General features: G+C 39.8%; 1 long non-coding RNA gene across 1 annotated transcript; it reads right to left on the bottom strand.

Moving 5' to 3' along the window:
• Positions 1 to 21,051: 21,051 nt before the first annotated feature.
• Positions 21,052 to 50,853, bottom strand: LOC125439725. Its single transcript, XR_007245571.1, has 3 exons — positions 50,787 to 50,853; positions 23,737 to 23,847; positions 21,052 to 21,149 (listed from the first exon to the last, which is right to left on the bottom strand). It is a non-coding gene; the product is annotated as an uncharacterized LOC125439725 (long non-coding RNA).
• Between the last annotated feature and the right edge of the window lie 21,236 nt (positions 50,854 to 72,089).

Here is a 72,089-nt window from a genome sequence, read left to right as displayed (position 1 = left end):
GGACTTTTAGGTGGGCCAATTTAAAGCACGGTTTACCCTGAATATATACTGCTCAGTATTTGACAATAAATGGTTAAAAAGTACAAATAATAAAACAATCAGGTACTATGGAAAAGCAATTATATGTTCTCAAACTAATATCATGCCATGGATAGTTGTTAGCACCTTTTGACTCTTGCATCCGTCTCCCTATTTTCCTGCAAAAAAACCCCTTCAAACGGAATCTAGATTAATACTGAGGTTTAATTTCCCCCTCATGCTAAGTTTCAGACTTGCTCAAATGGAGGTTCAGCTGCTGGGAGGTGGCAGGGAATATTAGATTTTTGATTGTCTGTACCTGAGAAGAGAGGTCAGTGGATTCCATTTAGTGACCCCTTTGGACCTTTATCACATTTGAGGTGCACACATTCTCTCTGAAGGCCGAAATACATTTTCCACAGTGCTTAGGGGTTTATTTGTGAGGCTTTAATAAAGCAAGTACCAGATGTAAGGTTGTCTTCCTTTTTATTTCAGCTTAATTTCAATGTTTCTCGAATGGCCAGTGTCAGCTGAGTGCTAACAAAAGTTTATTAAGTTTTATAGGAGTTTTGACTTGTTGATGTTGTTTTGCGCATTATTTCCATTTGCATTTTTTTTCTTTCAGAAAACAAAACAGAACAAAGGGAAAAAATTTAAATCCAGCCAATAGATATTTTTAAAAGGAAAAAAAACCATGAAGACAAAAATATAACAGTGATGGCACGTAAGTTTTTATCATCAGTTTCCAAATAGCTAAAAATAAGTCCATATACAATTGCTATCTATATGCAATGCATTCAAATATTGATAGAATTCTAAGGTCCTCAGTCCATTGATTTATGGGAGGTGGGCTTTTAACTTTCCAATATTGTAATACCAATCTTTCAGCTGTAGTATGGGTCCATTTTCATTGACCATCAGTTAGGATTCAAGAGATGCGCAAATAGTTTAAAAGTGCATAAGCATCCTGAAATCTATGTACATTCTAATACAAAACTGAAATGAATAATAATTTTTTTCCAGAAAAATCGAATTACTGGACATGCTCCTGTCAATTGTCCAATGTAAAAATCTCTCTATAGGTTCAAGCCTTTCTTTAAAAAGATTTCTTCCCAGTTTTTAAACATGGTTTGGCTCATAATATATATGTATATTTGCCCTGGTTCTGGTTAAATCAGAGTTTGTAGCATTCTAGTCTTAATGACGACAGTGTCCTATCAAATGTTGTTATAGCCTCCTTCTAGTATCATCCTGGATTTTGTGTGTATTCCTTAACTTTTTAGGCACATAACCACCTTTGCCTCTCACATGATTTGAAAGTCTCTTTTTGGAGTTGTCGCAAGTTGGTTGTGATTTGACTGCACTTATGTACATTCACTATTAGTAAATATGCCATTTGAGGCAGTAAAACATTGTTTTGTAGTAGTGTATTTCATAAGCCTGTTTTGATATTTAAAATGCTAGCTAGGGCTGATTCCGAATGGGCCAAAAACAGAGGTATGAAAATGGTGTGAAAACGGTATAAACCCTTTTACACCATTTAAAACCCTTTTTCACCGTTTTCACACCGTTTTCACACTGCTGTTTTTGGCCCATGCGGAATGAGCCTAGGACTCAACCTTTTAAAAAGTATATGAATATAATTCTCATTTGTCACATATTTTTACTAGGTCATTTCCTTTGCAGGAGAAAGCATTCAGACTTATACCTATTTATATACAAATCCACAGATTAATCAGATATTCTGCAAGCAACTTTTATAAGTCAATGAACAATCCCACACACAATTAAATGCTTATGGTCATTGACTTCAGTGTCTGTATATGCATCCCTCCTCAATACATAGTCAACTCAGTCGTTAGAATTTTGAACTAGGATCTGAAGATCAAGATTCAAATCCCTACTCTTCCATGGTCAGTCACACACTCTCAGCCTAGCCTACATCGCAGGGTAGGTTGGATGAAATACATTGTTCCAAGGGTAAAAATGAAAGGAACAGAACCATGGTTCTTCCAGCATTGAATAGAGTCCTGGTCTTTTCAATTGTGTCTCTGGGTCTGGGGAATGAAAGGTTTCAGTCTGGCCCCATTATATTGACTATCAATGAAAACTTATTAAAAACTAGCGGGCCCAGCCATGCATTGCTGCCGCAATTGTTCTTCTCATCACAGTCTGCAACCCACACATATGTCCATGCAGGTCCAATGATCCCCAGCATAGCCTTTTGGGGTGGTCAAATGGAATCCCTCTTTCCTTTTTCAATGCACATCATTATATGGTGCTGTCTTGTTTTTTTAGTATAAGGTAATCCTTTCCATTCCACAACGGAACTGTCCAGAGTGTGAATCCCGCTGTCCATGAGGCTGGTTGACACGCACAGTCCTGGCTTGGGTAAGGCAGAACTGGGGCAAGCAGGCCATCCCAGTCAGGCATCAGAGGCAGGGTGGTGAGGCGCTCAGATCGAGGCCAGCTCCCTGGGTTTTTTAAGGGCCACATGCAAAAGAAGCAGAGGCAGTAGTGTTGGTTCACCCCCACCCCGTGGATTTTCTTAGAAGAAAAAGGCAAACTCCAGCTCGCTTTTAGTAAAAGAGAGCTGTGGTGAATATGGGTGAGGAAGTGGGTAAGTGGTGGTTGGATGTGAGGGAGGGCAGAGTGAGATGTGTGAGGATGAGCTGAATGTGTATGAGAGTAGGTGTGGTAGCAGTGGATGAGGCACAGAGAGTGAAAGTTACCAGCGTGTGAGGGGGGAACCCCACCTGACGTCTCACACGGCAAAGTGTGTACGACTTCCACTCGTATTACCTAACAGTATTACTATTTACTGTTTTCACTGCTCATCTCTGGCCATCTGTGTGAACATTCTAAGGACGAACCAACCCCTCAGGCCACAGACATGCTGCACGAACATTCTAAGGGCGACAGTTAAACACAGCCAGCCTCATGGCCTGGTGCGCCAGGAAAAAGACATTTTACTTGGCTCAGGTATGGACTTTCGGTGATTTGAAGGTCTGATTACCTGCTCGCAACAGGGAGGAACATCATTTGAAAATTTGGGGGTGATCCGTCCAGCAGCTTCTGAGGGAGACCATCAGGGACAAACACATGTTTAGATTTATATATATATAGATGTGCAGAGAGGTTATTTCAAACATCCACATATTTCATCCAATCTTGCTTGAGTTTCTAGTGTAAACCTATGATATTATTAAGTACCAAGAGATGGACTTGAATAACTCAAAATTATCTCATGAAGAAAATTTAGCCTCATATGAGAATGTATGATCCATTTGTAAGAGGGTAGATTTAAAATAGAGGTATACAAGATTGGTTTTTGTGAGTGTACCTTATTAGGAGGTGTGATGGGAACTGAACTGGTTACTATTAAGCCAATTCTGGGTCAATATTGTCATTCGTAGGCGAATGCATTTTCAACCTCAGATTTTAACGGAAAGGATTTTACTGGCAGATATCAAAGTTTTATAAGGTTTTTAAGGTTTTGTAACAAAATTATTTCATAAAACTGGGAAATGAGATTTCATATGAAATGTGGCAATATACCACTAATACAAAAATGGAAAATAAGTTGGTGTAAACAGTGAGCTGTTTTTCCTAGGAGACACTCTTGGAGAAAATAACGTTTTTACAATGGTGAATCCTCCTAAGGTTAAGATATTATTTTTTGCAATCTGTTCATACATAACACATAAGACAACTCTGTTCAATACATTTGAAGCCTGAAGGGCTTGTCATGCAGAAAATAGTATGAGAAAATCTCATCTTACAATAAAATATCCTGAATTCTTTTTGACTGGATTGTTGCATTTTACTTAAATAATTAGGACCAACTGTTCTGCTATTTAAAAGCTCCAAACATTGTGGCAGACGCAGATATGATTGCAAATCATTAAGCATCATTCTGTAGAAATAAATATGTACTTCTAAAATTAACATGGGGAGAATTTGTATTCTGGCACAGTCATGGAAACCGTAATTGACCCATATTTGGTACGTTTCACCAAGCACTTCATAAGGCTATGGCTAGCAGCCAGGTGCTCTAACTTTCCTTATCCTGAATAATCTTCCTATGTCCTTATTTATAATGTCCTGATTTTGTTATAGTACTCACTTCAATCCTTGCTTAGGGAAGATGTGACGTTCCCCCTCACCTTCTTAACTTACGGAGACAGGATAACCACTCTCTGAATAGGCTTGTCAGATTTCTGACCTTTTCTCAGGGACTGAGCTGCTTCAGATGGCAGTGTGAGGTGATTTAAAAGCACTATAGTCCAGCACTGTAACACTTCAGAAAGTGAAAGAAGTCCATTTTTAAAAACTCCTGGTAAATCCCCTTATCAAGGCACTAATTGATTTTGTTTGATTGAGGGAGGTTCAATCAAATGTTATTTAACAGAGGAGATAAGATAGGAGAAAACTTAGATGCGATATATATACAAGTATACAAGAGCTTAGGCTTAGAATTCAGTTTTTGGTTTCAGCCACAAGTAACTTAGGTGTTTAAAGATGTTTCTTAGAATGGTACAGATACAGAAGTTTCCAACTTAAGGATTTATTACAAGTACTTTGTAAAAAAGTAGGTACTTTGTCCAGTACTCTCATACTCACCTTTCACTCAGGCCCCTTCCACACATGCAGAATAATGTATTTTCAATCCACTTTCTGTGCACTTTGCAGCTTTGCGGAATAGCAAAATCCACTTGCAAACAATTGTGGAAGTGGATTGAAAGTGCATTGGTCTGCATGTGTGGAAAAGGCCTCAGTTAGGAACCCAAAACTTAAACATAAAACTTTATTTTAACGTAAAACAAAGCAAAAACCCAATACACCAGTCTATTACTGCTTGGTTTAATCATATGACCCACTGTGGAAAGTCTTCCGTCTCAGCTTTGGTCACAATAACCAACCACCAGTTCTCTTGTCTGGGTATAATTTTGTTTTTTGTCTCAGCTCAGGCTGTCACAGTATAGTCAGTCAGATTCTTCACACTGACTGAAATAGACCCCCAGAGGAGATATGTTTAATACAGTTAAGACAATCAGATGTTCACATCAAGGAATCAGAATCCAAAAGCCTACACAGTCTTTTCTTGTCAAAGAGATATCCTCTGCTTCTCTGAGTCATCCAGTAGCTATATCAGAGTGCAGGTTAGCACATTCAATCAGATTGCTTCCCATGTTTTTAGAAAACTTATTCCCTACTCTGAAATATAAACAACCTGACCTGCACTGTTTAGAATCATTATACTGCACAGTTCATCACAGAAGCTCAAGGCTGAGTGGCAAAGTGTCACATGTTCACAAAAAAATCTTGTAAATGATTTAAAGTATATGTTATATTATTAATGATGGTGAATAAAAAGCCTATTATTAACATACTGAACCCAATGTGGGTTGAACTTTTAGGAAGGCATATGTAAATAGTATTCCAATAAGATTTCCCAGGCCATGGTAAACAGTAGACACTGAATGTTAGTATCCTCATCTAAGAGATGGGAAGACAGACTTGGATAACTTTCCACCTCTCAGTTCTCTTTCCTTGTCTATCCAAATATGATGATCAACATGAACTAATAATATAGATGTGATTTATAGTGTGTGATTTACAGTGCAATCCAGATGATAGAGAAAAAGTCTGTGGAACTGACATGACCCTACAGCTGGAGTAAATGCCACTCCATACTGCAGAAGTGATATCTACGCTAGTAACAGGGGCACTTGCACTGGTTCTAGGGAGCTCCTTGGCTGTGCATCTTTCAGACATGAACGCTGCCACTGCCTCAGCACTTCTGTAGTGCAGGAGCCCACTCAGGGATGTCACTTGGGGCAGAGTCAACGTTGGTCAGCTTCCTGAACGCTTTCAGGCCAAGACCCCCACTTTTTTTTTTGCACCTGCAGCTCTATTGGTAACTTTTTCTTTATTTCTGCTCCCTATGCCTCCATAAATGGCTTCAGTGGCAGGAGTGCTGTGCCATGCCAAGCCACCATTCATCTATCCCAGGGGTAGGGAACCTGCAGCTCTCCAGATGTTCAGGAACTACAATTCCCATCAGCCTCTGTCAGCATGGCCAATTGGCCATGCTGGTAGGGGCTGATGGGAATTGTAGTTCCTGAACATCTGGAGAGCCGCAGGGTCCCTACCCCTGATCTATCCCTATCACCACCACTAGATTGGGCTGTTACTCTTATAAATGATCCTATGTATTCCATGATCTTACAGTACTTTGAAAAAGACATGAAAAAGTGGTCCAAGCTGGGATACAGTGATTATCAGAACAAAGTTATGTTGCCTATTCCGTAAAGCTCACCAGGATAACAAAATCATGCTGCTTTCCATGTGTTAAAAGTGTTGTGTGATTAGGTGCCTGTTCAACTTGATTTTGCAGCTTGCCCCATGCAGCTGTTTAGTTTATACTTTCAAAAGAGGGAGAGGGCAGACTTATGGTGAAGATGCTAGTAGAGTATCTACAAGAATGCACCTACCTATTATGAGTGGAATAACTGCTGTCATATAAATATTTAATGTTAACATTGTAGCATTGTGTACAGTACAACAAGTATTATTCAGGCAGGAAAATGTGCTCCTACTTGGAAATATTTAGAATGAAGGTACCTCAATTGAACTGAATAAGAAAGCATCTGTATAGCCATTGGCTAGAACAGAATGGTTTCTGAATACATATTTTCCTTTCTATGACAAAGATAAGAGACTTTCAAATAAGCCTATTAAGCATGTTGTTAAAAAAAGTAATGAAATTGCTAGAGTGCTCTAATTTTTTCCCCTTCCATCTTGCCATTGTGTTCCCTGTTGGAGATACATGGCCTGTGGCAAGGAAGTGAAAAGTGAATCCAGAGGTGTAGAGGGAAAGAGGATGAATTTTGTAGAGCACATTATATGAGAAAGTACATTCCAGGTTTCTTGCATCTTCCCCATAAATCTTAATGAGGACTTTTCATTTTCAGTTGATACCAGGCTGATTGGAAAAGAGGAGTATGGCAAACACTTTTACAACTAAACTTTAGATCCTGCTGTTCTCTACTACAAGTTGGGTTGCCAATGTGTAGATGGGGCCTGGATATCTCCTGGCATTAGAATTCCTCACCAGACTACCAAAATCTGTTCTTCTAAAGAAAAGCCAGTTCTGGAAATTGAACCATATGGCATTATAGCCTGCTGAGGTCCATCCCCTTCCCAATCCCTGTTGTGGCTAGGCTGTACCCCAGATCTCCAGGAATTTCCCAAATTGGAGTTGGCAGAGGCTCATTGACAGAGGCTCATTCCAGCCAATATTCCTGGGAGACGTTCTTGAAGAAAATAATGACTATATGATGGTGAATCATTCCAAGATTATAGACTGAAAAAATAAAATAAAACCAAAAGGAGTATTATGGACTTTTAAAGATTAATTGCTTCATCATAGCAGAACCTTTTTTTGTGTATATTCCATCACATATTCCAAGTTGGTATAATACAAAAATATGGATGTACATGGACATAGAGAAAAAAATTATTAGTGGAGTTAAGAGCCACTGAAATGTAACAGGTAGAGGCTCTGATGTTTATAGAAAGCTAATTTTAGTACATTTAATGCGAGAGGCAAACACAAGCCCCGTATGAGCCAAAACTGGATTGTATCAAGGTCATTTGCCCCTCCACTAGTTTATGAATGGTTCCATTTCCAGTAGATAAATGTCACAAATGGCAACATTCCAAAATCAGTAGGAAAATATTGCAGTCTCTTAGGGCATTAGAATATATGAAGAGTCCTACTGAATCAAACTAATGGTCGTTATAGTTTAGCATTCTTTCATCAGTTGCCCTGGAAGGCTAACAGGGCCTAGAGCCCAAAGCTTTCCCCTGATGATATTTCCTAGCACTGGTTTTCAGAGGCCTCTGAATGTGAAGGCTTTCTTTAGTCACTCAGACGCCATCTTGGAAGCCTTGAAAGTCACCCTTTCTTTAGTTATTATGGCTAACAGACACTGATAGTCTTTTTCCTCCAAGGCCCCTTCCGCACACGCAAAATAATGCGTTTTCAAACCACTTTCACAACTGTTTGCAAGTGGATTTTGCTATTCCGCACAGCTTCAAAGAGCACTGAAAGCACTTTGAAAGTGCATTATTCTGCATGTGCGGAATGAGCCCATGAGTCCAGCTAATCCACTATATTCACTGGCAATGAACATTCTGTTGATGATCTAAATCATAACAAGTTCAAATGACAAATTCACCAATCAAACATCAGATTAGAATTTATCAAGATAAAAAATAAAATAGCAATTCAGGATTATTTTCAGGAAAATCTCATGTAAATTCAATCAGCAAGCTTTCCTTCAAAATGTTGCTTAATTTCATTAAGTGTAAGTAAGTGCCTTCGACTATTTAATGTGTCTATTAAAAACAGGATCCCTCTCCCCAATTGGGTAAGATAACAATTCCATCTAGTAAGGAAAATTAACATGTTTGAGATTACATGCAGGACTAATTGTTTTTCAAAGTAATTGTAATAGACTGAATACTTAAATGAATCACTCGTGGAACTGGTTGAAGTCTTGCCCAGGCTGACAATCTAAACAGATGCTGTTGTAATTGTCAGTTTGCTACATAATTTATAGCACACGTTGGACAAATACAAATCATGAAACAAACCCTAAATAAGGTACTTAACTTTTTAAAAACATGTGATATATTAATATACTTCTATATATTAGAAGTAATACACTTCTAAACTGGTCTGATCCTTTGTTGAAAAAAACAGGTTAGGCTCTCACTTCAAAATTATCTTGCTGCCATCACAAATTCATTGCACTGTGAGAAATGTCATGATAATTCATAGCCTTGGCTGCTGCTTTTCACTGGATAAACATGTCATTGTGAATTACTTGTTAGTTCTTCTAACATGTGTTCTGAACACATGAGGGATCAGAGGAAAAGGGAATATGGTAGTGATTCCACCTATTACCTATATCTGCTGAAAGATGGAACTGACCATCAAAGTATGCAAGTTAAATAGTGTGCAAGATTGTGCACATAAGCTTTGGGGGAGGACATTGCTTTTCCTTTTATTTCTGGCTGTGTGAACAGAGCCAACAAGCCTTGTCCGTTGTTACTTTCAACTGAATGTATGTGGGTTCTGAGTATCTATCTTACTTGCCCTGTATAAATTTAGTACAGTTGTTGGTCATGAGAAAATCCACATTGCTAACCTATCTTGTAGAAAATAGTTTACAAAATATATGGTCTAAATTGTCAAAAAGAATGTAATACTATGAATAGGCTCTCTCGATGAGCTGGTGAACGACTGGAATACCTGTCTCTCCAAAACCATCAATGAAATCATTCCCTGGCATTTTCTTTGCTCCCATTTCAATTTGATACACAGGACAGTTACAATTAATGAAGTGGGAGCTAAGAGGACTGAAGCAAGATTGATGGAGAACTTGTGACGAAGCTACTAAAACATCTTATATAAAATCCAATGAAATGGCAGTAAAGGCTGCAAAGGATAAATTCTACAAAACCTCCATTGTTCCACTAGTTGTCACCAAACACAATTATTCAAAGCGATTCAGTCTTTAACATCCCTCTGTATGGAATAAAAAATATTAATGATTCGGCCATAGTCCTGCACTCCGCTGTGATATCTCAGGAACAATGAATAAAATAGGTGAATTAGAGGCCCCTTATCCATCTCCCAGTCCTGTATTGGACCACTTCAGGCTGCTTTCATTGAGCAGTGTTGATAGTAGTGAAGCTTACCACCTGCCTTCTTGACCTGTGCCCATCATGGCTGATGAAGGACAGTGAGGATGAGGTATGGCATGCCCTGTTGGAAATTATCAATCTCTCCCTTGCATAGGGAATTTTCCTGGGGAGGCTAAAAGAGGTAGTGATATGGCAACTCTTTAAGAAGCCAACCTGGTTACCATCCCAAATGAGCTCTGTCTCCAGCTGAATTGAGATAGATCTCACCACAGCTTTGATGATTTGACCCACTGCCTTGCTGTTACTGGGATTCAGGGTACAGCCTTACAATGACTGGCCTTGTTTCTTCAGGATTGGGAACAGAAATTGGAGAGATGTCCTAGTGGCATCCTCTGGTTTGTGGGGTGTTGCAGGGGACAATCCTCTCTCTAATGTGTTTTAACATTTACATTCACTCCCTGGCACAGCTGGTACAGAGATTTGGGCTGGGTTGCCATCAATATGCTGGTGACACCCAGCTTTTTCTAATGCGGAGGTCCAGTCAACCACTGCCCTGATGTTCTGGCTCAGTGTCTGAAGGCCATGATGGGATGGTTGAGAAAAAGCAGGCTGAGGTTAAATCCACTGAAGGTGGAGGTCATGAGGATAAGGCAAGGGATGCCGGTAGAATGTTTCCAACTGCCAAAATTGGTTAGAGTGGCTCTTCTGTCAAAAGCCTAGGTGTAACTATATATAAATGACAGTCAAATAATAAGAAACATATTTTTGGCTATAAACCTGATCCAAATTTTAACAAACAGCATGGAAAGAAGGTACATCCAATTTCATTTGTACTACTTGCTTTTAAAATTAATTTATTTTATTTTAACAGTAACTTGTCTACTATGTTCTTATCAGGAATATTGTGGTATTCTCAGATGGCCACAGGAGTCTAATGAGTAAAAGTCTATCTGGAGGGGTGGCTTTGGCCCCATTATTGTTTTCCTCTTTATCAATATTTGGCTTCTTATAGTATGTACTAAGCTTTAATATGACTCAAAGATATAGCTCTTCATCTTCAAAGGCTGATTATATTTTTATTTGAGTCTCCTATATTGGCATTATCAGACTTTCAATCTGAATGAAGATCAGCATGCACCCTTGGCTAGAATAATTTAAAAACAGCTAGTGCTAATATTAGCCAGTGTAGGAGACCTAATGTGAGTCTGAACAGGAGAAAAGTTTTCATGCATATTGAAATATTAACAGGATTAATTGCATTCTGGATAATCATATCAAATATTCTTTGATTTATTACCATGCTGCATTTAGAGTCTTGGGTGAATGTTGCCTTTTGGAACACAATGGCACACACATTTTATAGCCCTTTGACCTTTCTTTTTCTTTCTTTCTTTCTTTCTTTCTTTCTTTCTTTCTTTCTTTCTTTCTTTCTTTCTTTCTTTCTTTCTTTCTTTCTTTCTTTCTTTCTTTCTTTCTTTCTTTCTGTGCCTCCTACGTAGTGTTTGCATTGTGAAGATCCACTCAAAGTTTATGTTGGAATAAAATGTTAATAGTCACAAGGTGTCACAAGATTCTGGTTTACTTTTAACAGTAATTGTTTTAATGTGTTGCTCTATTAGATACATTCTTTTAAAATATAAATGCAAAGCTATGAAATTTCATAGAATTAGGAATAGGAAACCCCTTTTTGTTTTCCAGGGAACAGTGAGGAGCCAGCAATAATTAGATGATCTTGTTAAAAGTGAAGCTCTTTAGAATTAAAGGTAAATGACATATCTGAGGTCACATACAAAGTTTGGACAGATAAGAACTCGAAATATTCTGTATTCCACAAGTTCTTTCAGCCATGTATGTATGTATGTATGTATGTATGTATGTATGTATGTATGTATGTATGTATGTATGTATGTATGCATGCAATGCATTTATTTATTTATTTATTTGTTTGTTTGTTTGTTTGTTTGTTTGTTTGTTTGTTTGTTTGTTTGTTTGTTTGTTATTCGATTTCTGCCCCGCCCTCTCCCTTGTTTTAATTTAAAACAATTGTTTTAAAAGGGCATTCATTTAAAATGTTTCGAGATTGCAAATAAAACATTTTGGGGTAAAAATAATGCAGAACTCCGTGGAGAAAATGTTTTATTTTCTGCCTTTTTGAAGTGTCTGTGCAGAAAGAGCCACTGCTAATAAGCCTCCCTCCCTCCAAGAAACTCACATTCAAAATTACCAATTAAAAGTCAATATTTCTTTGATATGACTTAATGCAGAAGCCTAAGTATAGGTGTTATTCTGCAAGCAAGCTGTGAGGGAGAGAACAGTGGTCATTGTCTGTGAAGCAATCCATATTTGCCTAAAGCAGCACAGTAAGGCTTTTCCTTTTTTTTCCTATGCATAGGAAAGCCAAAATGTTTTGCAGGATCCTCAGAGGTTTAAATTAATTTCAAAAAGAAAATTATTGCATTAATTTGTTTTCTTCAAATATAATTTAGAATTACTTATTCAGTAGGGCTTTTCCCAGTTGCCTTTAATAAAATGAGAGAGATGGGCTTATGGGGAGAATCTTAGTTGTTCAGCATTATATTTCTGTTAGACTCATTTTAGGCCTTAGTTATTAACACCTAAACTGCTGTTTATAGACCTTGGTACCTGATTCTATGTCTGCCTAGGATATTCTCTCTCTCTCTCTCTACCATGTGGCTAAACTTCATTTGCGATCATAAGTGCAACCAAGCATTAGATTACATTCTTTCTTAGTATGTATATGAAGCTAGTAGTTTTAATTTCATTTGACCTTGTAGTCTAGTTTTATTACAACAAAAGATGAGATGTTGCCGTAGTGAGACCTGAGCATTAAAGTCAGTATTAACTTTCTATGTGAGTTTTGGTACTGTGAGGGCTACTTAACTGGGTCTCTAATAGAGTGAGAACATTTAGTCCTTAAGCTGCCACGTAGTTCTTAAATATCTGGAACTTTGATAAATCAGACAGAAAGCCAATCAAAATATTGCAGTGATGTTCTAACATATAAAAATGGAATATCTCTCTGGGATCCAACTATCATTAATTATTGAATTTTTAATTCAAGTGTGATTATTATACACATTAATATCTGCACAGACCTTTAGAGTAGCATCTGTAAAAGTTGCTGGCTTCAGAATTCAGCTCTAGAATAATATGCTGATTACTTCTTTGTATGCTATTTTTGCTCCATCATATTTAGGCTATATTATTTCCTCATTTATGTGAAATATATTCCATATAATTAAAACTATGTGGCTCAGAGAACTTCACAAGTTTTCACTCTTAAAGTATATGTTCCCTGATTAGTACCATCTTGGCCCCACATGTTGTTAGAAAGTTCATTGGCACCAGCTTCATTGCTTTGGTAATTTATTTGTTTAGGAAATTTGTATGCCAGTTATCCAGAGACTTGTTCAAGGTAGTTTACAGAATAAAAAACAATAAAAGAAGATCATCAAAATACAATAAACATTATCAGTATTAAAATAAGCCATAAAATAAACCACAAACCTTCTAGAGGCATAAAAACATCCTAAAAACAATATCCAGCAGCATAAATTTAGTATCCATAAAATAATATAGACGCAAACAATAAAAATACAGCTGAAAATGATGGAACTGTCATTCAAAAACCTGGGTAAAGAGAAATATTTTCACCTGGTCCTGAAAGCAGCCCTGACCTGGATGACCCAGGCTAGCTTGATCTCATGAGACTTCTAAAGCTACCCAAGGTTGGCTCTGGTTAGTGCTTGAATGGGATACTTCTAAGGAATTCCATGGTTGCTACCCAAAGTCAGGCAATGGAAAACTAGCTCTGGTCACCTCCTGCCTTGAAAACTCTACATCGTCAGTGGCAACTTAAAGGCACTTTTTACCACCGCCACATAAAGGAAGCTCAAGGAAAGCATAGAGGAGTTCATAATTCCATTGCTAAAAAGCCTGTCTTGGTTGCCACTTGCCTTGCAACTTTAAATGGTGGTTACAGAGAAGAGAACTTGAGAAAGAGGATATTAACTGATGGATTGGATTGGATTGGAAGAAACAGACCTTGAAGTAACTTTTATCCAGTGAGATAGCACTGTGTGGACAAATGAGGCTTCCCCGTAGTTGGATATGTATGGTGAAAGAGCCCCATGCACATGTCGGAGAACAGATTTTTTAATGCAGCCCCCCGCCCCCCCCCAAAAAAATATGGTTTTCTGTCCCTATCTGTGCCATATGGAGTTCTTGGATCATATGAATGAACCCTCATTAAGAATTGAGAAGTCAGTTCATACAGAAAGCTGTGACCAGAATTTTGATTGCAGAGGGTTATAGAGACCATGTAGCTCCAAAGCTGTTCCACTTACACTGGCTACTAATTTACTTCTGGGCTCAGTTCAAGGTCTTGGTATTGACCTTTAAATGTCTGTTAAATTTGGGGACTGCATTCCTTAAGAGCCATATAATTTCATATAGATCTATCAGATTATTATGGTCACCCTTTTTGGCTTTAGGTGTCCACACATCTGAGAGGCCTGCTTGGTTGTCGCACCAAAATTATGGAATTTCCTTGCCCAGGAGATTCATCCTACCCAATTCTATCATTGGCTACCTCCAGTAGGTGAAGACTAGTGTTTTTCATCTAGTGCTTCTTCACTAATTCCTGAGGACTCTTCTTTCCATTTATGTTTTTTTAATTTTTTTAATTGTTTTTATATATTTATAGTTTTTCAACCTTGTTTTAATGTTCTTTATTGTTTTCCACCTTGGGAGACCCTAATTTGGGAGGGAGTACTGGCTTTAAAATGTGTTAATTATTAAAATAAATTTGGGCACACCGATATGGTTTGTGCTGCTTTGGCAGGCTTTAGTAATGTAAACTCTTCAGTGCCGTGCAGTCACATTTTCATTTGCTCAAATGTCTTTTCAATTAAGGGAAGTGTCTGCAAGAGCACCATGGGACATCATAGCCAAGTTTTGATCTCATCTTAATGGAGTCAGCAAATTTGAGACCAATAGACATTCACAAAACTGAGAGAACATACTAAAAAACATTTACTTTATGTGAGCCTACCTATCCCAAAACCAGCCTGGACCATATGGCTGCTGACTGAGCTCAGTTTAAACACCTGACATCTTTGAGTTATGAGAAATAGTCACATCAATCCTTTTATTGTACAAACTGTACATTAGGACTGTTGAATGTTTTCTCTTTACATAAAAGATCCTTGGAATGGGCTGGAGGAATTATGGCAAGAGGCTGTGTAATATACAAATCCTATCATATACCGGTACTGGAGAACAGTAGTTAGGCCCTATAAGGTTAGCAGCCTCTGGCAATGAACTAAGCTTCCTCATGTTGACTTGGACTCGTTTGAAAAATTCAGATTGAGTATCCTTGAAAAACATTTACAAACTATATATAAAATATATAGACATTTCTGAATTCTGATATAAAATTGAGTTTATCTATAATTAAATGAACAATGTAACATAAGAATATAATGTAAAAAGTGTTCTTCTGGACAATGTAATCTAGTGTCCATTTAATCCAGTGTCCTTTCTCATACAATGACAATTTGGTTGCTTTGGAGGCAAACCAGAGGCTAGGACCTTTGCCAAGCACTGATTTTCAGAGTTTTTCTGACCCTGGATGGCGAGATTCCTTTTAGTTACTATGGCTAGTAGCCATCGATGGACCTATCCTCTTATGTATCAGTGCATCTTTGGTAATGGCCATTACTCCACATCATGCATTTAGTTTTATGGATATTTCAGGAGGTAAGACAAATATGTGTACCTGTGTTCATGTGTAATAAAAGACTGAAAAGGCTAGAAAATATATGTTTTAAAATTCTGGTTTAAGGACCATGGGGTTTAAAAGCAAGCTAGAGAAATAATATTTCATTTTTAAGAAGGCAGACTTGGCTTTGCATAGAAGAAGGCACACTGTTTGTCTAGCTAAGTACTTACGCTATGGTGATGTAGACTGGCAAGTGTATTGTGCACATATTCAGAAGTTGATTTTCTTCCATTGCTCATATATTCCAAGGCATTTCACTGTTTATAATGGGTCTTGCTCTGTTCATGCAGAACCAAAGTCCTCTTTAAAGAAATTATCTGGACTTCTGTGTTTTTAAAATTTTAACAGCTGGGGAAAATGAAAACTGTGTTTTAGAGGACGGGTATTTCCCTAAATTAGGAATAAGTGGGCACAACAAAAATATTATAAGACAATAAAAATTTCTTCTCATGAAAACAGCTAGAGCTGCAATAGTGTACCTTCTTCTGTTGGCACACGGTTTCTTCTTTCTCCTTGCTGAACTTTAGAGCCTGACCACTGTAATTTAATGGTCATCCTCACAATAAGGAATACATCCCAGAAAGTTTTGCCACATGATTTTGAGAATTTCCTCTCTAGTTGATTGTTTTTAACAGGATGCACCTTCTTCTCACAGCACTGGAAATGTTTTTTTTTTACCCACAAAGCAATGAATCAATGTTAGAGTGTGTTCCAGAGGGTGACTTTATGATTCGATGATGTTTGTTCATGTTTATGGATTGTGTACATCCAAACAGCCTTGTAACGCCACTTAGTGACTATTTATAAGCATTGCAAGCATTATACCACGGTAATTTGTAACAGAATCCTTAAACATACATTAAAAGATTACTGACCCATGTGGTATCACATCATGACACAAATTTTAAATTACTTTCAAACAAATATGTTTTTATTGAATTTGAACAGAAACAACTAAATCTTGTTCTCTTTCCTTTTCAAATGTGACAGTATATTTGTGAAATGCAATTAATTTTCAAGGGATCTTTTGCTGACGTAAATAATTAATTACATCTATAAAGAGGTTATTGTCTTTGGGTTAACAGTGAATAATATAACAGATTGGATATATAAAGTGAAACATTTGGGCTTAGCTGTTTTCCAAGAAAACCAGCTTTGCTCAGTTGCAATAAATAAATGGACACTGAGGGAAGATAGCCATGAGTTTTAAAAGAAAATAATCTTTTTTGAGAAAAGTGTGGGTGGTGAATGCAGGCTCAAAGTTTCTGTAGCGCTGAAGACTTGAAAAGACCAATCTGTAAGGTAGAAAGTGCCTTTGTGTCACAGTGATTTCACTCAGAAATCTGCAAGTGGGTAATAGGAGGCAGTCCTGGTAGATGAGCAAAGAACATCAGGTCATAAATCTTAGCATAGCTGAAGCTACTGCAAACAATCCCCTCTGATTTTAAGTATCGGCTATCATTAGAAACATTGTCCTTCAGTCTAAATGTGAAGCAGATTTTTTCTCCCTGCTTCTTGATACACCATCTGTAGAAAATTATTTCTGCAACAGGTCATTTTCAATGAAGATTTTTGTTTATATTCCCCATCCTGTTTCTCTTGAGTTTTGCATTGCATTTGTTTTGAGAAAAAAGTATGTATTTCACATTAAATGTTCTTACAGCATGTTTAAGAACATATTCCACTATTAGCTGATTATTCACATTACTTCTCATAGGCTAACTCTTGATTTGCATTGTTTGCTATAGATCACAGAATGCCTTATAGTATCTTATGTTTCCCTGGACTGATAAAAAATACCCCTTCCTTCTTTTTATGGGAATAATAGAATATGTCCATTCACTTTAAAATTACAAACATAGTGCATAAATCATTGTCATGTGGATATAGTTCATTTGGCATAGTTTTCAACCTAGTCCTATTCACACTCTCCTTTTAGTTCATGTGTACTGCAGAATGTGGAATGGAAAATTTTGTGAACCTTTAGTGGTCTATTGCCCCAGGGCAGAGGCATACCTAGGGAAAATGGAGCCCAGTGCAAAATCTGAGTTTTGCCCCCCCATGGACAGATGCTGTGATGCTGGAATCCACCCCCAAACAGCATCACTTCCAATGGTGTTTAAGCTAGGGAGTCCAAATTCTCCTTTTAAATCCACTTTAAAGGGAGAATCTGGGGTTCCCAGTTAAAACAACATTGAAAGTGATGCTGTTTTAGGGTGGATTATCCCCCACCCTGAAACAGCATCACTTTCAATGTTTAAGCTGGGGATCTCAGATTCTCCCTTTAAATCCATGCCGAAGGGAGTGGATTTAAAAGGAGAATCTGGGAAATTTGGAGGGTGCCTGCTTTCAGGCATGCAATTGTTATGCTAGCATCACCAAAATTTCAGGGTATCTTTAGGAGACTCTTGTGATGATACCACCCAGGTTTGGTAAAGTTTGGTTCAGGGTGTCCAAAGTTATGGACCCTCAAAGGTGTAGCCCGCATCTCCTATTAGCTCCCATTGGAAACAATGCGGGATGGGGTCACCCCCTTTGGAAGTCCATAACTTTGGACTCCCTGAACCAAACCTCATCTAACTTGGGTGGTATCATCAGGAGAGTCTCCCGAAACATCTCTAAAATTTTGGTGCTGTTAGCCTAAAAACCACTCCCCCTGTAGGCCAAAAACTGAAAAAACACTAAAAATACCAAACCCCCCCCCAATAACCTACAATTTTTGTGCCCCCCACAAGGGGGCACCCGGTGCAACGCAACCCCCCCTTCCCCTGGTAGCTTCATCTCTGCCCCAGGGTACAGATAGTTTTGTGCACATGCTGGTGATAAGACTTCTGCAAGACAGTGTTTTATGGCATTATTCTGACTAAGGGTATAATCCCCAAAGATAAGCATTAATGTACACTGAAACTGGATTTTAGAATATACAACAATGTAATCTATTATTAAATATTATTTTTGTGTATGAACAGAAGAACATAAGAGCTTAGTTGGATCAGACCAGAAGTCAACCTAATCCAGAATTCTGTTCATGCAATGGGCAGCCAGCTGCGCCTTGGTAGCCCATGAGCAGGGTGACTGCAACAGCACCTTCTCAATGCTGCTCCCAAGTAACTGACATAAAGATACATAATGCCTCTGATACTGGAGGAAGTAGATATCCATTATAACTGGCAGTCATTGATAGTCATGAATTTATCCACTCTCCTTTCAAAGCCTCTCAAGTTCATGGGCAGCACACCCTCTAGCAGCAAATTCCTGTAACTATGCATTTTGTAAAGTGTACTGTTTTCTGTCCTCAGTCTCCCACCTTAAGCTTTTATGGATGACCCTAGGTTCTAGTGCTATAGGAGAGGGAGAAAAATTCCCTTGACATGGTACACAATTGTGTAGTTGTCTATAATGTCTTCACATACCTTTTTTCTAAGCTGAACAGCCCTAAGCATTTTAACCAGCTAGAGTAACTCTATATACAGAAGTTGCTCTAGCCCCCTGATCATTTCAGTTGTTCTCTTCTGCACCTTTTCAATCTCTACAATATGTTTTTAGGTGCATATTAATGTGTGATCTGAATTCCATTTTCCCATTGCCTCAGACAGCAGGAATTTCAATATTTTATATCTGAATGATGTTTAAAAGGGCTTTAGTACTTTTCATATTGCTTATAAAAATCAAAGCAAATCAGAATAAACAAAAGAGTGGAGTTAGAAAGCTGTGCAGAAAGGTTCCAAATAGACAATGGAAGGGCTTATGGGATCACAAATAATTACAAAGCGCGTGGCTTACCTGATTTACATCTGGGGAAGTATTTATGCCATCACACGATACCTGAGGATAAGAAGATTCAGATGAAAGTATGGTACTTTTGATTGTTTTTCTTTACATTGCTGGAATACCAAGTATCTTCTCATGCATATGCTGCTTATCCATGGCTTAAATTGATTGGCAGACACTGTTCTGTGAATCCATCAGATATCCACAGGGAGGACTACTTAATCCTTTATATGGCATGTTTGGCAAATCTAGGTCATCTTTCAGTATTAAAATGTTGCTCAGATGTGCATACAGCTTGTCTGTGTACCTAACTGCTGAGTGTGTGATATGGTATTCTTGACCTGAAGCTGCATTACAATGAAACCTCTTACAGCCACCAAAGGAAACCCAGTCATGTGTTCTAAGCTAGGAAATGAGGATCTTAGGGTATCCTTACCTATCAGATAGTACTAGAGCTGATAGCAACACCTAGAGGATTGTATGGAAGTAGGGGATGGAATTTATGGATTGTCAGGTTGCCACCTTAGTGTTAAATAGGGAGTTAGGATCACCACTGTCATTAATGACCATTTAATAAGTTTACACATTATACCAGGGGTAGGGAACCTGCGGCTCTCCAGATGTTCAGGAACTACAATTCCCATCAGCCCCTACCAGCATGGCCAATTGGCCATGCTGACAGAGGCTGATGGGAATTGTAGTTCCTGAACATCTGGAGAGCCGCAGGTTCCCTACCCCTGCATTATACAAAACAAAGATGAATAATTAAAAGTAAGGTTTCTGGAAACCAGATCCCAACATACTATGTACTACATCACCCAAATGAAGATTAAGAATTTGAGACAAATATGACTCAATAGGGTAACCCTAAACAGAGTTACAACCTTCTAAGTCAATTGACTTCCATTAACTTAGAATTACAAAACGCCATTTAGAAGAAGAAGAGTTTGGATTTATACCCCCTTTCTCTCCTATAAGGAGACTCAAAGGGGCTTATCATCTCATTTCCCTTCCCCCACACACAACAAACACCCTGTGTGATGGGTGGGGCTGAGAGAGCTCTGAAGAACTGTGATGAGCCCAAGGTCACCTAGCTGGCGTGTGTTGGAGTGCATAGGCTAATCTAGTTTCCCAGATAAGCCTCCACAGCTCAAGTGGCAGAGCAGGGAATCAAACCTGGTTCTCCAGATTAGAGTGCACCTACTATTAACCACTACGCCACTGCTGCTCCAGTTAGGATTTTACTGTGAGTGTGCTGTCTTAGTTGAGGTTTCTCATCACTCTAATTGTATTTCATATCCAATAATGAACACCTTCTTTAATAATATTGATTCAAATCATGATGCTGAGTATAAAATTGCATATCAGGAGAATTCATTAGAAGTTTTAAAAGTGAGTTGAATAAATGTGCCTCAGAGAATATATGTGATGCATTTGTAAAATATTTAAATTAGATCTGTAAAGTATTATGAGAAATCCACAAGAGACACACAATTAGGCAAACAAGCTTGATGAGGGCAGAAACACTGGACATATATTGTAGAAAAAATGTGTTACGTTGTTTACAGTAAAGAAAGGATGAGAAAGGGAATAAAAACAATATAAACAACTTTTATTCATGATTTTGATTAAATTTATTCATGTGAGGACAGCAGTTCACTATATCAAACTCTTTAGTTTAAGATCTTGACTTGCTTAAAGTATTGGTATTATCTAAATCCATGTGTCATTCTTCACATCCAGTACATGCATAAGATATTAGTGGAATCCTTTAGTGACCCTCTTTGCTTTTTTCCCTGAAGTTCCATTATACCTCAGGATCCACTTTAGTTGTCCTCTGCAAAAAATAAGAGTTTGGGAAGTCACCAACATGTCTTGCAGAACAACAGCAACAAAAACCCCAATCAAGACCCCCAGGTGACCAAAAACGGTGTTGCTGCAGTGATGCCCCACTGCTTCCAGTTGGCTTTTCAGTGGTGCAGGGAGAAAAAATGTTTTTAAAGACCTTTCCTCCACCAAAAAGCTCCCCATTGGGCTTATGCCACCCAAAAGGTGCCCTGGACATTGGTGTTGTGTATTGAGCTATTGAAGTTTCCGTAGTTGTGGGGATGATGTCAGCTGAGAGCATGATATTTAAGTGAGTGTATGCGTAGTTTTGCTCTCTCTGCCTGATATATTGCTGTGGAAGCTGTCAGTGTAAATAAACCTTGTTTTTTTATCTTGCTGCTCACCTGATGATTGAGACACAATGATTGAGGCATCCCAGGAGGCAAATTCAGGATGGCCCCTGGCCATGACTCAGAATGCCCCTGGTATGATGACAGAGCTGCCCACCAACAGATTTACCTCTCCACGAGATTAAGTACTCTGGAGAGGACAAATTCTCCAGTGTAGGGCCCCACTGCCTTAACAATTTCCTTCAGCCTCCCTCTTGATCGTGCTGTAAAGATCATAAATGAGCAAGGCTGTTAACAATAGAAATTGCTGGTCACCGGAAGTAATTGTATTCTCCTCTCAATTTTTAAAAAAATATATTTTTGTTTCCCCTTTCTACAGATATACAGCAACATAGTGGTGCAATTCTTTTATTGTATTAGAGCATTGCTGATAAGGCTGGCGTGTAAAAGCTGGCCATTTCCTGCAACAGAATGACTATGCAAAAAGGTTATACCCCCCCCCCCCCCCCGCACACACACACAAGTCAGAGACAGTTGAATTCTCTTCCCCCCTCCTTCAAAATGCAAAAGTTTTGAATGATAATTGAGCACTTTCAACGAGCAGATTCTAAAACGATAACCTGTCATTAGCCAAATGGGGAAAGTTATTTCATTTTTTTTAAATATTCAGCTGTATTCAATCACATGCCTTCCTAGAATTCTCTTTCAAATGTTGCACAACAACCTCAGAAACAAAACTACAAAAAATACAGTAAGGCTGTTTCCGCACAGCCCAATAACAGCACCCTAGGGACAGTAAAAACACCATCCCTGGGGAGCTGTTTGCACAGCAGGTGCTGCTGCATTGCAGCAGCGCTATGCTCGTGCCATCCAAGTAGTGCGAAAACACCACTTTTTCAAAAGCAGTGTCTTCCATCCGCTGACTTGGGAACAGCAGCGGGTGGAAGGCGGCGTTTCCCCACACACACACAGGCCTCAAATGGCTCTTACCTCCTGTCACCTTTCATCACATTGTGGAGGCCAGGGGACACGCCTCCTGGCCTCCAACTCCAGAGCTGTCACTCTTGCCACGGGGGCGTGTCCCCAGGCCTCCACAATGCGACGGAAGGTGATAGGAGGTAAGAGCCGTTTGGAAGCAGCACAGCCTGTGCAAGGGCTGTGCCATCGGCTGCACTTCCAGTGGGACCATCCATGCGAATGGTCCTGGGGGATTCATCGGCATGAACTATGCTGATGCACCCCCCGCTGAGCTTGCGGTGCAGAAACAGCCTAAGAGTTGTTCAACAGTGGAATCACCTGCCTAGAGAGGTGGTAAGCTCCTCTTCACAGGCATTCTTTAAGCAGTGACTGGACAAACACTTGTCAGGGTTGCTCTTGACTAATCTTGTATTAAGCAGATGAGATGGCCTGCATGGCCCCTTCCAACTCTATATTCTATGATTCTAAGAACCTTAGAGTTTCATGGGGTTCCACAAATATCTCTAATAGATACTTACTCATTTGTGAGTAAGATAGATACATTTTTTATTATTTTGGAAATATCTGCCTGACTATTTCATAAAAGCATAGAATAGACAATAAAAAACAAATATATAAACTAATAAAACCATGCTTACATAATATTTCAAAACAATTTTGACATCATAAAGATCAAATATCACATCAGATGCAGCCCTTAAGACCATCCAAATTTTATAAATATGAAAGCAGATTTCCAAGCCCCCAAGAAAAATCCCTTTCAAACTCTTGTCACTTTGCTTCTTTTCAGAAAGAGCTTTCCAAGCTATTTCACTAAGTCTGTTATTAAAATGTTGCAGTGTGTATATTTGATTAATGATATATATGTTTTTTTCTCACATGCTTTTTGAAGGTAATATATAACTGTATTGTAACAGAATTTTACCTAGGGTAAAATTTGAAATGTAAGGACTCATTTTGAGTGGGATGAATCCAAGAAATTTATGAATCAAATTTTATGGCTGTTGTCAACTACGCTGTGAACTGACAAGCAAATTTCCATCCATCATCTATAAAGTCCTTTATGTCTGTGCTCCTTCTTACACAGTGGACAATTTATTTTTGTCAATAGTGATTTCTGCTCACAGTTATTCCAGTGTTTAACTAAAGTGAGCTGCTGGCCTTTTATGACTTTTGCTTTAAAGCAAATCCCCTCACTGTGCAGCGGTTTGGGCTTTATGGTGTGCCCTCATAATTTTATTCTCATTGTTTAATGAAAAAAGTACTTACAAATCAGTCGTGCCTGATATTCAAAACTTCTTCTCTTTCACTATAGCTGCTCCATCTCAGTGATGTTAACCATGGAGCTTTGTTGTTCCTTACACCACCACTCCTTCCTTTCTGTTCCAGGGAGAGAGAAAAAATAATCTACCTGTTTCTGAGAGCCAACAAAATCCACCTAACCTTTTCCCAGCAGGATCAACACCTGCTAACAGCAGGGGGTGTTGCAGGCTAGCCTGTTACAGTTTGTCCTAATGGCAACTAATTTTTGGTATCATTCTTTCAGTAACCAGGTGAAATTTGGTGTTTGCTCCAACTTTAGTTCCTCCAGGGAACACCCCAACTAAGGAAATATGGTTACTGTTGCTACTTTAGCCTTCAAACAAATCAGAAATACTTATACCGCATCCTGCAACACTCATTTTCACAGGGCAGGAAAATAGATTGTTTCCTGTATGTTACAGAGTACAAACTGAATTGTCAGGGGCTTTGTGTGTTAATTTTTCTGACATAAGATGGCAGATGTTGAATGTTTTAGTGTTGCCTATCCTGAATTATCTTATTATTTTTCCAAGTTGTTCCTTCATCTCTTGGTATTTCATGTTCTTCCCCCTCTCAAATTGTCTGTGTTAGCAAGCTGAAGTCAGAATTTCAAAACATTTTGGTTTGATTTTTTTTTCCAGAAATGAGTTATAACAGAATGCTGTCATATCAGTGAGCACTGTCTTGTGTACAAACAAAAGCTGGAACATACTGTGTTAGCTGATATAGTTGCATGCCCTGTGGCTACAAAGACTGCAGAGTGAGGCACAAATAGTAAATACAGGAAATAGGTCATAAGAGCAGGCTAAGATAGTTCATTTTTGCTCAAGAGGTTAAACTACAAATGGATCCACTTGTTCTAATGCATGTTGTTTTGGATTTCTCAAGTTCAATGAGACGTTCCCAAATAAAGGTACATATGTGTGCAATGTTAATTTGTTTACTTGGAATTACATTCCACACAATGTAATGGGATTTACATTCTGGTAAATAAATTCAGCAAAACTCATAGCCAAATAAAATTGTCTAGAATTGGAGAAATCATGAAAGCAATGGGGCTATCTGCATGATGCAGAAAGATGAATGTGTCTGAAAAGAGAATGGGAGTCTGTAGTTCCTGTGAATATTTCCAGCCAGGAATATGGAAGCTCTTGTATTTGGGAAACTTACCATATATACTCGCATATAAGTTGAGGTTTTCAGCCTTTTTTTAGGCTGAAAAATGCCCCCCTCGACTTATACGTGAGTCCCACTTACCAGTAATTTTTGTGTGGTGTTCCCCCGGGCCCGTCTTCGCTCTGTCCTGCCTTCTTCTCTGCCGCCCCTCTTTCAGCCATTTTCTGGGCTTAGTTTTCTGCTTCGCTCTCTCATGCCGGCTGGCAGGCCCCCTCACTAACTCACCTTTTATTCCCTCCTCCCCCCCCCCACAGGCTCTAATGCTTAGTTTCAGAGAAGCTGCCTGTTGGGCAGCCTGTCTCTATGGTTTTGTTAAAAGGGCAATGCTCCAAAGATTGCTAAGCAACCTTTGGAGCATTGACCTTTTAAGAAAACCATAGAGACAGGCTGCCCAACAGGCAGCTTCTCTGAAACCAAGTCTTACAGCCTGCTGGGGGAAAGGAAAGAAAGGGTGAGTTAGTGACTGCTTTCTCTGCTTTGCTGTCTCCTCCCTTCTTCTTCTACCGCCCCCTTTCAGCCGCTTTCTGTGCTTCGTTCTCCTCTGCCTTTTCCTCTACCACCTCCCATCCTGTTCACCCTCCACAGTCCCTAGCATATTCCCTCTCCCCAGATCCACCTCACCACTCCTTAAAAAGCCTCCCAAAGGCTTCTGGGGCGCTCCTTTCCCCCAACTGTGGCTCCTTTGCCGGCTCAGCGCCCCACCTCCCCATGGTCCTTTCCCACCCTCGACTTATACACGAGTCAATAAGGTTTCCCAGTTCTTCAAGGCAAAATTAGGTGCCTCGACTTATATGCGGATCAACTTATACATGAGTATATACAGTATTTTTAAAGAAGATGTCCAATTTTATGAGGCCAGGAATTTCTGAATTTTTAGAAATGAAATTAATCAGAGAGAATATCCATTCCCTGCAAGGTCCTTACAGGCTAGTTTATCATGTAAGAGGTCCATTAGATGTATTGTAATAAAACAGTTCAGGCTATTTTATTACTGATGTTGTGCAGTTTCACAGTTACTTGCAAGCTAGGTTCTTTTGCTTCACTTTTTCTTCCTGAATACACAATTAACTGGTTTGCTGTTAGACCATTTCATTGCCCCAGTGATTGTGCAATTTTTATTTCAAAAAATTAATGTGCTGTAGTCTGAATGACATGTTTTAGACTGAATTACATGATTTAGACCAAAAAAAAAGGATTTCAAGGAAGGGAAGTGTGGAAGAAAGCACCAGTCATATGGAAGTAGGTGGTATTGGAAGAATAAATGAATGACACAAGGTTGAGGGAAGTAGGAACTCGTGGAAAAGACTAGAAATATAGAACAGCAAATGGAAACATTTTTTGCAGGTGAGCATTTACTTCTCCTTAGGGACTTAGTATATTCTAATATACTAGCATTTGGACATAGGAAGAACTGTACCCACATTTGCATTCCTCACAAGTAGGTTCAGCTGTATCTGTAATGCAGCTAAACCATTTTGAATTGCATCCTCAACGCTGCATTTCACTTGCCCTTTCTGCATGGGCCATGCGAGCGGGGGTCAACCGGCATAATCTATGGCAGTGGTCCAGCAGCCGGTAGTGTGCCCGCTGAATGGGATGCACTGCTCCTGGTGCCCTTTTACCTCCTTTCGGCTCCTGTCGCTCTGTGGACGCCTCTGGGGTCGGAGGCCAGGATTCATGTCCCCTGGCCTCCACAGAGCGACTGGAGCTGGCAGGAGGTAAAAGGGACATGGAGTGGCACAGGGAAAATGTTGGCTTCCGCACAATGCAGTTCACTCGGCACCGGTTGGAAGCCAGCGTTTTTGAGAAAATGCCATTGTAGGGGGGAAACAGTGGTGGCTGTGCGATCATTTCCCCCACAATGGTGTTTTTACTGGCCCCACATCGGTCTAAATGGCCCATGTGGAACGGACCACTGATTAGACCAACATTATCCCCAAATACACTCTGCCTCTGGAGACCTCTCCTTTCCAATTCATTCACAGAAGACGTATCACTTTTCTATCTTTGAACCCTTGAAAGCAAAACATTTTTGTTTTGAATCTAAGCCTCTCACCCAACTAGAATTGCCATATGCCTGCTAAAGACAAACTCTCTCTCTCCTCCCCTTTCTGTTGACCACTCACAGTCCAGTGAGGAGCAGGGGAAGGGGAGAGACAATGCAGAGAACACTGCTGACATTTTGACATGACTTCTGAGAAAGATCTGAAAGTAACATTGCTCCTTCCCCCATGATGTTCTAGAAACTGACAATATCTCTGTGGTATTTACAGTGTTGGAAATTCATGCAGAAAGAAAATTCATGCAGTGTTGGAAATTCATGCAGAAAGAAAATTCATGCAGTGTTGGACATTCATGCAGAAGAAGCCATCATTTCTTCATCTTCACCAGACAACAACAGTGCAGGTCTGAGTTTGGCAGCCCTAATTTTTGCACAAGGCTCTAGTCTACAGCCTTCTACAGTACTGCCCATGTATTGTAAGCTGCAGTCATTGACACAAATAAGATAATTTTTCCCTCCTAATTGAATAGTTTGGACTATGTGTTTCCTCAGTGGTCAGAGCCTCACTCAAACTCTTTGGTCTTTTGTCACCCTACCTCTTGATAGGATATACCTTGCACAATGTTTGAACTGTTGGAATAACTGGATGTTGGCATGAGATTCTAGTCCTGGTTATTAGTGCTTCATATTATTTTGACCACTTGAGTTTTTTCATTTTCTAGCATGAATATTTGTATTTTTGCTGTCAATTCTGTTTCTGTTTTCATTTTGAGAATATGGATAGTATTTCCTCCAAGCTTGTTTCTGATAGGTACTGTTCAGATTAGGGACATTCTTTTAAATTGAGTATTAACCAGCATTTCCTCTTGCCCAGGATTGACAGGATGTGGAAAAGGGGCTTTCTTCTTTACAGTTAGGATGCCTTAGTGTGGATTTTGGCTCAGTTTGAAAAATAAATAAACAACATCTAGACTGATATGTCTAGACTACACAAGATAGTAAATCCACACTGAGCTATTAGTGGCAAATTGTGTGAAAGAACAAAGACTGCTGAATTTAGAATAACCTACAAATATGAAGTTTGGAAAAATCCTTTTGATATTCCTCCCTTGAAAGAGTATAACTACAAATATTATTATTATTATTATTATTATTATTATTATTATTATTATTATTATTATTATTATTATTATTATTATTATTATTATTATTATGGTAGAGTTCACAGCTGCCAGGTCTTTAGCTGGCTGTTGGCCTTTCCTTACAATTTGAGCCTCACTCAGAGGCCTAGGAAATTGTAATGTATCGGCGAAGCATTCTTGCGGATCCCAGCAGGCTCCCTTCTGAATTTGATAGATGTTAATTTTCTCAATTTGAAGATGTTTCAAGTTCTGCCCTAGTGTTTTCAGAATGGCGCCCAGCATGCCTATTACCACTGGGACGACCTCAGTTGGTTTGTGCCATAGATGCTGAAGCTTGATTTTCAAATTGTGGTATCTAGTGACCTTCTCATGTTCTTTTTCAATGACCCTTCTGTCACCGGGTACTGCTATGTTCATGATGGTCACTTTCTTGTCCTCGATCACGGTGATGTCTGGTGTATTGTGTTTCAACATTTTGTCATTTTGAATTTGAAAGTACCACAGGATCTTGACCTTTTCATTTTCCATTACTTTCTCTGGACAATGTTCCCACAAGTTCTTAACTGATTTTATGTTGTAATTCTTGCATACATTCCAGTGGATCATCTTGGCCACTGAGCTGTGCCTCTGTTTATACTCAGTCTGGGCAATCTTTTTGCAGCAGCTGAGGAAATGATCTACAGATTCTTGACACAATCTTCACTTTTGGAACATCCGGGGATTGTTCGATTCTGGTCTTGATCGAATTTATTCTAATGGCTTGCTCTTGAGCGGCTAAAATCAGGGATTCAGTTTCCTTTTTCACACTTCCAGTTGTTAACCACAGCCAGGTCTTTTCATTGTCCACCTTGCTCTTGATCTTCTCAAGAAATTGGCCATTCAGAGCTTTGATGTGCCAGCTTTCGGTCCTCATTTTAATTACATTTTTTCTGTATTCTTGTTTGGTTTTCTGGTCTTCAGCAAATGTCTGTTCTTCACCTCAATCAATGCCTGTTCTTGACTTTTATGCACATAATCAGCCACACATGTTTCTCCTCTTCCACTGTTTGCTTTACTTGCAGTAAGCCTCTGCCACCAGATCTCCGGGGAAGGTATAATCTATCAGTATCACTGCAAGTGTTGATGGCCTTGATTGTATTCCCACCATTTAATTTAGATTTCAAAATTTTCCTGACTCTCTGGCTGTATTCTCTGCTGACTACAGTCTTCACTTGCCCGTGCTTGCTGTTATCCAACTGTAAAATGCCCAATGTATTTATAAGCTGCCTCTTGGTTTCACTTGATGAGTTGGCCATCAGGCATTTCTTTGCATCACTCTCAGTGACCTTGCCCCTCTTTATTGCCATAGTGGCGCACTTTTCCAGGCCACATTCCATTGAAATGTCTGTGCTGAAAATTCAAACTGTGTTTACTAGTGACTGGATGCCTGTGTCTGATTTCCCGTACAACTTCAATCATCCATGTACAGCAAATGTGAGTTTTTCCCCCGAGTCTTTTCCCATTTGATATCCCAACTATTTAAAATTACTGTTAGTGGGATCATGGCAATGATAAACAGTGAATCACCTTGGAAAATTCCTCGCTTAATGTTGACAGTTCAGACGTTTTATTTCCAACTGTTCAGTTCAATTTTCTACTGCCTCATCGCTTTTTCAATGAATACTCAAATTATGCCAATTCTTTCCAAGAATTTCATGATCCAACTATGGGGCAGTGAGTCAAATGCCTTCTTGTAATCGATCCAGTAACCATATGCAAATTTGTTCTTCGATTTTTGCAGTTTGTCTATCAAGAGTTGATCTTTTGTACGCTGCTCCTTCTTTTGTTCCCTTTTTGCTCCACCAACAGGATGTTATTTGCTTCCAAGTAGTCCATGAGGTTATCTGCTATTATGCCAGTGAGCAGTGTGAGCATCATGGGCAAACATATTACTGGCCTGTAGTTTCCAGGTGTTGTCCTTTGGCTAGATCTTTCTGAATCAAGTATGTCTTCCCAGTTGTTAGCCATTCATTCATTTCACCATTTTGCATGGTTTCACTGAACTGCTTGGCCGTTGTCGGGTGCAAACTGTTTAGGTATTTGAGCCAGAAGCCATGCAATTGATCACATCCAGGTGCCGTCCAGTTTTTCACTTTCTTGCTTCGATTTGTTGTGTTGTTGTTGTTAATTGAACTTATCATACCGGCCACCCCCAAAGGTTTAAAAAACTTTGCAGTCTGAGGAAAATTTAGTTACACTGTAAATAAAGTTGTAGCTGAATTATGTGTCAGGTAAAATTTCAGAAGAAATTTGAGTTGTGTGATTGGAATATGGGGCACAAAATCAGCATTCCTCTTTAGCAAACCCTTAACATGTAGTTTATTTTTTGTTTTAATTTTTTTGGCCAATCAAAGTATATGTTTTACTTTGAAACTAGCAGTATCCTTTCCATAACACTGGTTACAAATGGTTAGATTCAGGGTTCAGAATCTGCACAGCATCACTGTGGGACTTAGGGAAAGATGTATGTTGCACATATTAATGCACAATGAAGGCTAATGCAAAAGGATTCCTTGCTTTGACATTATTAAGTTTGGAAAATCTTCAATAGAATTGCCTGTCACTGCTTTTTTTGTCAAAGGATTTTCTTTTGAGTTAGAAAAGTAATAAGAAGAATATTTCTAGGGGTGGATTGTCTGCTGGTGGAAGTTCATTTTGAAGGCACTTAACGATCCAAACATTTTTGTCTTGGTCTCCTCCCCCATCTTGAAGCTCAAAATTAAGGTCATTAATTCTGGATGTCAAGTTAGAAAAGGCAGATCAGTCCACTCCTGAAGATAATTGAGTTCTTTGTGCTTTTCACCTCTAGATTCCTAGCATATTTCTTGAAGGAAATCTTGATGTCTTTTCAGTGCTGTCCTTTCTTTCACCCTTATTCTTCTGTGTTGAAGGTTATACAGCTAAAGTGTGCACTTCATCTACCAGTAGGGCTCTTTATGTCTTGTGTCATTGTTTGAAATCATAGGATTGTATTATGGAAAGATAGTTATGTTTTCAAAATTGATTTGAGGTGTGATTATTACCAGCAGATTAGGATATATGGACTTCCTTACATAGTAAAATAAGTGTAACTTTTTCTGTTAAGCAAAAAAAGGTAACCGTTTGTTGTTGAAGACACCATTATTTATAGAAAATTGCATTCTTTTTATGGAACTGTTAAAATTAGAGAATGGCTTGAATCTGCTTGTTGGTATCACTATTTCTGAATTTCTAGTATGGAAATGCATTCCTTAAAACCTAATTTTAAGTCCAAAAGTAACCTGGATTCCCTAATCAGAACTTGTATCCAACAATGGTTTTAGGTAACTGTGTGACTCAATTATTTACAGGTTTTCTGTGTGCATGCGCTGTCAAGTTACAGGTGACTTGACTGCCTCAACATCATGATCCTTGTGTTCCTTGGAGGTTGACCATCCATATACTAACCAGGGTTGACTCTGCTTAGCTTCTGAGAGCTGACAAGATCAGACTACCCTGTGGTTGCCTATTTCAGGTATTTGCAGGTTTCTCTCATAAATAGACTTTCTGCACAAATTTCTGGAGTCTTCCATATCAGTTTCATGTAGAGTTGCCAACCTCAAGATGGGGCCTGGAATCTTCCAGAAATGTACATCTTATCTCCAGACAACAGAAATCAGTTCTCCAGGTTAGAAATGGCACATTATTGGGTAGACACTGTGGTATCATATTTCTGAATGAGTTTCTGTCCTCCCCAAGCTCTGCCATCCCCAGGCACCCTTCCCCGATCTCCAAGAGTTGCATTGTAGATTGATTCTGTCACTGTGGTGGCATAAATAGTGTTTTGTTGCTGCTGTAGCCAAAACATTGTGCTAGACCAGGGGTAGGGAACCTGCGGCTCTCCAGATGTTCAGGAACTACAATTCCCATCAGCCCCTACCAGCATGGCCAATTGGCCATGCTGGTAGGGGCTGATGGGAATTGTAGTTCCTGAACATCTGGAGAGCCGCAGGTTCCCTACCCCTGTGCTAGACTTTCCTGGCAATGAAAACAAAATCATGGAATTCACTGTTCTTGGGGTGGGGGTCGGGGGAGAGAACACTAGTCCAGAGCCATATTAGTGAAAATAAAGTTTTGACTTCCTTCGGCAATTTTTATTTCATAGTTCAGTCTACTCTCATCAGTGCTTGAAAGGTAAGCAGGGTTGGCCATAGCTAGCATTTGGATGGGAAGCCATCACGGAAGATTAGGGTTGCTATCTAGAAGAAGGCAATAATACCTCTGCTCATCTCTTTATTGAAAACCTCATGGCCATGAGTCAGTTGCAGGTTCATAGCACATAATTTAAAAGCAGGTGAGTAATTTCCTCAATACAAATAGCACCCCTCTCTCCAGCTGGTGTCAGCTTCAGAAGATCAAAAACAAAAGAAGGAACCTTCTAAACACATGCAAATAAAGCACGGGTGTGTGTGAAGGAGTTGTGAACTTTATACAAACAAACTGCTTGGAAATCAAGCTGTTCCCTCATAAGCTTGGCTCCTATAACAGACGTCAGTCAGACTGAGGAAGATCGTGAGGAAACACAGAGATGGCATGCTTTATAGCATCATGTTATGTCTTCTTGCCTTGAGGCATTACATACTGGGATGCAAGTGAGAAAGGCCTGAAATAATGGCCTGAAACATCCACAAAATACACACACATACACACATCCCTATTTTTTTTAACATCAAGCATGATGAAGAGTCCTGGTGAACTTGAGTATGTGTACAGCCAATGCAACCCAAATGTATTTTAAAATAGATTGGTTTTAAAATAGATCCTTACCTCACCCCTGCTTGATAATCCTAGAAAAAGAGGAAAAACACACCAACCTAGTGATGCCTCCCTGTGGCCACTCAACAAGCAAGAATACTAATTATCTAGATAACTATTTTCCCTATAGGTCAAAATATGGTTGGGATGACCACTTTGGCATTTCCCTGTTGGGAGCAGGAGGGCAACCCCAACATACACTGAAGCCAATTCACATTGTTGTTTTAAAAGTAGAAGATACACTTAACAACAACATAATAATGATTTCTTCTTCTGAATCAATCCACATAGGATATAATGCTAGCTACCATACCTTGAACAGAGTTAAGAAATAGCTTAATCTCCTGAAGAAATTTTTGTGTTTTTACAAGCCTATTTATTTATTGCAGTATGTATTGCACTTATTGCAGGAATAGTGACTTCTTCCAACTCCCTCACAGTTTGGATTCTATTTTTATTTGGGGAGGGGGGAGTTGCTTCAATAATCTTCCCTCAAATTTTACAGAACCTCGAAGAGCTAAAGGATTGGAGGAGAAAAAGTGCTTCCCCATTGTCATAAAAAGTCCCATCAGTGCAATTTCTGCCATTACTTTAATGATACAAAAAGGTAACATTGAATGGGCTTGCTGTTAATTTTTATGTTGCTGTTGCAGGAGTGCAGCATTATAACAAAAATTAAAAAGATATCTTCAAAGGGAACCATCCACCTCTCAATTACTTATTTTGTTTTTAATTTTGCAAAACATAGATTTCCTGCTCCTGGGAACCCTAAAAGCTCAGGCCACAGAAGTGCATACCTATGGGACTTCAAAAGAAAAACTGCAATTTTTGCAACCTATATGGACAGGGGAGCAGAACTAAAAAAGGACCACATGCTGCTCACTGGCTTCTCCACATATTTAAGCTGAAGAGCAGTCTGACTGGGGGAAAATCAAGATTTGATTGCAAAAAACTGTCATAATAAGCTTGGACAATCATCCTAGTTTATATCCAACCTTTCATCATGAAAGTGTACATGAAATCTTGCTACAAAAATCCAGTCCCCAAAGAATCCACTTTTCCTTACTTCACATCTTATCTGTGTACACTGTCTTTCATACTGCAAGTTGAAATGCATTCAGACTTTCCCCCAGCTCTCTTTGCTCTTAAAAAACAGAGAATAGACTCTGGCTAACAATCTTGGAGTACTTTTCCCTTTTCCTAGTTTCTTAAATCCAGTTTGTGGAGATTACTTCTTTAGAGCCTCAAACTGATGACCAGTAGCATTACTTTTGACGAGCATAGTATGAAACCATCTTTCTTGTTTTCATGGATTCAAAAAGCAATATTGCAGATAAATGCCCATTGTATGCAGAATAATGGCTTCGTTATGCTAAGCCATGTTTGCAGAATAATTTTCTCAAGTGTGTTTGGTACTCCATAATGGTTCATTGTTCCCAATTTCACAGCATCAATACCTGTCTTAATTGGCCTTTTAAAAATAACTGCTTTGCAGATAACTGTGAAACAGTAGCCACATACATCTATTGTATATTGGTTACTTACTTGCTATTGCTGGCTGACATTATTTGATAATAAGCACAGTATGTTGTACTGAAAAGTTGTAGTCTTTTGTAGTCAATTATAATCTTTTGAAAACTTGTGGTTGTATTCAGGATACTGATCCACATCTGCAAGTCTGTGATTTTTCCATTCTTGGAAATGAACCCTATGAATGTTTGCTGCTTGCAGCCTACTTTTGAACATTTTTGTAAGTATGGATAATGTGAGTGAGCTTTTCATGCAGTAATGCTAGACTGTTGTTTTTTAGTAGCAATTTTTAATGACAAATGAGAAAAACACACCAGAGCTAATATACATGGATTTAAAATATTGATCCTTTCATTATGCACTGTAGCTGTAAGATTATTGTCATTTTCTTCTGTACTTGTCCAAAAACACTGCTTTCCAAAAGAAGAAGAATAGTTTGTATTCATCTTCCACCTTTCTCTCTTGTAAGGAGACTCAAGGCAGCTTACAAACTACTTTCCATTCCTCTCCCCACAACAGACAGCTTGTGAGGTAGGTGGGATTCAAAACTGTGACTAGCCCAAGACTAGCATACTTCATGTGGAGGAGTGGAAAAACAGCCCTGTCCAGGCAGCCTCCTTGGTCTCTTCCTCCTTCCCCCTTTCTATCCTGTGACTGCCCACTGCCTCTACCTCCGCTCCCAATCGCTCCTTCTGTATGCTGTCCTGCTCTCTCTCCCATCAACCTTTCCCCACCACCCATCTGTCCCGTTTCCATCAATCACCACCTCCTCTACCCCTTCAGCCCACACCCTTTTGTCCTTTCCGGCTCTCTTCCCATCCCAAAAGGCCCCTCCCAACTCCCCTGAGCCTAAAGGCCCCTTCCAACTCCCCTGAGCCTAAAGGCCCCTCTCAACTCCCTTGAGCCCTCCCACCTCCTCACAATCTCACCTGGCTGAGTGGCAGCTCCCAGCCCCGCCTGAGGCCTTGGCCAAAGCCTCTCAGCTGTTTCCTGTCCGGAACTGATATGTGGCCTGGCCAAGCCTCCCGGCCTTCCACCGTTTGCCAGCCGGTGCCAGCCCTGTCACCTGCTGTGGCCTCTGCTGTCCGCGGGGCGCTCTTCAGGTGGCCCCCCATCTCAGCACCAAGCCTGGCAGGGGTGTGGGACTCAGCTCTGGTCACAGTCGCAGGGCTCCTGGGCTGTTCTACAGGGGAGTCTGGGGAGGGGGTTGCCCCTGCAGGGAAGTCCAGGGAGGGGGTTGCCTTGGCAGGGAAGTCCGGGGAGGGGGTTGCCCCCACACCTGGACAGACATGGAAGGTTTGTGCAAACTGTGAGTGATACAAATTATTTGCTTTGTTTATCTTCTATGTAATCAGACAGACACTGATCTTTACAAAGTGATCTTTTAGGAAAGAGTCCGTATATAAGACAACTACATGACCTGAGAACATAACAAAAATGCATACCATAATAGATTGCTAAGGTGATTCTGTGGCCCTCTTTTTTGTTCCTTTCTTCATGTATGCGATATAGCGCTATAACCTTTAGTTTTTGTTCCTATAGCTAGGTGTTAGCAGTTGCTTTTAAAAGGACCTCTGGTGGCATGAGAAATGCTCAAAATTATGCCTGTGAAGGGCTAACAGTGAGAAAATGGTGTTGGTTTGGGTGCAGCTCTTTCATAACAGGAAAATGCACACAATTCCTTCTAGACAGCATGCTAACACATATAGTTTGCTTTTTTAAAAAAAGTTTGGGAAGGAATGTTTGGGAAAGAGCATATTGCAAGCTGAGAAATACTGAAAATGGGCAATTACATCACAAACCAAAAGGTGATCCAGTTTGGAGACCAAAGTAGAGTAAAACCTCCATGTGGAAGCAGCCTTGGTTGCTTACTTCATCTAGAAGAAAGAGGAGGAGCAGTTTGGATTTATATCCCCCCTGTCTCTCCTGTAAGGAGACTCAAAGGGGCTTACAATCTCCTTTTCCTTCCACCCCCACATCGAACACCCTGTGAGGTGGGTGGGGCTGATAGAGCTCCGAAGAACTGTGACCAGGGATACATGGGGTATCACATGTCCCCAGATGCATGCCATTGGGTCATGTGGAGGGGTGCCAGATACCAGCCAGATCCTTGCGCCTGGCCTTGCCTGGTGCAGTGACCCAGCTGGCTCCTGGCACCTCCCTCCATGCCGGGGAACTGCTCACTGGCCAAGCTGACTAACATGGCCGCAGCAGCTCAGGTGGGCATCATTGCAGCAGGCTAGCTCCTGCCTTCCCTGGCCTCCTTGTCAGGGGCAGATCGGGGTGGGCCATGACTGCCACTCTAGGCCCCCCGAATGCAGCTGGAGCAGTCCCAATGCATGCTGACAGGGAGGCCGGGGAGGGCATGGGCTGGCCTGCCACCGTGGCACCCGCCTGAGTCACTCATTTGAGCCATCACTGTAAGTGGGGTGCAGGGGGCATCGGCAAGGGGGGGCGCTTGACCAAGTGTTGCCCCAGGTGCCATTTTCCCCCGGTACACCTCTGACTGTGACTAGCCCAAGGTCACCCAGCTGGCATGTGTTGGAGTGCACAAGCTAATCTGGTTCACCACAGCTCAAGTGGCAGAGCAGGGAATCAAACCCAGTTCTCCAGATTAGAGTGCACCTGCTCTTAACCACTGCATCACGCTAGCTGTCGGTTCTAGGTTCTGTTATCCAGATGTTAGTAAACCATGATTTTACAGCAAGTTTAAGCTACTGTGCACCAATTTCCTTTTTCATAGTGAGCACAGGAAATCTTTCTTGTTGGGTACTCTTGCCCTCTCCTGCTTTTATTTTTTATTTATTTATTTATTATTACATTTTTATACCGCCCTCCCCCGGAGGGCTCATGCTTTAATATGATGCTTCTGTTCTCCTACTTGAGCACTCCTTGACACCAAGGTGATGCCAACAGCTTTTCCACAATTCATGTACCCTGTATGGAAAAAAAATATTTAATTCCCTTGATATTTTATGTTTGATCATGCCAGATGGGAAAGCTACCTAAAAATGTCTGTTTATCTTTTAAACCAATCAGCCATTACAGGATAAGAAGAGTGTCTTTATAGAAAGAATTACAGTAAGAAATTTATTTTTAGCATAAAAAGAGCTCTACCCTCCACACTATTGTATGAACTGAATAGCAAAAACAGTTGGACTCAGTTAGAACTGACATGCACACATCTTATTGGAAATATCCACGCTGAATGTCTCCCTCCTCCCAAGAAATAGTAATTCAATGCACCACCTAAAATAGTTCATACTGGTTATAGTAACTGTACAACAGAGCTTTTAACCCATTTGTGTTATGCAGTAGTTATTTGCTTTTTGCTTCTGTATAGTTACTTACAGGGTTACACTCTTTAGTTTCTTGTTTTTGCTTGTAAATTGTATAGTATTTATATACTTCTATTAATTGTCTTTTAATTGGACTTCTAGTATTGGGTTTTGATTCTAAGTGAATGATATTATTTTAAATGGTTGAAACTTTGTGATCCTTGGTCCAGAGCTTTGTGTTATTACCCTAAATATTTCTAGTTTTCTATTTCTAGTTTTCACTCTGTTCAGATCTCTGACACCCTTCCAAGTTTGTAGTTGCACCTCATCACCTACAATTAATTTTCTGAAGAGGTACTTCCTTTTAAACCCATTGATTTGTGGACTCAGAAGTGGGTGGCTATGCTCAGGAGTGCGCTGTTAAACCACAGATTCCTTAGTAGTATTTTGTGGGTCGCTGCCTAGATTTGAGGGTGTCTTTAAACTGGATATGGAACTTTTGTTTCAATGTCAGGAAGGTGTGTTCAGTCCACATGCATCAACATGAATATGACCCATTTTGCAGTTCAAGCCCCAATCCACAATGGAACATGCTGAGTATAAGGAAAAAATACTTCTATAATAAAAGAGTTGGTAGCTTAAGTCTATTCTGCACAGCACAAATAAGACATCCTGAGTACAGAAAAAAGTCATCTCGGGAAGGAACTCTGCATAACCTTTTCCCCAAGACATCCTAAGGATGCTTTATTTCCGCTCCAGCCAATTTTTGTTGAAGTTGCTAAAATGTGGACTTTTTCCCTAAAGTCATTTGCAAGTGATCTTCTACTACTAGCTTTGCAGAGCTCAGGAGCTGAGGAGACATTTTATTTTTCCCATCCAACCATTAAAGCCTCTTGTCAGGTTCCTCCTCTGCAGGTGCCCAACATTTTGTGCTTCAGGAATTCTCTGTGTTCGCAGCTATTTAGTGACAGTTGCCCAGGATGTTTGCTCTGCAGGCTCTGACCGTGGGTGCCTTCTCAGCCTGTAAAGACATGGTTATACACCACTCATTCTGCTGATTCCATCAACATATAATTTTCCCTTTTTAAATTTTTGATGAGCTGTCTTTGAAGCTATGCAGACACAATATGAAAATTGTGTGATTCTGTGATTCTGTGTAGCTGTGTTAGCTGTGATTCTGAAATTGTGTCTGTGTAGCTTCAAAGACAGCTAATTGGATTTTTAAAAGGGAAAACTATATGTTTCTGGAATTGGCAGAACAAGCTGAATACAAGCATGTATTTTGCAAGCTGAAAAGGATTGTATCCGGCAGAGCAAACGTCTGTGCCCATGGAGAATCCCCACATCACAAAATATCGGGTGCAAGAGCTTGAAACTCGGGTGGGGGAAATGGCAGATGTGCAGGGAGGAAGCCTCTTTCTCCACTCATGCCTTCTTTTTTTCTGAACAAAAAACTAGGAGGCAGCTTTTTTAACTGTTGATAAAGGGATGAGATGCCACAACAAACTTGGAAGAAATATGAAGAATGTGGATAGAAAGAAATCAGAGGGTATATTGAGGGGAATAATACAGATAGCTGGGCCGGCGATGTGATGGTCATATTCACATAGGCGTGTATCTTAGGAGACTTCTGTCTTCTAAATTCATATAATCACGTTAGAATGGTGCTCTAATTGTAGGTTGTATAGGAACAGCAGCTGTATCTGATTTTTGGCTTATACTTGCTTTTACTTTGTATAGCACTGAGTTTGAAAGTTAGCCAGTCCTTCCAATCTTTTTGATTCCAGTATCTTGATATTATTTGGTGGATTTTAGGCTGCAGATCAGGAAATCCCCTGTAGAAAATATTTAGGCTTCAGGCCTGCCTGCTGACACTGCTGCTGAACACCCCCTGCTATTATCAGTCTGTGGAACATGGTTGTCTAATGTGCCTTTTACTTCAAAGGAAATATCTGGTATATCTTGGAAGTAAATGAAAATGTGAGTCCACAGTATCTGAGCTGAATTTCAAAATCATACAATAAAAGCTTTTTCTTCCTTCTATTAACTTCTGCTTCCTCAGCCTGTGCCTTTATCAGTGCAAAAAGCCTTCCTCTCTGGTACCAGTACATCTTGCTTGTGCTCATGTATAGACACTTGTCTGTGTTCTTGCCTGCCTGCCTGCCTGCCTGCTTTCCTCTGTGCACTTGTTTTTATTGTTTTTGTTTTGCTTTTCCCTCTTAATTTATCTTCAAAGTCTTCATGATTTTAGATTGACACCATTCTTTGGTTTCATTTTTAATCCAAGCCCCATCCAGACCCTGTGGGGAAAATTTTTTTTACTCATGTTTCTTAGATGTGTTACTTGCCTGCTGTGCTCTTTTGAAATCTTTAGTGATATTGAAAGGTTTCCTCCTTATCCTGCATTTTCCCCATTAACTTTACTGCAGTTGCTGGAAAAATCACCTCCCTCAGACCTCGCATGGTCAGTACCAACAGAACGTTAAAAAAAATTGGTGGGCCAAATTAGAACAACCCAGCACTGTTTTAACACTATACTGCTACTAGTCTGGCCCTCTGCAGCACTTTGTGAAATCTGTGGATATGTCTTCCTGTGGCCCTTCATGATTTGTCCCGCTACTGCCAAAAACTTCAAATCTGTTTTTTAAAGAAAATTCACTTGCAACACTTTCCTAATGTGCTTTTCTAGTCTATTATGAAGACCATGAGGGGCCAGTCCCTTGCAGCAATTGCAGGGATTAGGTTAACAGAAGAAATTTTGTCCACCCCTCACCCTAGCTTTTTCACCTGAAGATAAACAAAAGGAATCAGTGTCTAGGCAAATGCATGGAAGTTTTAAAAAGCTTATAGTATTGTGACACTTCTATACAACACTGCATGTATCCCAAAATATTAAAAAAACAATTAAAACACAGCGGGGGTATGACAACACAACAGTGGGGAAGGCCTTCAAGTGCACATCAGGTGTGAAAGCATAGCTAACAATGTAGAGACAACTAATTACCCTATGGAATTTTTGTTGCATCAGATTTTATACACAACTGCATCGGTAGCCTGTCCACCACAAACCACCCTTGTGCAGAAGCAAGCCTGATTAGTAGTAATACCAGAGAATTTGTGACAATTTGGATTCAGTGGAAGAGCTCAATTTCAGTATGAAACCACAGTCATGTCATTTCATGACAATATTTTTTTAAAATAGACATCTACATGTATCTAACAGCAGATATCTGTGAATATCTAAATCTGTGCATTAGGGCCACGTGGATATTAAACAGATAATTTTGCAATCTTGTGTAACTTCCCAGGTATGCAGAAAAATCTGAAAACTTTAAAAAATGATTTGGGGCTTATAATTTCTCCAAAAAACCACATGGCCAGTCAATAGCCCATCTCCTCCAGCAGCTACTGCAATAGTGAAGTTGACAGGAACAGCAGCAGCTCATGTGCTATATGCTGGACACCATGCCAGGTGTGCCGTAGCTGCATCTGGCTTGCCAGCTGTGTAGGCAGTAGGGGGCAGGAGCTATGCCAGGCTCACTGGGTGGGACCCAGAACTGTGCTGGGCTCCCCGGCACTTAAAGCAATTGGGGGAGTGGAAGATGCTGCAGGCCCAGGGACAAAACCATGTGGGGCTTGCTGGTGACAGAGGTGGTATGGGCAGCCAAAACTGTTCCAGACTAGCCAGCAGTGGATACAAAGGGAAAAACTTTGGTTGGCTCCAGCAATGCTGTACAGAAACCATGGCTAAGAGGGAGAAGGGTTTCCTTTGTATTACCTATAAGACAGGTGTCTAATTTTGCATGAATTGCGTATACATGTAACATAAAATTTAACATCAAATTTTTAAAATGGAAATATTTGCCAAATAAATAAATGGGATGAATGCCTTCCTGACAATTAATAAAATATGCACATTTTCACATCTCTACTGATTAGTTGCAGATAGGTTGCATTTTAATTTTGCTTACAGATATAAACTTCTGTGTAGCTTTTAACAGAATGTTTCAGCAAAGATGCCAATACACTGTGGACTGCCCTTTCTAACCCACAATAGCAGCGTAGCTCTGTTGTCTCAAAACATTCTTCTGAAATGATGCTGCTCTAGGGGGAAGGGATGTTATTTTACTACTGGAAACTCTTTATTGCAAATTCTTTTATGCTTGATAAGTATTTGAAGCTAACTTTAAACAAAGAAGCTGATCAGTAGTTTTATGACTTGATTTGTTTTAGAGCCTAAACAGCTTAGGGAAATGTTTTAGAAACGATGTAATCCATCCATGTGGAATAAAGCCTGGAAAATTAAGCAGAATAAACCTAAAAAGCAAAGTACATTTTCCTGAGTTAGCACTTGAGCTGTTGTTTGCTGACCCAGTGTAACAGTTGTAGTATATTTTTTTATAGTCCATAGTTTCAGGAAGCCAAAGGAAGTTTAATGGGTATTCTGTTTAAAACACACACACACTGTTTTGTATCTGATGTATCTGAACTGCTGATTAGAACTGTAATTTGCTGTGAGTGAAGTTGCCCACCAATTGTCTTAAACTCCATCTTTATTCTCAGAGGCTGTTTCCGCACAGGAGGAATACAGCGCCCCAGGGATAGCAAAAATGCCATCCCTGAGATGGTGTTCACACAGCAGGCACTGCTGCAATGCAGCAGCGCCAGGCTCGTGCAGCCCAAGTGGCGTGGAAACACCACTTTTCAAAAATGGCGCCTTCCACCCGCTGCCGTGGAAGGTGGTGTTTCCAGCACACAGGACGGGCACTGGTGGCTCATGGGGGGGGTAGAAAATCACCCTCCAGACCTCACCCCTCACCCCCAAAGGCCGCTGCTGGGCCAGCCTCGCCAGCCAGGCCTCACAAAGGCCACTGCTGGGTGCACCTTCTTGGCCCTGTCAGGTAACTGGGGCATAGGGGGCGAGTGCAAGGTGGTGGTGTAGAGGGGCAAAGGCCTTCCTGCACCCCCCACACCCAAAAAGGCCAGTTAGGCCTTCAGGGGCCTTGGCAGAGGCCTTCCCTCCCCCTGCACCCAAAAAGGCCACCAAGCCATGCAATGGGCCTGTCAGAGGCCTTCTCGTGCCCCCTGCCACCCAAAAAGGCCACTCAGGCATGCATGGGGCCCAACAGATGCCTTCACATGCACCCCTAGCCACCCAAAAATGTCACCCAGACCCACATGGGGCCTGGCAGAGGATTTCCTGCAACCTCCTCACCATCCAAAAAGGCCAGCTAAGCCAATGGGGCCCAGCAGAGGCCTTCCCTCCTCTACCACCCTTTCCCATTTCCCCCACCCAGCCATCCCTTGCCACCTTCCCTCACCCCAGCTATCCCTTGCCACCTTCCCTCACCCCAGCCATCCCTTGCCACCTTCCCCCACCCCTAGCCACTTCTTGCCACCCTCCCCAACCCCTAGCCACCCCTTGCCACCCTCCCTTCATCCCTAGCCACCCAGTGCCATGCACCCCCACCCCTAGCCATCCCTTGTCACCCCTTGCCACCTTCCCAACCCCTAGCCACCCCCGTCACTGTCTCCAACCTGTAGTCACCCCTTGCCACCCTCCCCAAATCCTAGCCACCCCTTGCCACCTCCCCAAGTCCTAGTCACCCCTTGCCACTTTCCCCAACCCCTTGCCAACCTCCACAACCCCTAACCACCCCTTGCCACCCTCCATCCACCCCTTGCCAACCTCTCCCACCCCTAGCCACCCTCCTCAACCCTTGCCACCCTCCCTCCACCTCTAGCCACCCTCCCCAACCCCTAGCCACTCCTTCCCACACTCCCCCACCCCTAGCCAATACTTTCCATTTTCCCTGCCCCTAGTCATCCCTTCCCATCTCCTGCACCCCTAGCCATCCTTTGCCACCTTCTCCAATCCCTACCCAACCCTTGTCTCCCTCCCGCCACCCCTAGCTCAGCTGGCATTGTTCTGAGAGGTGGTGATTTTGGGGTGAAGGTGCAAAAATCAGGAGGATCCATCAGGATCCATGTTTTCCAAGCAGGTTTTTGTGCCACAGAATATGGGATGTGTGATTGTTGTGTTCAGACATGTGGCCAGGGGCTTGGGCAGTGGTGGGATTAAAATAATTTAACAACGGGTTCCAGTGGTGGGATTAAAATAATTTAACAACTGATTGTTTACAAGCACCATTTTAACAACCAATTCTGCTGAAGTGGTGCAAACCTGCTGAATCCCACCACTGGGCTTGGGCTATGATGTGATGCTGATTTGGAGTGGACTTAGTGCACAAACCATAAGGATCCATGAGGATCCATGTTTTCCAAGCAGGTTTTTGCACCACTGCGGTGACACAGAGCATGGGATGCAAGATTATTGTGTTCAGACATGTGTATGAGCTGTGATGTGCAGGTGGTTTTTGGTTGACCAAGTGAAAAAATAATGAGGATCCATGTTTTTCAAGCAGGTTTTTGTGCCACTGTGGCACCATGAAGCATGGGATGTGAGATTGTTGTGTTCAGACAGGTGGCTAATGGCTGGAGTTGTGATGTGCTGGTGATTTTGGGATGACAGTGCAAAAATCATGAGGATCCATGTTTTTCAAGCAGGTTTTTGTGCCACTGTGGTGCTACAGAGTGTGGAATGCATGATTGTTTCGGTGCTGCCTGTAGACTAAGACATATTATACAGTTTCATGGTGGTTTCATTTCATTCCAATGCAAAAATCATACGAATTCATGAGGATCTATTTAAAATGATCTGGATCCAGCTTCTACCCAGATTTGTGAGTTGAGGCATGTTTTGTAATGTGATGGTGACTTTGAGATGACCTGGTACCCCAAAACCTTTGTTTGGCAGTGGTGGGGAAGGATGGCTGCCTATATGAGAGGGTGGGGCAGAAAACTCAGATTTTGCCCCGGGCTCCATTTTTCCTAGCTATGTCACTGATATGGTCACACCAAGTTTTGACACCAATCCGCCAGGGAGATTTAGCTCAATTATACCTCTGCCCAGTAAATCTAGTATTTTTTTACATTAGCACATACCAGTAGTTTTGATTTGTAGGTTATACTAAGCCAGTACACATGCAATTGTGTTATTCATTTTTGCAGTGTCCTTGTCAACAAACATTTCAAGAATCCATCATGTTTTGAGTTTTACTTAGGAAACAAATTTCAAATTAATCCAGGATCCCAATCCCAATCTAACGCAGAGTTAAAAGTATCATGAAGCACATTGGAACCTGTTGAAGCCAATACAGTTCATCATGTTCAGCCATTTAACCTGTGGCCAAAGTGAATATAATTGTATAAGTGCAACCTTGTGTGTATGTGTTTGTGTGTTTGAATATGCATGTGCTATACTGGCAAGAAAATTATTGAAATATTTTCTGGAATTATGTGGATTAAAACCAAGCACATTCAAAATAGTGTAATTGTTGTAAATATGCAGTTTGGTGAATATGCTAACCACTTTGCTATAAATAATTTCAGTGTGTTTTGATGTGCTCACATTTTATTGATTAGGTATATTTTTTCTGATTTTAGACAGCTACTGAAATAATAACATACATCTGCCAGTCTGCCCTATTTCCCCAGAAAACAGCAGTTCTGTGTTCCACAAACTAATATCTGTTATTTGGTTGCCTATAGCCACATTTTTTCCAGCATTTAAAACTAGAAGAAATATTATTTCCCCCCTTTTCCTACCCAATTTTCAATGGAAAGCAGATTTTAGCAGACTTTAAAAAAATCTGTACAGATTGTCCTGCTCTGGAATTTGCTGCTTCTTTATTTTATAGCAGCTTGGGTTTTGGCAACCTTTATTCACATCTGCATGGTTTTTAGGCATCTGGTGAGAATGAAGGATTGGAATGGTCATATGTAAATATCTTATGATTATAATTACACACTTGATAAAAGCTGTCTTTGGTCGTTTCTGCATGGTCCAAATTTCCCAGGTTGAGCAAGGGAAATATCCCGGTTTGGCCAAGAAGTTTGCACGGTTCCCAGTCCTAAGGCAGATTTGTCCCACAATACTTCCCTCATCCCAAGATTTTCAAGAATCATCCATTGGAGATTCTCTTCCAAAATCCCGTGGTTAACACTCTACCATGTAAACACCACTAGAGCAGAACCAGTTTATTTTTCCAACCCAGTGGGCACGTGAGAACGTGAGTGGGAATATGATGTGATGCTGTGCCCCATTGTTTTTTGCTACGGCTTGCCATGTTGAGGTCTGCACCAGGTCCTATCCAGAACTGGAAAAGGAATGGGTTTTGTCCCCCCCCCACTGCCCCAAAACAAAAGCCAATCAAAATGCAAAACACCGGGGATGGTTGCACCTGCGTGGTTATGCTTGCAGTGTAAATACAAAAGACACAACTTCGTGTGAAACAAACTGGAGTATTTCCTTCTGGTTGTCACTCAATTCCTTCGCAGAAATGGGCAGCCATGCAAAGGGAGAGACCAGGATAAAATGGACCTGGATTGTAAGAAACCAACTGTAACCCGGTGTAAGTGTGCCATGCAGAAACAGCCTTTTATAAGCATCATCTGAGTGTTTTGTTTGATGTTTTGACACAGTTATGGTCCTTGTTGGCAAAACTCAAGGTGAAAAGACTGACCAATTTGCTATAAACACAGTATATTCCTCAGGAAAAAGGTATAAATATGAGAAACTGGAATCCACATAAACCATTTTTCCTCTCTCTCTGGATGTGATTAAACTGCTCTATAAACATGTCTTGTTTTAACAGCCTCATAACACAATGCCTGTAAGTTTTGCCTTTTAACCCTGCAAGTATGCATGATAGTTTCTGTTAGAAAAAGCTAAATAAATAATTGTTATTGAATAAGTAATAAAGTCTTTGTGATTGTAAATATGAGGAGAACAATATTAAAAAGTGGAGAGGAGAGGATCTCAAAAATAAACCTTCAAAGAAAAGAGAAAAATAAGAAAAACTGTACATAATGCATAACTGTGTGCACCTGAATATGTAATACATATATATAAATATACAAAAAGGTGTACAGAACCTCTTTTGATTGTAAAGAGTAAAATCAGATTATATGGACAAAATTACAGAATTATGCATACAAGAATTAATACATCAATTGCAACAATTTCTACAGAGAAGTGAAACTTGAAGTACAATCTGATTGGAAAGGTTGGACTTTGGCCCAAAGGTAAATTTGGAATTTTGATTCACATTCTGATTCACAAATTGAATGTGAACAGTAATAATGTTGAAGCTGCTGAAAAATAACTTCAGACTTTACCTGTTCCTTTTTTGGTCTGAAATCACTGTTAACTTCTCAGTTCACATATGTGGTTGTTTAGGTGGAAGTGGGTAAAGGAAAAAGTGCACTCTTTCGAAATTATGCAGTAGGTAGCATTTTATGTTTGAGTATGAGCATGTGTATCTGACCTCAAAAGATCAGCTTCTTTAAAATAAAAGTTCCAATACATTCATAATATTGTCAGTGTTCTCCAAACCATTAACATTTTGGGGAAAAAACCCTGTTAATGACACTCCACAATTTTATTTAGTAATTTTTACAACAGCCACGAGGTGGTGCTGATGCAATAACTTTTAGAATGTCCTCTGCAAAACATGCCTGTTAACAAGCCGCATGAATTTGAAAATGTTGCTGTCAAACAGATGTTCTTGTCTTTGATGCTGTATCTCAACTAAGGTGGGAATGATGAGGTCGGGAAGGTTAATAAATTTATTATGTGGCGGAAAAGTTATTTCTCCTTGCCCAAGAGACAGAAAAGCCATTATTTTTATAGCATAATACCAGCTTTTCTTTGTCCATTTTGACACAGAGTTCTCCTAATCCTTTTCATAGCATGTAGTTTTTTGTTATTCTTTGTATGCTGTCCTCTTTTTAGTTATGAGCAAGGAATGTAACATTCATAAAGAGCTTATTGTAGTTCCTTGAAGGATGTTAAAGAGCCCCAATACAGTTAAATAAATCTGTCCAAGGAAAGCGCCTTGGGCACTGATTTACAGATCAGTCCGCAATGAATCCCAATGCAAAGCAGTGAATGGTATTAGATTATTACAATTACTGTAAAAATGAGAGAGATTTGGGCCCAAGCAAAAATCTTTTCGCAGTTTGATCAAATAGACCCTGATCAAACAGTGCGTCATCAGGTCTGTACTGTGAACGCTACACACCCACCCACAAGCATACACCCATGTCATTTTCTTCACTTTCCCCCAAATTATATAGGTCATTTACGATTCAAAGCTCAGAGTGACTTCATGGGATGATAAAGCAATAATTATCATTGTAGGCTTCGTATTGTTTCACTGCTAACTATTACTGCAGCCGTAAAATCTCATACCATGCAATAAATGACTGTGTGTTTCCCTTTTTAAAACACCTACTTTTTTCCTCTGGCTTACAAGGTCAATCTATTCACAGGCCAATTCAAATGAAACCACCAAGAGTCATGTTGACATTTAAGAACTCCTGGGATTGTTACATTTGTCACTCTTAACCCAGATGTTTCATTTGGGTCACCAAATTGGCTAATGAGGGGACCGAGCTGGAACTGTTCCCTATGGCAGATCTCAGTGAATTTCACTATTGTTAACAATGATCTAAAATTAAGTAGATGTAATGCCATCATCTTTGCAAATGAGTCACTGATGTTACCCTCACAGCTGCAAAACTGATTGCTCATTTTAATCAATCCTTATGTATTTATTTGGAGGGCAGGGCTCTGTGCTGGAAACAATGCTTTTGAAGCAAAACTAAATATAACCCACCAAATAAAATACACACTTAAATAGTGTATGCTTGCCTATGAGCTTTAATTATCTAAGCCAGGCTTCAGTCTAATTTCTAAAGTAGCTGCAACAATCATGTTTGACAGAAAGTTCACATTTTGTTGTGAAAGTGCTGGCAGAGAATGCATGCATAACTTCCACTTGTCTTTCTTTTCTTCTAGCATCATGCAGAGATTTAAGCCATGTAGTTGCATTGTGGAATGATGCGTGTGCTGTACACAAATTTTAATTTCAGTAAGAGATCTGTTTTTTACTTTGCTTGTTGTATGAAAGTATTGGAAGGTACATCAGCATCTCTGTAGGTAAAAGCAGGTTCTTCTTAAATAGGGATCGTACAGGGATTTTGACCTATATGCAATTTCCCTAGAACTGTAGAAGAAATTGCAGGTGTCATAGTGCAATCTCAAATAGAGGCACACCACCCTAAATTCATTGAAGTGGGTGGAGGTAGAAGGGTATTAACTGTTTTTAAGTCAGCACTGTCCTTCTCATGTCTCCTTAGAGCAGTGATGGCAAACCTTTTCGAGACCAAGTGCCCAAATTGCAACACAAAACCCACTTATTTATCACAAAGTGCCAACACGGCAATTTAACCTGAATACCGAGGTTTTACTTTAGAAAAAACGGTTGACTCCAAGGCGTGCGTTACTTGGGAGTAAGCTTGGTAGTCAATGGCTTTGCTTTGAAGCAACCGTGCAACTCTTCCATTGGGTGAATCACGACCCTAGGAGGGTTTACTCAGAAGCAAGCCCCATTGCCAGCAACTGAGCTTACTCCCAGGTAAAGGATCATACTTTAGTTCTTCACATGAAAATCAGTGGGGTTTAACAGCGCTTAACAGGGTTACCTACACTAGGTCTTAGGTTTAATGCTAATAATCAAGCCCAGTGGCCCAGGCCAGCGTAGATGTGGGTGGGGAGCACTCTGTTTGTCCATGCCCACAGAGAGGGCTCTGAGTGCCACCTCTGGCACCCGTGCCATAGGTTCGCCACCACTGCCTTAGAGTAAATGTGGAAAGCTCACAGTCCCATAATTGTGGATTAAGGTTGGATCCAATTTCTTTTGGTGTAGTAAAAGAATTTGTATTCAAATTCAGATATCCACAAAGAATTTGTATTCAAATTCAGATATCCACAAAGTGATCAAGAGATATCCACAAAGTGATCAAGAGTAAAAGGACTGGCACAGTTTCTCCTTTACCATCTAAACAATGTCCTCAAGTGTCATGAATGTCCAGAATGGAAAGCTGATGTGTTTTATATATTTTGTATATGAAGCATGTGGCAATAGGAGCCCCTTCATCTGCATATTTGTTCCTCTTTGCCAAGGAGCTCAGGGCAGTATAAATACTTTTCAACTATCTCATCTGATTCTCACAGCTAGGTTGGATTAACAGAGAAAGAAAGAGCAAGAAATCAACTGACTAAAGGGCATGACACAAATTCTGAGGCTGGTGGTTGATTTGAAAAATCCAAAAACACACCTGGAGTTCTAATCTCCAAACTCTAGCATCATGTATGTCGAAACTTTGTCAAAGTGCAAGTCTAAAGTCATTTTACTAACTTTTTGATATAATACATACATCTCTCTTTTTCAATAATTTAGAGCACATCTAAAGTAAGGTAAACAACAAACTAATTGAAGAAAGTGTTCTGAAAATAAAGGGTTATGGTATGTTACAACATGTTAAGAACAGTCTACTGAAGTTTCTAAAAAGTAGGTTCTGGTGGATTTTTTGGAAAGGGAGAGAAGGAAGGTACTGGTTTACTTTCTCTTCTGAATTCAGCCCCAGCCTGAGAAATAGAGAAGCCACTATGCAGCCCAATGGACTTTGCCACTCTTTTTGCAAACATAAACCCACACCAGCAAAAGGGGCCATATTCGAGCTAACAGGCTACAGGAAGCTAATTAAAGTCATCTCTGCCTTCAGGAATATCCCAATTGGCGGTGGTCGGGTTGGTTTGTTTCAGGTTACATTACATTAATGTATTATTAACCTGTCAATCTCACACACATAATTTTTCCATCTAAATTTAATTCTCCAACTTCTCTTCCTCTCCTGTTCAATATAGTTGCTTCAGTATATAAAACTTTCTAATACTTAAAAAAAGGGCACCTCTGGGGTTTTTATCAACGGAGACACAGCCCCAGCAATAGCAAAATATGAATCTAAAATGCATATCTGTCTCTGCGTATTTCACTGGGAACATTTGCCCACTTCAAGGTAGTGCAACTTGGCACTGCTTCCAGAGATGCCTCCGGTCTAGAAACTCCAGGCATTCAAAGGTTAAATCAATTTCATTTCAGTACTGACCTGTGTGAAGCTCATAATGAAGGCAAGCACAAAGACTTGTCAGTCCTCCATACCTGAAGTGTCCAGCTTTCAGAGCATGGGTCAAAGACTCTTTTCATACCATACACAGTCCATAACTATGTACTAAGACAGAAGTCTTAGAGGTTAAAGTGATAGAATAGGTTATGTCAGACTCTTGGATTTACCAAACACTGTTGACCTGTATTTGAACTTTAGATCTCAGTGCTCTTGACCCAAATATGTCAGATGAGGAAAAATCTCACACAAAGAAGCTGTGAATCTCCATCATTAGCTATTCTGCAATACCCAAGTGATCTTTTTAGCAGTTCCTGAGTACACTTACTTCTAAGTAAGTGTGTGTAGGCTTGGGGATCATAAGGAAGCCATGTAAAATTATTCACTTTTATAATAACAGGCTGATTTCTAAGATGTGCCATCTGTAACTTGTGAAGTACACACTTTTATGAGTGAATAGTGCTTGAATATGTGTATATCTAAACATTTATATCTATATCTAAAACAGCACGTATATCTAAAATCAGATTAATATTGACATTTCTTACAACTTCTATATCTTTTGATCTCTGTATTTGTAGTTAAAAAGCTGTTAGGCACTTCCAAACCAAGGCTGCCCATACTGTTTTGTTTTAAGTTGGTTGGCAGATAGTTCAATATATCCAATCATTTGTTGGGCAATTAAATACATCGGCTGTTTTTCTGCAGTTTGTCATTCATTTTATTAGTTCATAAAACCTAGTAATGTGAACTGCTGGTATTATTTTATATACAGGTAAGTGGCCTAGGTTTTTTGGTTCTTTTTTTCTAATTAGGAAGGGGTTACACTTTTTGTCACTTGAGAATTGCCACTGTAATATAGAATCATAACTTGATATGGTTAGAAAAAATGTGCAGCTAATATCCAGCAAGGCAGGTTTCTCCATACCAGCACCCCCCAAGAGGTTAGCTTTATTGTGTGCCACAAGCAGAAAGCAGGGGTTACAAAGGAGCAACATGCCAGAGGTTTCTATAAACTAAGAAACTTCTCATCCAGCAAAATCCAGTTCCATAGTGTGTGACATGAATAGTTTTCTTATAAGATATTTACAGTTGTGGGATACTTCTACATCTGGTCCTTTCCACACAAATCCCTTAAAACATTTTACAAATACCGGGATTTCAGTCCCCTCCTTTACCATGATGTTAGTCCTCACTCATCCCCTTGAAATATGGCCACCAGTAGGATTTTTCCCCTTTTTGAATTATTTGTTGATGCTTCAATGCTTCAGTACTTCTTGCTGCAATTCTCTGAAGCTCATATAATTGGTGCTTCAAAGATTTTAACCCCCCCCCTCCATTAAAAACACATAGAAATGACAGAAATAAACAAGTGAGGGGAAACAGAGTGAACTCAGGCTGTTTTGGCCCAGTAAAACACCATGGGGGGGGGGGCGTTTGCACAGGTGCCACCGCCAAATCGATGCAGCATCGCTCTCTCACCTCCCACAGTGTTTTTTGGAAAATGGTGACTTCCATCTGGTGCTGAGCGAACGGCACCGGTTGGAAGCCGGCATATTTCCTGCATTGCTCCTGGACGCCTCTGACCCCAGAGGCATCGCTCTGGCTACGGGGGGCGTGTCCCCTCACCTCTACAGAGTGAGGGAAGGCAGCAGTAGGTAGGAGGCGTTTGGGAGCAGTGAAGCCCATGCAAAGGCTGCGCCCCTGGCTGTGGAGTCAGTGGGACCATTCACGTGAATGGAACAATTCATGAACCATGCTGATGCACCCCCGCTCAGCTGGCTGTGCAGAAACGGCCTCAGTGTTGCAATAAAATGGCATGAGGAGGTGAAGGACAGCACAGAGGCATGGAAAAAGTAGTAAATAGATTTCATAGCAAGTGAAGATGTTTTGAAAACATTTCAGGCTAAAGAACTGTAATACAAGTGGATTCATTTAAAACATTTCGAGGTTGGAAGTAAAACATTTTCAAGACATAAGGGGAAAAAATGCAGAACTCCATGGAGGAAATGTTTTATTTTCTGCCTCAAAATGTTTTTAAAAGTTTGTGTGGAAAGGGCCCAGTGCCAGAACAATAGGTGAAGACAACAGTAAGAAGCATAGACCCTTGTCTACTGAGGACAGGTTGTAGACAATATATACCAATTTAGCCTTACTAGCTCTAAATCCCAGTCTGCCTCTCAATTCAAGGAGCTAATGAGAACCATGAGAAGTCTTATCAGTTTTCATATACATACATGGTAAATAAGTGTAGCAGCTGTTCACACAACATAGCAATTATGCTGAAACTCTCAGAAACTCCCTTCCGAGAAATACATTTCTGAGATTCCCCCAGTTTCTCAGACCATTTGCCTCCAGTATGCCCGGCTAAGAGAGCTAAGAATGAAACATTCAAATATCAGCCACTGAATACCCAATAACAGGGATTGGTAGAGTTTTCATCATTCTGTGTGTGAGATTCTAAGAACATTTGGTTGGCCACAGATAGCATGTCAGAATAGATGAAACTTTGATCTTAATGCAGCAAGGGAAATGTTTTTGTCTTTAAAATGCATGACCAATGAAACCATTGCTTCAGCTCTTTAGAAAAAAAATCCAGCTACTGTCTTCCCAGACAAATTCTTTTATTTTACTTTTTAGAAGCAGGATTAGAAATAACAATAACACAATTATAAGTAGCCAATCATTATTTCACTGTTCTGTATTAATTATAGTAATGTTAGTCATGATGAATTTAATGTTCTGTTAATGTGGATTTTGCATGTGTTTCCACAAGAAGTTCATTTTAATTTTACCATTTTATTCATGTTCAATTATTCTAAAGTGTTGCTGAATTAACAAGATCCACTTAGTCTTAATCACTACTCATCTCACATTGCAGCACAGACATTTTTGCTTATGAGAGCCCTCCACAGTAAAATGAGACAGGTAATTTGAAATGTCTTAACTTTTTTAAAAAATAGTTTGAATATAACAACATTTTCCATCCTATAACAAGTCAACCTCACATGTCCAGTTTTTACATTATTATAGATTGTCTTCTGATAATAGGCTTCATAAAATACTACTACCTAAAATAAAGACTCTGAGATCCCATGGAAAAATTCACTCTTCAACTACATTCCATGCAAACAATGTTCCAATTTCCAGGGATGATTGAGTGTTCTATTACAGATTTGATGGAAGCAGGAGTAGAAACAGGGTTCCTTGAGAATAAGTCAGGAAACAGCTAGAACCACAAGCCGAGATGGTGCTCATGAGAGCTGGGCTGTTTCCAGAGCAGAGTTGTGGTTTGGTCAAGTAACTGGGTCAATAAACCATCAAGAGCCAGGGTTCAGGAGTTGTTCTTCTCAGATAGTGGAACAAATTGGGACTGAAGCTTAAGAAGATCATTCTAAAAAAGCAGCCCTGATCTTCTTGTGTTTTCTCAGGGGCCCTCAAGGTGTTATTCAGGCCCTGAACCTGAAAGGTGCTAAGGATGTAAATAGGATAGACATGTTCATTGGTATGAGCATGGAATTCAAGTCAGGCTCTTCCTTACCATGATTATTTTCTCATGAGTCTAGGGGATTAGGAAAAAAGCTTGTGGGATTTGCTGATGAGGCACCTGGTCTTGTCTAACTGAGAGACTGGTGACTCCAAAACTGACTTGCCCTCTGTGGGATTGTGCTTCAAAAACGTTCTGAAATCTCTAGCCTGTTCTAGTTGCCATGTTCATCACAGAAAGAATCTAATCCAAGCTCCAATGACAAATCATTTGTGAGATTGTGGACAATTATGCTGGTAGTAGAAACCATGAGGTCAATTCTCCCATTTGATCTTGGACTTCTGTTGCTACTCATTGCTGTGTGAAGAAATCATGATGCCAAGGGTAACTTAGGAACAGCCTTCATTCTATCTGGATATTGCCCACCCAGCTCAGTAACATGTAACATGAGACAGCATGAAGGAGCATCTATGATGCAGTCATTTTCAACATCAGTGCCACCTCACCAGTGTTATCAAGGATTCTGGTTTGGGAAGTAACCATGGCAATCTACCAGAGATGTGTTTGACCATACAAAAATAACAAAGGTAACATGAAAATCTGCTCACGTTCAGTGTATCTATTCCTGCAGTATCAGAAAATACGATTTATGTGCTACAAGTCTGTTGCCTCGAACTTCTATCTGTTGCTCTGCCCGCTTTCAGTCCTCATCTATGATCCCATAGAGTCTAGGAAACCTGTTTTCTTCTGCTTCTCCTGTGACTGTTCAGTGTTGTTTCTGACAACATTTTCAGTGTTTCAGATATTATCTTCTTGCCATTGGAGTGGCCTACATAGATTACATACAATGGTGCTCTTTATGGACATGCTAGAAATGCAGCATACAGTCTGGTAGAATAGCAGCAGAAATGACATGCCAAGCCCTATGGTGAACTCAAGGACATTGTAAATGCATCACTAGACAATTAATGCAGAAATTCATAATATTGAAGCCTATTATTTGGCCAGAATTTGGCAGTTTGTTTCTGAGCAATTGTAAAGATGACACTGCAAATCAGGGAATGTGATGTGCAAATATTCTTGGCCTATTGGCATATGGGATGAATGTGTTGATTACCCTAACATGGCAACTGTACTTGCTATTATTTAGTTGTGTTGTTTTATGGTAGTTTTAGATGACATTATGTGCATTGTGGGCCAGCTGTACTAGGAAAAATGTGGGCTTAGAAACATTTAAAATATAATTCATGCGTGCTGTTCATCTGCACCTTTGCCTAGACTGGAATAGAACTCTTGCATTTCTCTTGCTGAGTGAGTTCTTGCTACAAATATAGTTTACATATATTGGTGGAGTGCAGGGAAGACATGTGAAAGGTCTAATTCAGGTGAGATGAACTAAAGCTTTGGACAATCAGGAAGATCAAGCATTTCTACTTCTTCCTTCCTCTGTGTTTATGTCTTGTTTAAAACAGCTTCTGGCATTTAGCATACACTATCTTAATGGCAATGTACTGATTATTGTAAGTGGACATGAATTCCAGTTCCAGTGAGTATTGACTCTGCTGGCCATTGGCTGCTGTTCTGCAACCAAATATGTCTAAAGTGTGAATAAGGGACAAACTATATCAACAGTGCTTATCCTGAGCACAGTACTGAGCCTGTTGACTTAAATTGGCTTAGAAAAGTGTAACTGAATAGGGTTGCACTACAAGTTTCCAGTTTTATGTTGTTCATAGGTTGACCCTTAAAGGTTGATGAAAGTTTGAAAGCATAGCAGGACTTAAGTGTAGTCTTGGTGTAATGCTGACAGTGAACCTCTCTATGCCTTCTGAGGATTTCTTTTCTTACCATCATCCCCTGGTTCAATTACCAATTACTTCTTGTCTCCTTGCCTATTTTTTGTCACCTGACATCCTTGCCGGTATGATTGACAAAAAAAATTATATGACGTTGCTAGAAATTTTCAAATTCTTGAAATTCTTTGAAATTTTCTGCAATTTCCCTTGTTTCTGAATTGCTACTATTTTTCACAGCAAGAGCTTTCTATTTAGCAAAGAGCACTTAAGTTTCTAATGAAATAATTTAGCGTTCCAGAGTATTTATGTTTAGACTGCATGCATGCTGAAGGATGAACTAGAAGATAAAGTAAATATGTCCCTCGAAACCTCCTCAAGTGGGATTTCCAATCATGTTTAGCTTTGGCAAGTGACAGTTATGGTGGAGTTCTGTATGAGGTAGGCAGCGAGGAAAACTTCCACACTACACTACACTACAACTCCTACCAAAAGCTGAAATCTATTTAATTCTGGTTTGGTAGTTTCCATCTTCCTTTTCACTGCTAGCTTAGTGTACTAGTTGGAATATTTCACTTGAAACAGACCAAGGTTCAAATCTCCATACAGCCCTACAGCTCCCTGTGTAATCTAGTTATTCTCACACAGGCTAAACTACTTATGGCTTTGTAAGAAAATAAAAGGGAGGAAGTGATAACCATGTAAGCTACCCAGAGCAATTTGGACAAAAGAACAGATTAAAAAAAATATGATCTCTCTATTGATAATACAATAAATCTTTAAGATACTGCTAGCATTCAAACAGATCTTCTTCTTTTGCTTCCCTTGAATGCTTTAGCCTAAAGAAATTGTTAGAATTTGGATGCCTTACTTTACAAAAATTCAATACCTATAATACGGGTCGTCAATACCTGTAATACCTGCAAAAATACACATTGGACGCATGTTAGACACAATAATTTAATAAGTGCTACTTAGTATCACCTTAGAGACCAGCAAGATTTCTAGAGTGTTCACTTTTAAGCGTCGAAGCTTGCCAGATACAAGAGTTTTTAATTATTAGAAATTTGAGACAGATTTTACACAGTTAGCTCTAGCATTTTCATTAACTGATTTACTGTTTCCAACTGTAGTTGCTATAAGAGCATAACATGGATTTTTTTCATAATCAAGACTCATAGTTTTAAAATCAATTCCAGAAAAGCATGAATTAAAGGTTTGCTGATTTGATAGACTGTAAAAGATCCAATTATGTCATTAACAAATTATCCAGTTATCAAGCCTACTCATTTCATTACTAAGTGAAAAACTCAGGACTGGTTATTGTACCCTGAAAGGGAAACTAATATGATGTAAAAAGAGCTTGCTAATTGGAGTGAATTTGCAGAGTTAACCTTTGGAACTATAGCACCACTAGGGATTAGCAATACACTGTTTCCAATCACTTAAAGCAAATGTTAGAAAATGAGAAGTTGCTGAATTAATTGTGTTTGTTGTTTCCAAAGCTAAGCAAAATGTAGCTAGTAAGGCCTGTATGTCAGATTCTCAATGACCTTTCCATTTTTTTTCATATAAGCCTACATTTTATGCCTATAGTCATAACTTTCAAGAGCTAACAATATAGAAGCAGAACATGGCAGCCCACCAACTGATGCCAATTATCACTTCAGATCGTTAGGAGGCAGCTGAAGACAGTTTTATTTAGGACTATGTTTGATTGCAACAGTCCTAGACTATCATTTTACATTTTGGATTTGTGTATATTTATGTACTTTCTTTTAAATGTTTTATTTATATTGCAAGCTGCTTGAGCTCCAGACGGAAGAAAGGCAGCTAATAAATGTTTTAAATAACTAAATAAATAAACTTGGTTTTGTGGATGTGTACTGGTGGCACGCTGTTTACATATATATATATATGTGCTACCAAGTCCCACACTGACTTATGGTGACCTTAGCAAGGAGCATTATATGCAAATAAGAAGCAGAGGTGGGTTGCCATTGCCTTCCTCTGCAGAGTCTTCCACAGTCCTCTCCCTACCAAGTGCCAGACCTTCTTAGCTTCTGAGATCAAGCTGTACCATTCTATCTTCCCTTTCAAACTCATTTAACATGACTTTTAAAAGTCCTTTTTTGTTTTCTGGATTTTATTACCACACGGACAATTCACATTCTTTTATTGCAAACGGGATATTGGATGGCTGTTTCACCAACCACTGCAGCCTCCTGAAGTCACTGAAATACGTTTTGGTTTGTTGAACCTGATTGGGTTAAAACCCTACAGCAGTCAGTTGATGAGGACTGAGCAGACACCCCTTTGTTCTAAACAGATCACACTTCAACCTTTAACTCCCACAACTGTTGCCTTGCCCTGCTTCCTGTGTTTGGGTGACAAAAATTTGTTGGGATAATATTGGCCTTGGTCTCTCTTTACATTGTGAAAAATATAGTATACATTGTTATCCCTTTCAGCTATAAACTACCAACTGTGCTAAATTATTTGTGGTGATACATCAATGCTCGATCCTATCTAGCAGCAAACACAAACTATATTAGATATAAAGTCAACAGTTTTATAGACAAAATCATATGTGCCATTGTCTAGAGGCTTAGTGGCAGAATTTTTTGATATATTTTATCTACTAAAGTCAACTTTAGTTTTACTTTTGAGTCAATTTATGTTGAACCCCTCTTGTGATACCCACAGTCCCATTACTTTCAGAGAAATGTACTAAATAAGTTGATGCCTCTTTATTCCAAAGCATAATTTAAATTATCCCTAATTTTTGGACACAATACAGAATTACAGAATAAACAGTAATGAACCTTTTAATGTGTTACAGATCTATTCCTCTGGGGGTTAGCTAATATCTGCTTGGAAAGATAGCTTTCTGGAAATAAGAACATATGTTACCTATTTCAATTGGATTTTAATAGCTCATCTCATTTATATAATGCCTTGTTCTTTAGTCCAAGCACCCTAAGCATTTTGGAAGGGATGGCTTTAATTGTTAGTATAACAGTATTCTGTAAAACAGACCACAGCAACCAAAACGTGCAAGCAAACCTGTTCATTCATAAATATACTAAGCTCTCTGAATCCAAACACTAATATTTCTGACACTTTGGAAACCTTCCGATATGACAGCTATTCTGACTCTTTCTGATTCCTTTTTTCTGGTCAGTGGGAAACAGGAAGGGCAGCGAGGAGAGGGGAATAGGGCATTACTCAGCAGGGACATGGACACTGGCTAACTAACTGAATAGCCTATTATTATCTGCCAGATATGTCTGTGTTCAGCATTTCTACTTTTCACCACTTCATAGGATTTGGGAGGGCTTTCTGGTCTACATAAGCACAGGCCCTGTGTTTGCATTAGCTTAAGGTGACCAGATGGTCACCTTTGTGATCCGGGATTATGTGGGAGGCAGGCCGGCATGCGTTCGAGTTTCTGGGGTTACGCCTGTTTGCACTGGGTCACCCTGGGTCACAGGGCGGCAAAACGCGTAAGCCCCAGAATTCTGCCAAGGCAGCCGCTGCTGCCGGAGACGTGGAGGCCGGCCGTGACTGCCTTGGCGTTTCCCTCAAGGCAGTGCAGCAGCCTCCCCACAATCGGGACAATTTGTGGAACCCACGGGACGTGGGACAAATTGTCCAAAGGCGGGCCAGTCCCGCCACAAGCGGGACGGCTGGTCAGCCTACATTAGCTGTGCAATCCCTTGAAATAGGCCTGCTGAACAAAGGTGTGCTTTGGTTGCACATGCTATAATGTGGGCCAGAGGCTTCATAACAGGCTGTATTTGTGCCTTCCATGATAGAAAACCCACATTCAGCAAATGAAAGAAACAAAGGCTTTGCTTGACTTTGTTGGCAGGATGTTAATTTGCAGAGGCTCATCTCTGTTACCTCTGCTGGGCAGCCCCATCCAAATTCAGAGGTGGTGGGATATGGTGCCAGTGTGGCACCACCCTCCTCCAATAGGGCTTTCTCATTGTGTTGGAGCTCGGAAAGGCCCTGAAACTCCCACGCCTCGTGGGGTTTAAAGTCTAAAGTTTAAAGCCACCATAAATCTGAGAGCCAGTGCACTGCCCAACTAGCCCTGAACCCCAGGAGGAATTTGTAAGTTTGCCTCCAACTACTAAGAACAGAAAGCTCTTTTTTATGTATAACACACATTGTTAACCAATATGAAGATTTCGTACTATAATCTCAAGAAAACAGTGTTTACCAACAAGAAGATTTTCATCAGTATATGGTATAATTAAAATGCATTTTCTTTATGGGAAAGTGTTTTCAAATTGATTTCCCAGCCTCAACAGTTCTTTGTGTATTACTATATGTGTAACATGTTGCCCTCCAGTATGGTGTGCTACGGATTTAGATATGTGCAGATGGGGGCCAAAAATTGTTATTATAGATAGATAGATAGATAGATAGATAGATAGATAGATAGATAGATAGATAGATAGATAGATAGATAGATAGATAGATAGATAGATAGATAGATAGATAGATAGATAGATAGATAGATAGATAGATAGATAGATAGATAGATAGATAGATAGTGAGCTGAGATTTTAGACACAGATTTTAGGACTTGCCTGAACAAAAGGCATGTGGCATGGAGGCTTAAATAAGTGAATTGAGCTAGATGAGTAAAAGAACTGGCTGGATCCAACCCATCACCTGTATGTGATAACTGATTAAATACAATGGCTTACAGACTATTTGAAGTCAACTTTTACTACTAACTTTTATTAAGTACTGCTCTTTGATACATATCCAAAACTCTCTCTTCTCTCCCCAATCTCTAGACTACTAAATAAACACAATGTAAAACATTCAACATATATTTAATTGGATACCTTAAACAGAATACAAGCAAGAGATAACAGTATATTAAGATTAGACATTGTTATATAACTTTAAAAGCTATTAAGGCTGTTTAATTCTTATGAGTGACATCAATATGGACCCAATTAGCACAGTTTGCAGCCACTTCATAATTCAAAAGAATGTGATCATTCAGCTGGAAGCTCCTTTGACAGAAACTCCATAGTCATGAAGGTAAAAGCTTGCAAAATCATCCACTAGGATGGAGAAGCTGTCATTCTTCCATCAGTTCTGTTGAATACTAATGTCAAGGTCAGAATAGTGTAATTTTAGACTGCCAAAATATTGCTATATCTTTACAGTAGTAAAAGAAAGTAAAGTTTGATACACTTTGATAGGGTAAGCTATAAAGTTTGCTTTGCTGAGATTTATAGTGGATGAGGTAATCTAGACGCAGAACAAAAAAGGATACAAAACTTGCTCCTTTAAAATCCTCGGCTATTTGAATCATGTACGTATACTTACTTTTAAATGATGTCATGATACATGGTGTAGTCTTATTATTTATTTATTTATTAATCAAATTTAATATACCGCCCACCCCCAAGGGCTCTGGATGGTGTACAAACCAATTAAACAGAACCATTAAACTTTCCAGCTAAAACCATAAAACAATATTCAACCTTAACTCCATAGAACAAGATGACATGACAACAGCTAACAAGCAGTTCACTGAGGGAGATCAAGGGATACAACTAGATGGAATATCAGATAGAGTATAAAATACAGGGAATGGCACCCTCAATGGCTGACCTCTCCAAAGGCCCGGCGGAACAACTCATCTTGTAGGCCCTGCAGAACTGTTCCACGTCCCACAGGGCTCGGATGGTTGGAGGAAGAGTGTTCCACCAGGCTGGGGTCAGGCACTAAAGGCCCTTGCCCGGGTGGAGGCCAGCCATACCATAGAAAGGCCAGGGACCACCAGTAAATTGGCCTCTGCTGAGCACAGAGGCCGAATGGCAACATATGGGGACAGATGGTCCCTGAGATATGAAGGCCCCAGATTGCAGAGAGCCTTAAAGGTTAGAATTAGCACCTTAAAGGTGATCCGGAATTCCAACAGGAGCCAGTGCAGCTGGCGCAGCATGGGAAAGATGTGGTCTCTTATTGAGCTACCCATGAGCAGCCCACGTAGAGTGAGATACAATAGTCTAACCTGGAGGTGACCATCGCATGGATCACAGTAGCCAGGTTGGTCTGGGAGAGGTATGGGGTCAGCCGACATGCTTGGCGTAGATGAAAAAACGCCACCAGGGCCATAAGGGCAACCTGGGTCTCCATAGAAAGAGATGAATCTAGGCAAACCCCCAGGCTCCGGGCAGAGGGAGCTAATGATTAATGAGTCCCCTCTATCAGCGATAGCTGAAATCCCTTCCCCCCTCCCTTCATGATCCATCCAGAGGACCTCTGTCTTTGATGGATTCAGTTTTAACCTGCTTTGCCTCAACAAACCAGCAACTGCCTGTCTAATTAACACTGGACAAGAACTGAGGACGTAAATCAAAAGTAAACATTTATAATTTCCTGAGTCCTTATAGTAGTTTGAAAATAGGCAGTTTTGAATATATAGACCCTTTTTAACATATCACTACATCTTTATTTTTCCCCTTAACTTAGATTTTGATTCTAGTTCCATTTCACTCACTTACACACACACACATATACACATACATAGCCCTTGTCATGTGACACAATCCCATACCATTTGGGGTGGGAGCAGTGTATGAAAATTCCAACCATGCAGGCAGGGCTGATCATGTGGGACTTTTCTAAGGATGTAAGAAGAGTCCTACTGGACCAGACCAGTGGTGCATCTAGTGCAGCATCCCATTTCACACAGTCCCTGGAGGACCAACCCACATGGCATAGAAGCCAAGCCTTTCCCCCTAATGTTGTCTCCCAGCACTGGTATTCGGGAGTTTATTGTCTCTGAATATGGAGGTTCTCTTTAGTCACTATGGCCAGTAGCCAACGATAGGTGAATCTGGTTAATCTTGGTGAAAGCCTTGCTAGGATAGAGGATGTGTAACCTCAGCTTGTGGGTTCTGTGGGGCCGTACTTGGAATGAGTTGCAACAACAATTTTTAAACAACAAAATGGTTTACTTTTTCTTTACAATTAACACTTTTAAAACATCAACATTTAATGTTACAATTCAAGGTCCTGTTCAGGTTGCATTTCAAGTCCTTCTATTTACAGTCTACTGATATTGCCAAGTCCAAATCTTCTTTGCAAGTTGGCTGGCTCCTGAAGACTCCAAGGGCTTGATGAACAGGTTGCAACATGATGAAGGTCTCCAGGAGAACTCTCACCCATTACAACCACAAAAGAAACCCTGAAACAATAAACTCCAACATTTACAACACAGCAAAACAACAACTACCTTCCCAGTAGTTCCCAACAATATTGAAATTACCTTAACAAGGTGTTAAGGGCTTATAGGAAATCAAGGTCCTGAGTCTGGTAGCCTTGGCGTTCTTCAAGTGCAGAGCTCACTTTCTAGCCTCTCTCTGCTGCTCCGAAGTCTCCACTCCTTACTGGGTCAACTCCATTCTGGAGCCAACCCATTCTGGGCATGGGGTTACATTCTCCTCTACTAAAATTCTGTCAGTCCCGACAGTAATTGCAATGCAACTTTTGAAATCATTGCATCAAATGATTTCCCCAGAGATTCCTGTACTTGGAGGAACCACATTTTGTGCATCTGAATGCAGAACATTGTCTTTCCCTTGCAAGGATTTCCAACTGTTCCAAACTTAGCTGCACTGGAAGTTTGCAAAACTTTCCAGCAAATGTTGCGATTCAGCCAATTAGTTTGCAGAAGGGATGGGGTGGGGTTGCAACTGGAATCCCCTCCTTCATGCAACTGCCAAACAGAATCATGTGCTTCAAATTCACATAGCAACATCTCTTGAACTTACATCACATAACAAAACAGTTATATGGGGATCAAACCCCAACTTGCTGCACACTTCCATTGCAAGCAATTTATATTTGCAATCTCACTTCCAAGCCCCACGCTGGTTGAAGCCATTTGTAACCCTCAGCTTGTGGGTTCTGTGGGGCAGTACTTGGAAATGAGTTGCAACAACAATTTTTTAAAACAACAAAATGGTTTACTTTTTTCTTTACAATTAACACTTTTAAAACATCAACATTTAAGCGTTACAATTCAAGTTGGTCCTGTTCAGGTTGCATTTCAAGTCCTTCTATTTACAGCTCCTCTACTGATATTGCCAAGTCCAAATCTTCTTTTGCAAGTTGGCTGGCTCCTGAAGACTCCAAGGGCTTGATGAACAGGTTGCAACATGATGAAGGTCTCCAGGAGAACTCTCACCCATTACAACCACAAAAGAAACCCTGAAACAATAAACTCCAACATTTACAACACAGCAAAACAACAACTACCTTCCCAGTAGTTCCCAACAATATTGAAATTACCTTAACAAGGTGTTAAGGGCTTATAGAAATCAAGGTCCGAGTCTGGTAGCCTTGTTCTTCTGCAAAAGAGCTCTTTCAGCCTCTCTGCTGCTCCGAGTCTCCACCCCTTACTGGGTCAACCCATTCTGGGCCAACCCATTCTGGGCATGGGGGTTACAGATGCACATTATGAGAAAGCTACACTTGATCAGTCCTGCTTACGAGGTATGCATATTGATGCAGGCTTAGCAATAACATGGAGTAAAATCACGCTCTTGTCACTGTATGGGTTTTTGCCTGTGTTTGAGTAAAAAAAGTGTGTATAAAGAAGGCTTTTGAAAGGTCAGAATTAATTCAAAATTTATTCTGAATTAAAAGTGATATGTAAAGTTTTCTGTTCCGTTGACTTTCTACATTACATGGCAAAATAGTTTACATGACATTAGAGTCAAGACCCATTATGTGAAACTTACACAGAAAAAAGAAAGCTAGGCCAGAAGGCTGGAGATGGGACTTTTGACAAAGAGAATTGTTCCATGTCGTGAATGGCACATTTGACTCAGCTCTTGTTCACTTCTATATTGCTTTTTTTTTTTTGCCAGCAATGCCAAATAGACATGTCTTCCTGTAATTTTTCCCCCTATTTTCTTTATAAAGAATTGCTTCACAAGTTCCAATCTATTGTCACCACATGGGAAATGTTCCGGTAATGGTTAAACCTTTCCTCATTAGAAAGTTCGTATTTGGTCCTCTTATTCAGATTTTTATCTTAAAGCTGAGATTCTAGAAGGAGAAAAGCCAGACTGCACTTGTATTTTTCAACAAATTAAATCTTGAAGGTGGCTTTTTGGGTTCTGTTCCATTTCCCCCCTCCCCTATAAAATGCTTCCTTGGTTTTTGATTGATTTTTACATTGCATGAATATGTCAATGAGAAGTGGCAAACAATACCTCAGTAGGATTGCTTTTCATATTCATATACAGCTTTGAAAGATGTCTAAAATGACATGTTTGTAGTAAAATATACATGGCCGGGTGAACCTTCTTGGTCCTATCTTGCGCCTCAGTAATTCTAAAACAGAAACTGAAGTCTTTGTTCTGATAAACTAGACATTTAAAAGTATATGTTTATTAAAATGAAATATTCAAAGGTTCCATAAACACATAGTGGTATATTCTTTTTTTCCCTGGGGCATGGTTAAATTTCATTCATATTAATGGGAGTTAGGAAGGAACATGCCTCAGGCAAAGATTTCTATTATTCTCATGACCTCTGTATTTAATATATTTTGGTGAATTCATGTTGCCTTATTAAGACATTGATAATATAAAATTTCCTGCAAATCTCCATATTCAAATCATGAGTAAAGTTTTTTAAATTATTATTATTATTATTATTATTATTATTATTATTATTATTATTATTATTATTATTATTATTATTATTATTATTATTATTATTATTGGATTGGTAAGTATTTTACTCCCATTTTGCCAAATCTGTACAAATCATGTATCAGACCAAATGAACACTCTTCAAAGCAAGCCCTGTATTTAGTAGCAATCTAAGCATTAAAGGTCACGTGATTATGTCTATATTGTGTTTAGTTACTTAGAAATATATGCTACCTCTTCAGAGAAACTACCCAGGGCCACTTACGAATAAACATAACCAAATGATAAGACCATATAAATTGTGAATCATTACAAACCCAGTATTAATAACCCAGTCAGAGCATATACCCAGCATAAAACATTCAGCAGGTTAAAATCCTCATAAAGCAGTTCAGACTAGAAGTAGCTTATGCAAATAATTTTAAAAGACTTACTTCTTAATTAAAATGCTGGATATAGCTTCAATTAAAAAATATCAGCTTAGATTTACAGTGCCACCCTAAGCAGAGTTACACAATTCTAACCCCATTGCATTTTTAATGAGATGTTTTTTCTTTTAGTCACAAGCCATAGTTTATTGTTACATTTGATGTGATAGTTGGCTAAAACCAGGATTGCAAATTAACATCAATTTATGGTTTGCAATCCTGTTTTGAAGGGCAAGTCCAAACCAAGGTTTGCACTAAAGTGACAGTAATTGCTGCTAGCTCTTATGTTACATCAGTCCATGGTTTGCATAAAATGGGAAGCCACTACTTGACTTCAAGTATACAAGAAGAAAAAAGGCCAATACAAGTCTGTTTCCAAAGTGTCAAATCGCAGCACAGTATTACATATTTTTTCAAAAACAAATTTCACAGCGGTAATGTCTGGAAGCCTTTAATTTCATAGTAATTGTTTAAATGTGTAATTTGCAACTGTCTATTTTCCAAGTGTTTGTATGTGTTGTTGTAAATGATATCCAGGGTTTAAATGACCTTCATTTGAGCAGATTATAATGGATTTACTGTATCATGCTCATTTTGTGGGTTCTTAAGATGTATCAATGTCATTTACAATCTTGTAAATTATAGTATGCTGTATGCTATAAACTGTATTGTTGAAGAAAATGCACCAATAGGGTCATTTAATGCTACAGTAACTGCAAATAGTCTGATTTCTCATTAAACTGGAAAATATTCAGAGGTTGACATGTGAGTCATTTGTTCCATGCCCCTCTTACATATGTTTCTGATCCAGTTAGTCCTTCTTATAACTGCTGATAATATTTCCATGCAGCATGTGGCTTGCAATTCTTTTTGGTCAAAATGACTTTCCTGTGGTATATCTGCTGTCTGCCTGTGCCATTCTGTGGTAGGTTTGAATCGGCTGATGTGCAGGGATCTGATGTGTGAATTGTTGGGCTTTTGGACAATGTTTGAGGACAAAATGAGTTCTGGTCCTTTATCTCATGATCAATTACCTCAAACAATCATTTCCAGGGGTCATGGGACCCGTATAGGTAGGTAGGCTGCAATAGGGAAGAGACAGTCCTTGCACTGTCCTTGCATGTTACCTGTACAGGATCCAACCCTGTACCTGAAATCTTTGTCAACCAGATTTGTAGTAATTCTGTACCCACAATTTCCCTTTTATAAGCTTGTGTGTGAGAGATTACATGTACATGCATTTTTATATTGGGATTTATCTGTGTTGTTGATACATTATGATCATTATGACTTTAGCGATGCCTATCATATTTTAACATTCTCTGGCAAACCTACTTCCCTGGAAACCATTTCAAGCTATTTTTCAAGCTACATTTTGTGGTTCAAGTTTCTCAATAATTTATTATCCATCTAGTCTTTGTTGGAAGTCTAAATTGGTATTTTAAAAAATTACAGCATAGATGCATGCCTGACCTTTTGCCATGGTACACTTGATAGTAGTTGTTCATACAGAGAGTAAAATCCTGATCAATCTGACACTTAGTACAGACTTCCTGCTGCTTAAAAATGTGTCCTGTAATAGCATTTGTATGTTGTCTTTTTTCCCCTAAGGTTTCAGATTCCTGCTTCACAAGAGCACAGCAAATTAGAAGGAGCAACAGAGTTACTATAAGAGAAATGAAAAGATTTGGCAATTTGTACACCATTTAACATGCACCCTGTGTGTCCGCAATCAGTGGCATTGGGTGGAAGCAATTATGTGTTCTATAAAACTGGCAAGTAGTTGTGTGTTATTTCATAGTGCTTAACACAATTGTATATAATTAAGGAAAACTGACCTTCTTTCACCAACAATTGGACCACAGCAGTTAAAGGAAGGCTTGTTGAATTTTTAAGGTTGAACATTCATAACAACATAGGGCACGGATCCATAATATATATCTCTAGGACTGTTGTACACCGAAAGTGGAGTGGCAGGATATAAAAACTAATAATAAACAAACAAACATACAAATAAGTAATGTGGCTGAATAAAGAGCCAATTGTGGTTCTTTAAAAAACACAAAGCAATTATTTAAATTAAAGTATATTGGAAACCTAGGTGGGAATAATCACTGAATGAAGGGACTATCGGGCAAGGATTTTTATGAGACTAAGCAGCATCTCAGAGATGCTTTACACCCCTATTCTAGAGTGCTAAAGCAACTGTTTAAGATTATTCTGTGCAGATTCATCACTTATTGCAAAACTTTGTGAGCACTACCTCCTAATAGACATCTGACTGACAGAACCTGTATTGATTATTAATCATTGTTTTAATTACCAGAAATGTTAAATTGTATCAGTTATATAGATGGGCTCTCTTGATGTCTTGTTCAATATTTTGACATAATTTGCCTCTGATTGTAAAAGGCTTCAGTTCCCAGTTATAGGGCATGCACCATAATCTGGTGAAACCAATCATACAATGTAATTTGAAGGGGGAAGGAAGCAACTGGTAATGGGTCAGTGGACTGCGTTTAGCAATGTAACACTTTAAAACAATGTAATTGACCTTCACTCAGGAAGGAACACACACAGATAAAAGTTGCAATATGATTATTTATGACTTATCTGCACAGTATTTTTCCCTCTCTTTCTAGTGGTACAGCTCCAAGCTAACTACACTGAACTGTTAAGCTGCATTTTTTCCATTTCATTATTTTATTTTATATAATTTATTTGATCATATATACAGTCTCCTGCCTCTTAAATCTAAAAACACACACACCCCAGAATGTGGATGGTCCCTTGTCTCAGCATTCCTTGGAATACTAGGGAGATTAGATAAGGGTGACCATTCTTGCACAGTTGCAGCTATCTTTGAAAATTTCAAAACCCATATCCACCAGCTCTTATCTTAACTGAAATAGCATGTCCATCAAATACTGACCCCAGTACAAAGTGCCATTAGAATCACTAAGAAACCTCTACATTTAGCATGCTGTCTTCCACATAGAAGCCAGGCTCGGCTGACTTCTGCATATATTTATGTTAGAGTTAACCAACAGGTGTCATTTAGGTTGTGTCCAACAGGTATCCTACTCTATCTTCTTGTATTCTCAGGCAAAAGAACTATGGCTTCAAATGGAGCCAGCCCTTAGGAGGAAAATGACGCCTGTGGCAAAATGGTGCTTGGGCCCTGCCACCCATGAAGCCCCTTGCCCCCTGCACCCACTTACTTTAGTTCAGCAAAGGGAGGGGGAGGGGTGTGGGGGCGATTTTCCACTTCCAACGTGACCCCAATGGCATGCTCCAGGACATAGCCCCCCCCCCCATGGTAGCTACGTGACTGGAGTCAACTTCACATCCACAGATGTTTATCCCAGTTTGCATCAAAAACGGTGTCAAGTTGCTATAAACAATTGTGTGTTAAGCCTCAGCCCTTTCTCCAATGTACTGCATGAGTAATTAAAGCTCTGAGTGACACTGCTTATTCCCTAGTTACACGTGTCCATAAAACGGCTTGCTTGGGAAGTCCTCTTCTTCAGTGCACTCCCCAGGGGGCTTGCTGATTAGCCTTACCTACACAGTAGCAACTTTAAATATGTTTGCCATTCCTGGTTATAGGACTAACCAATTCACAGACCAACCCAATTATAACAAACTAAACCCAATCACAGTGGTGTGGAGCAGGTGAAAAATGTCCCCTTCCAAGACAATATATAGAAACTTTTTTAAAAAATGCCTTCTCAGGTGACCAGCAAAATTCCACATTAGTCCTGAGGATGGACTGATAATCTATAACGTCTGCAACCATAAGAAAACCATAAGAAACCACAAGAAACAACCAAGCTTGTTTTTCATAAATTGGGCTTTAAGAACATCCCTGCTCCCTTAATGCATGATGGAGTCTTTTTCTCCAATATGGACAGCTGTAAATTTCCCTTTCTGCACAAATCTCCTAAATGGTTGGTAGAATATTTTCAATTCCCCCTTTTGTTCACATTCACCCCTTTGAAACAATTCCTGGCCCCAAGTTTGTGATTTTTCCCTTTTTTTTGTTTTTTTTTTAGTTTAGATCACAGTCTTGTGCTGCATTCTCTGCTCTTTGTATACTTTGATGCTTTGAAGACTGGCCTTCCAAAATAAAAGAACAAACAACTAAATACTGCAGATAAACACACAATGGGGAACTGAGTGAGCTCAGAAGATGGTGCCAAGGAGGAAGTTCAGGCAGATTACACATGGTGAGGTTCCTGCAACTTCAAAGAAAATTGACTGGGGAGCCTTTGTTTCAGGGCATGTTCAAGACTATTACCTGCTGCCCTGATTGCAGTTAGGCAGGCATTACTCTTCAGCTGGCATTTTGCTTGCGTCTGCAGTAGGTGATATTTTGTGGGTTCTCTATCACACATGTGTACTTTAATTTTTAATAAAATCCTTAATTTTTTACCTTTAATCTTATCAGATCAATGTATCAACCTATCAATAGACTGATATATCAACGTTAAAAAGGCAAACTGTTAAAGAAAAGTCTTGAATATGGCATCTGTACACTTTGCCCAAACACTGGTTGCCTTTGATGATGGGAAGTGAGAGGGGAGTAATGGTGGCATGTAAACCACAAAAGGACAATATAAACTGCTATTCACTAAGCTTTCCAGGTTCATGATCGTCCATCTTCCAGTATGCTGTAAACTCAAATGTCAAGGCCGATGAGCTTTTTAATGGTGTGATCTGGTATCATTGATTGCTTATGTATACAACTACAAGGATGGAAATGTCCTAGTTTGTTCTTCAAATGTGGGGGGGAATTGGGTTTTCAGACTGATTGAATAGTCTTATTATTTTGTTTACATATTTTAGTGTTAATATCAATTTATTGATCTATCAATATTTTTATTTAATTTTTTAAAAAAATCTAAAGATCTAAAGATATGCAAGAGTGGAGAGGTCATGGTCAATAGAGGGAATACAGAAGGACAGCAAGTGGAAAGTAGTCAGCAACAGAGAGGAGGGGAAGTGTGCAAAGCAGAGCAAGGGAATGGGGCTAACACTAGACAGGCAGGCTGCAGGCAAAAGAAGAGATCTGGGGCAAAGCTGTACTTACTGGTAAATCTATCCTGCTCTGGCAGCAAAGCAAAGTTAAAATCATGTTATAAGTGGATTTGCTTGTCACAGAGAGAGTGGAAAGTGAAAGCAAGGCTAGAGGAAATACGTCTGTACAAGAAATCTTGCCACGGCGGATATTCGCCTCCACCATGCATCAAACACCTTGTGCGTAATCGGTCAGAGAAACATGGGAAATGTATTCAGTAGATTGAACAGCAACTGAAGACATTTTCAAAATGCTTTAGTCAGAGAATCACTTTAAAAGGTGATTCATTTAAAAACATGTTGAGGCCAGAAATAAATTGTTTGGGGATAAAAACAATGTTGAACTCCATTGAGGTAACATTTTAATTCCTGCCTCAAAACATTTTAAATGCATTGTGCAAAAAAGCTCAATGTCTCTAGTACCCTACAGGAAGCACTGAATGAACTTTTCTAGAATGCTGTTTGAGTCTTGGGGAAGCAGATGTCCCAAATAGTTAAAGTGAATTTACAAGAAAAACTTAAAGCAGCTGATTTAAGACCAGCACAAGGGGGTTCACTGTGTGGAAAGGAGCCAAATCTTAATCAAATATGTTTCCTCAACCCAAAAGAGACAAAAGTACTTAAAAGACTGACAGATTTAAGGTAATAGCTAAAAGGGTTTTATTTCCCTGGTGCTGCCCTAGCCTTCCACCTATGTACACTTCAGAAGAGAATATTTAAATGATATGTATATTTTCTCATTGCCTTATAGGGCTTCTAGCAGAGCTAGTCTTTGCAATCAAGATTCTGAGAAA

The sequence above is a fragment of the Sphaerodactylus townsendi genome, linkage group LG10 (genome assembly GCF_021028975.2).
Source record: "Sphaerodactylus townsendi isolate TG3544 linkage group LG10, MPM_Stown_v2.3, whole genome shotgun sequence".
NCBI classification, from domain to species: domain Eukaryota; kingdom Metazoa; phylum Chordata; class Lepidosauria; order Squamata; family Sphaerodactylidae; genus Sphaerodactylus; species Sphaerodactylus townsendi.
Note: the sequence above shows the minus strand (reverse complement) of the source record. Positions and strands in the feature narration are given on the sequence as shown.